The following is a 72,089-nucleotide window of genomic DNA, read 5'->3' as shown; positions in this document are numbered from 1 at the left end:
TCCTCGATCCAAGCATCCTGATGATATTGGTTCCAAATGAGATCCCCAGAGAAGATGAGGGACAGAGAAATAGTCTTCAGTATTGTGTAACCTGCCTTGATACTTGGGGTCACCCAGGTGAAGTTGTCAAAAAGAAAACAGCAATCAAGACAATCACGCCATAAGAGGGGCATTGTGAGTAGCAGCTGCAAATCCCAGGGGCACATGCAACTAGGGCACAAACCCCTAGTTACCCAGAAGAAACTCAATGTAGAAGTGAAAATGGTGTCTGCCAACTCCACCCCTAAGGAGAGCATGTCCACAAATGGCACAAAGTCATGCAGTCAGCTGGACGCGACAAAACTCCAAAGGGAGTTCTGGGAACTAACAGCCGCCTAAACAACCAAAGCCAAAGCGAGGAAGTCGCTTAGCCCGGTTCTTTTGGAGAAAAGACAACACCCGAGAGTCAAATAAAAATGGCAGTCTGATAAGGTCGTTGAAAATAAGCTCATGAAATCGAGACTCCCCAAAGAACGAAATCAAGAACATCCAAAGAAATAAGATCCAAAAAAATAGTACTTAGTTGATGTAATAGGACAAAATAGCACCCTCAGCTACTAAAGAAGATTTTCGACAGAGGAAAGAGATCCAGAACTGCGAAAGGTTGACAGCATTCACAGACACCCACGGCGGCATCCAGCCGAGTATCATGGACAAAATAAAAGTGTCCCATAAGGGAATGCCTCTGATGAGCATGGTGGGTTAGGCTATCGATCCCCGCTATCCCTGTCCCACAGAAAGCATACATCCAAGGCATCCCTGGTAAATAATGCAACAGCTGCATAATCAGTTATGGTTGGAGAGCAGAATAGGACCTCGACCACGTGCCAAAAAAGTATCAGTAATGATGTGGATGTGGGTGTGGCATAACAAGCTTGAAATATACCAATCCCCTTTTCCCCTTATTTTTTCGCCTTTATACAGGGCTCTGAAGGGGGATCACCATGGACAGATGGACAAGATTTATAGTTGAAGAACCACCGCCACAAAGAGCAGACCCTGAAAAAAGACCTCCGGCAAAGTACTTTAGTAGATTCACACTATCACCAGTATACAAGAGCAGAATATTTCCCTGCATTAGGTGACTGGATTAGAGTATTTAAGTAAGAGACAAGCAACAACCAAGACAACTTAAGGATACAACCCCAAGCACAGATCTACGATGATGAGATGGTAAAAAAACGGGGGTGGTAAGGATCATGGCGATCCTGACCATCCTTACCCTCTTGGGTGAAGGTTTGCTCCTGGACAGGAAGCCGCTCAAGCCCAAAGTGAAAAACTTTAAAAGTAAAGATGAAGACAATAGTGAACAAGAATGACCCAAGCCTGACAAGCCATGCAAGTAGAATCCCTGAACGGTTACAAGGGCAAGCAAAGAGCCTTACTGCGACCCTTATGGGAGCGGGAACGACTCAAGCAATCCAAGGATGAGCCAAGAATGGAAAAGAGATCCTGAAAGAGTGCCTCATAGAGAAGTTGATGCCGCTGGCAGCACAGAGATGCTTTTGGAATCTAGAGTGGAATTGTACCCAAGGACAGCATTGATTGGTACTAAGCCCTTGTAATAGCCAGTGTTTTTAAGATGGTAAATATTTAGGGTTAGTAGTGACCCGTGACCAGCTCAGGCTGAGTTGCAAGCATTGTGGTTCACGGGACTGAGACACTTGAGTTCCTTGTACAGGGAAGCAAGCATTCTGGGAATGCTGCCAATGGAGCTGTAAAGAGGAACTGGGAGCTCGTGGCTAGTGTCGCCCTTTTCCTTTCCCAAATTGAGGTTGATTCAGACAAGTAAGGAAAGAAAGCAGGGTATGTAATTTCTATTTTATTAATTTATACATTTTGATTCAATTGATTTATTTATTGTATGACTGCCTATTATAACAACCTGCCTATATTATGTACGGATTAATTGCCTGCTGTATTGCTTATATTAAAAATAATATTCCACCTGCAATTAAAGTAAGAAGTCCCAGTAATCTGTTTACAGAATACGACAACAGTCACTTAAGTATTGATAACCTTCCCTCTATACCTATAAAAAGTTAGGAGACTGCGCATGATGGGATATGAATGGTTAGTCTAGCCACCCTTATTGAAAACATATCCTCTGGGCAAAATTATACTTGCCACTAATTAATTTCCAATAACTGCACCAACATCAACTTATATAAGAGAAGCACTGTCCTTATTTGGTATGGCTCTTGTGTTGTACTCAGGGCTTAATTGGTCCGGCACCTCCTCAGAAGATGCAATAATATGTTTCTTCAGCTTTACACACAAGGAGACGCTGTTGTGGTTAAGTATTAACCCCCACATGACAAGAAACTGATTACATGCTGTACTAACCTGCCACTATTCAATGTATATGTATTTAAAAACCTTTTAAAAAATGAATGCTATAAAACCAAAAACTAAAGGAGTCTTAAAATAATAGAAAGAACTTAGTCTTCTACAAAAACAGGCCTAGACAGAACACCAGCCAGATTCAGGTAAAACAAAGCTACATGGCCAAAAACAAGCCCGAACAAAACACCAGTGGGAAAACGAAACATGCCCATATATGGTAAAATACGACACAAGTATTCCAGGAACCGTGAAAAAAAACCTCCCTTTCCAGGAATTGGGGAAAAACTCCCCCGTAAGAAGACCGTGATTGGTTCACACCCCATAAGACTGTGATTGGTTCCTTGGGACACACTCCCAAAAGGAAAAACTCCACAGTAACAAGACTGTTATTGGTTCACACACCATAAGACTGTCATTGGTTCCCCGAGACACACCTCCAAGACTATGATTGGTTCCCTTCACTAAAAGGGGCAGGGAAGAACTCTCTAGTAACAACATCATGATTGGTTCCCGGCGCTGAAAGTGGCAGGACATGTCCTAGGAGGAGAGAACATCTTGGGTAAGTTCTGAAAGTTCGGTTTGTGAGTTGGTTTTCCAGAGCCAATCCAAGTTTATTGCTGTAATAAATGTTCAGATGCACAATAAACCTTTTCACATCAGACTCTGCTCCCTTCCAGTATTTTCTTCCAAGTTTATGAGGCAGATTGAAACGTTGTCCAAAGATCCAGACTTTTTACTGGCCCAGGTCTGGACCTTAGTGGGGGGCAATTTCCATTATTGAGAATGACAGGCATCTGATTGCGCAGGCACCGCAACACTCTGCCGCCATGATATAAAGTTCAATGCCATCTGTGGTCAACTTAATCAACCACCTTATTGCTATTCCCTATACCTTTAAATTGTTGTTCTTTTGAGTTGATTGAATTGATTGTTGATTGAGTTTATATGTTCTAAAAGTTCAATGTTTATATTTGCTTAATGAAAGGTATGCATTTGGTAAAGGAAAACTATTAACAATTATATTACCAGAAGGTAGTATTACAGTTGTAGGCCTGTTAGTAAGCATTATACACATAATACAACTGTAGACCTAATCTTTGCATGTATACACTATGTGCCCTTTTTATGTGGAAATGATGGAGGTTGCATTTTTTTTCTTAAGAAAGGTAGACGTGCCTTGGGACAGAGGTTTGAGATCACTGTCCTATGTGTCTTGGGATTGAACACCTGAGACAGGATTTGTCTGACAATGTATGCATAAGCCGCAGGTACATGACAGTGGCTCAAAGAACTGCTCGTTGGCAGAATTGGAGAGCGGCATGTGTCGCACAATAAGTCATGTACAGGTTATCAAACAGAATAATTTCTTGGATGTAATGTGAGCTAAGAGAGTTATTATATTTTTCCTAGGTGATATAAGTGTTAATGGGAAGAAAGTGTTCATTGTAGTCAGAATTTATGGTGCAATGTTATTCATTGCTAGTGATCACCAATAGGTGTAAGTGTCGCTATACGAGCAGTGTAGGTGCAGGGGGAGCCACAGGGAAGTCTCGCGTGAGCAGGTCAGACAATGAGATCTCCATGTGCTAGAGTGAAGCAAGAAACACTGCGTAGCGACTCTGAACTTAAAATGTTATTTTTAATTTTAAAGGAAAGCTGGTGATGTTATTTCGGTTTCCTGAGTTAAGACCATGTTTATACTGTACTTCAGTGGCACTGTGTTAAGTTCTGGAAAAATTTATTAACGACTGTATTAATGATGTAAGGTTAGCCAGTTAGCAGCTAATGGCTCCACCATTTTGGAGTGCGATGGGGTTGCAGAGTTAAGGAGCCCTCACGTGAGGGAGCCCCTGTCACTAGCATGTTGTATGACTGTTATTAAGAAATATGGTGTTTTGCAGAGTGAAGGTTAATTGTATGGAAATGGATGAGATATATTATCCTCGAAGGCATTTGAGAAGTAGGGTAATCTTTTCTTTATATGCATCTGTCGTCATTTGTCATTATTTATTTTAAGCGCGTCAGACAATGAGATCTCCATGTATCAGGGGAGGGAAACACTGTGCCCGTGACCAACACTCTGATCTTAAAGTAGTAGTTTTGCATTTTACAGAGAATCTTCATTCATGTGTAGCACCAGATTGAGTCTGTGTGACGTCATTCTGTGCACTGCTACACATGTCTGGGTCCATTTTACCTCCCTCTGGTGTCCATGCAGGAATGCAAACCAGAGGAGAGAACCCCCAAAGGAAGTGGCAAAGAGGGCAGGAACCCCTGGCCCACAATGTTGATACCTTGGCCCGCAGAGATCAAATCTCTCTTGCTTAACCAACCATCCACTGTCCGCCCTGTCTGCCCCTGGCAATTGTCCCTTGTGAGGCACAGCAGATGGCGCTCCTCTCTCCTTTCCCCCCATAAGAAAGACAAAATGCTGTCTCCCAGGGCTTCAGACAACCTCTTTTTACATGGGAAGGAGGGGACAATGGTGGCGGCCTCCCACACGTCGGAGGGAATTTCTCATGGAACTGGTCGCAGTTCCTGGCAGGGCTCAGAGGCTAGCATAACTTACAGTCCAATAATTCATATGGCACTGGTGCGTCTGGGTTTGGACCTGGCACCAGCAGGGATGTCCACTCAGAGTGCGTTTTTCAGGCAGGCCCTGGGCAACAGTTTGCTGGCATGCACAGAGAACTGCTTGTGAGGCGTTGACTGGTAACTTTTGGGGTCCCACTTTTGGGGGGCAACCACGGACGCAACGTCCCTTGGGATGTTTATTTTGTCTCCTCACCCCAATACAACCACATCTCGCAGCGCAGTGGATGGTTCGGACGCCAACCTCCAGGATTCCACAGGATCAGGATGATTGTCATCGGGGATGCTGAAAAAGCAGCAGCCTTGAAGCAGATGTTGGCTGCCCTTCTGGAAAAGGAAGCGATTCAGCAGCTAGGGTATGTGTTTCCTGATTCCGAATAAGGATGGAGGGTTTCACCCTCTCCTAGATTTGCGAGAACTACACCTCAAGGTCTTCAATTTTGCTGAGCTGCAAGCAATTTCAAGGGACGACTGGTCACCGGCATCAACCTGGAGGGTACATATATTCATGTGCCCAAAGCTCCCCAGCATAGGCAGATCCTTGTGTACAGGTACCCATCTTCAAGAAAAAGGGAGACGTACAGAGCTGTAGTAACTACAGGGGAATCAAGTTAATCAACCACAGCATGAAGCTATTGGAAAGGGTAGTGGAGGCTAGGTTAAGAGGAGAAGTGGGGATCAGCGTGCAGCAGTATGGTTTCATAGCAGGAAAGATTACTACAGATGCAATTTTTGCTTTAAGAATGCTGACTATGATGTTCGCGGATAACATTGTGATCTGTAGGGAGAGTAGGGAGCAGGTTGAGGAGAGCCTGGAGAAGTGGAGGCATGCATTAGAGAGAAGAGGAATGAAAGTCAGCAGGAGTAAGACAGAATACATGTGCCTGAAGGGGAGGGAGGGCAGCGAAAAGCTGAGAATGCAAGGAGTGGAGGTGGAGAAGGTGGTTGAGTTCAAGTTCTTGGGGTCGACCATCCACCACCCGGAGAGTGCGGGTGAGAGGTGAAGAAGATAGTACAGGCAGGGTGGAGTGGGTGGCGAACAGTGTCTGAGTGATCTATGACAGAAGGGTTCTAGCAAAAGTGAAGGGGAAGGTCTACAGGACGGTAGTGAGCCCAGCTTTGTTGTGCGGTTTAGAGGCTGTGGCACTGACAAAAAGGCCGGTGGTTGAACTGGAGGTGGCAGAGTTAAGAATGTTGAGATTTTCATTGGGAGTGAAAAGGACGGACAGGATTAAGAATGAGTACATTAGAGGGACAGCTCAGGTTGGACAGTTTGGTGGAAAAGTGAAAGAGGCGAGATTGAGATGGTTTGGACACGTGTGTAGGAGAGATGAGAGTTACTTTGGGAGAAGGATGCTGAGGATGGAGCTGCCAGGCAAGAGGAAAAGAGGAAGGCCAAAGAGAAGGTTTATGGATGTGGTGAGGGAGGATATGCAGGCGGTTGGTGTAAGGGAGGAAGATGTGCAGAACAGAAGGTATTGGAGGCAGATGATCTGCTGTGGCAAACCCCTAATGGGAGCAGCCGAAAGTAAAAGAAGAAGGAAAGAAGGCTTGAACCCATTTTACGAAGTTATTTCCACACCTAAATCTTTCTAGCACATTGAAAAGATAAGGCCATTCGACCCTTTCAAAGGCTTTTTTGGCGTCTAATGATAGAAGTGCTGTATCAGATAATACTTTGTTAGCATGAAATATATTCAATACCCTTCTCATATTATAGAAACCTTGCCTTCCCATTATACACCACGTTCCAAATTATTATGCAAATTGGATTTAAGTGTCATAAACATAAAAAATGTTGTTTTTCAATTAAACTCATGGATGGTATTGTGTCTCAGGGCTCTTTGGATCACTGAAATCAATCTCAGACAACTGTGATAATTAGTTTGCCAGGTGAACCCAATTAAAGGAAAACTACTTAAGAAGGACATTCCACATTATTAAGCAGGCTACAGGTTTCAAGCAATATGGGAAAGAAAAAGGATCTCTCTGCTGCGTCAAATAGTACAATGCCTTGAACAAGGTATGAAAACATCAAATTTTTCACGAAAACTTAAGCATGATCATCGTACTGTGAAGTGATTTGTGGCTGAATCAGAGCACAGACAGGTTCGTGCAGATAAAGGCATAATGGCATAATTGTCTGCCAGACAAATTCATCGGATTAAAGAGAGCAGCTGCAAAAATGCTATTACAAAGCAGCAAACAGGTATTTGAAGCTGCTGTTGCCTCTGGAGTCCCGCAAACCTAGAGGTGTAGGATCCTCCAGAGGCTTGCAGTTGCATAAACCTACTATTTGGCCACCACTTACCAATGCTCACAGTGCACAATTAGTCTTCATGTATTTCTGGGCCCACTGCACGGTTGCAGTGGGCCCAGAAATACATGGACTAATTTTCAAACAGTCTTGTTTACTGATGAGTGTCGTGCAACCTTGGATGGTCCAGATGGATGAAGTAGTGGATGGTTGGTGGATGGCCACCAAGTCCCAACAAGGCTGCGACGTCAGCAAGGAGGTGGTGGAGTCATGTTTTGGGCCGGAATCATGGGGAGAGAGCTGGTAGGCCCCTTTAGGGTCCCTGAAGGTGTGAAAATGACCTCGGCAAAGTATATAGAGTTTCTGACTGACCACTTTCTTCCATGGTACAAAAAGAAGAACCGTGCCTTCCGTGGCAAAATCATCTTCATGTATGACAATGCACCATCTCATGCTGCAAAGAATACCTCTGTGTCATTGGCTGCTATGGGCATAAAATGAGAGAAACTCATGGTGTGGCCCCCATCCTCCCCTGACCTCAACCCTATTGAGAACCTTTGGAGCATCCTCAAGCAAAAGATCTATGAGGGTGGGAGGCGGTTTGCATCAAAACAGCAGCTCTGGCAGGCTATTCTGACATCCTGTAAATGTTGCACCCTCAAGCAGACATGACTTTTTATTTTTTTATTTTTTCCTAGGACATATTGTGTGCTATCACCGGGTGCGTTGCATTACATTTCACTGCATATACTGTATGTATGGAAGTATGTATATGTATGTGACAAATAAAAATCTTGAATCTTGAATCTTGAACTCTGTCTCTTCTATTTGGCAACTTTTATTCACCTCAGTTCTTGGTTGTAACAGTTTAACACAAAGAAGACTGTCGCGATTTTCAGTATAAGGAATGTAAATACAACGTGACTCCATTCTCTCCCTCGCTCTACTGCACAAATCGATGACGTCACTCGCTCACGTTAATACTGAACTCTCACCTCTACTAAGTTACATTAATCAGAATCATCTTTGGCACTTTAACAATATCAAAATACAATGAAAAGGAAGAATATCTTCTGCGTAAACAAATTAAATCTATTTCAGCTTATTTTAGTTGAAATAATCAATATGCAAATTCCCAAATAATTCTAGGTCACACACCCTCCTCCACTAAAAACAAAATGTACCAAACATTTTCTTTACCATTCCATAGCAATACTGAGCAACATCTCAACAATAGAACATTTGGTGGAAGGTGAGTGCACAGGTAAGTATAAACACATTACATTTTACAGGATCATTAGGCTGTACTACAATTATTTTTCTCTTTTTCTCTCGGCCGCGATGCACTCATGGATATAAAAATTTCCCTAAACGAACAACTTTGGGACTTTTTATCCGTGGGAGCAGAGTGGCCGGCGGAAATCCTACGCGGGAACACTCGCAACAACAACTACAACAACAAAAATGGAGTCGCTGTTCCACGAGCCGGCCCACGGAGGAAGCACCGAGGTAAACGAGGCGGCATTCGGGTCAGAATGAGGACGCAACCTTACCGTCCACCTCTGCCAAGCATCCTTCTTGCTAACGTCCAGTCCCTGGAGAACAAGATGGATGAACTTCGAGCGAGGATTCAATTTCAGCGTGACACGAGGAACTGTTGCGTCCTCTGCCTGACGGAAACATGGCTGAACCCACTGGTGCCGGATGAAGCCATACGTCCAGCCGAGGCCTTCTCCGTGTTCCGCGGCGACAGAACGGGAGAGTCGGGGAAATCCAAAGGTGGAGGCGTCTGCCTAATGGTAAACAACCGCTGGTGTAACGCCAACAACACCAAATTCCTCTCCCACTCCTGCTCGCCGAACCTGGAACAGCTGACCATACTATGCCGTCCATTTTATCTCCCCCGGGAATTCAGCACGGTCATCATTACAGCTGTTTATATCCCGCCGCAAGCGGACACCGACGCAGCTCTGTCGGTTCTGTACGATGTGTTGTGCGGATTTCAGAACAGACATCCCGACGCGGCTGTGGTGGTGACTGGGGACTTTAACAGGGCCAACCTTAGAAAAGTTCTGCCGAATTTCCACCAACACATCACGTGTGCCACCAGGGGAGACAGAACTCTGGACCATTGTTACACTCCTTACAAGAACGGATACAAGCCCGTCTCGCTCCCTGCTTTCGGAAAATCAGATCACGCCGCGATCTCGCTGCTTCCTGTTTACAGGCCTCTGATCGCGCGGGATCTGGTGATGACGAGGGAAGTGAAGCGGTGGACGGACCAATCAGAGGCTGTGCTTCAGGACGCTCTGACTGACGTAGACTGGGACATGTTCCAAACAAGTTCAAGTGACGTCAGCGAGTTTACGGAGGCTGTAGTAAGTTTCGTGGCTACGCTCGCGGATGAAATCGTTCCCACGGTGAAAGTTCGGATATTTCCAAACCAGAAACCATGGGTTGATAAATCCATCCGCTGCGCTCTGAATGCGCGCACGGCCGCTTACAACGACGGACTTGTATCTGGTAACATGGACAATTACAAAGCGGCGTCGTACAATCTGCGGAGGGCAGTGAAGGACGCCAAACGGACGTACAGAGACACCGTGGAGCTGCAGATGGAGCGGGGGGACACCAGACGCTTGTGGGAGGGGCTGCGAACAATAACAAACTACAAGAGCAGCTCCTCCCCAGCCACGAGTGTGGACGCCTCCCTGGCCAACCAACTGAACTCCTTTTATGCGCGGTTCGAGTCTGGCAGCAGCACCGCTAGCTCGCCGGCTAATTGGAGTTACACCGCTGGGGATGAGCGCGCACTCTCAGTGTCCATGCACGAGGTCAGGAGGGCTTTGATGCGGGTGAACACCAGGAAAGCTGCGGGCCCAGACGGCATATCTGCACGAGTACTGAAGACCTGTGCTAACCAGCTAGCTCCGGTGTTCACCACAATATTCAACATCTCCCTGGCTGAATCAGTGGTCCCATCCTGCTTCAAGAGGTCCACCGTCATTCCTGTCCCGAAGATCGCCTCTCCAACCTGCCTGAATGACTACCGTCCGGTGGCCCTCACCTCGGTGGTCATGAAGTGTTTCGAGAGGCTGATTAAGGATTACATCTGCGCCTCCCTCCCCCGCACCTTGGACCCGTTGCAGTTCGCGTACCGGCAGAACAGATCCACGGATGACGCGGTCTCCCAGGTACTGCACACCACGCTCACGCACCTGGATGGCCAGAAGGGGGCCTATGTGAGATTGCTGTTCATTGATTATAGTTCAGCTTTCAACACCATAGTTCCCACCAGACTGGCTGTCAAGTTGATGGAGCTAGGATTGAATGGTCCGCTGTGCACCTGGATCCTGGACTTCCTCACAGGCCGCCCCCAGGTGGTCAAGGTGGGGAAGTACATGTCAAGCTCCCTCACCCTGAACACAGGATCCCCCCAGGGTTGCGTCCTCAGCCCCCTACTGTACTCCCTGTACACACATGACTGTGTGGCCAGGTCCAGCTCCAACACCATCATCAAGTTTGCTGACGACACCGTGGTCGTGGGCCTGATCACCGACTGCGACGAGAAGGCCTACCGCGAGGAGGTGGCTGACCTGTCACTCTGGTGCCAGGACAACAGCCTACACCTGAACGTCAGCAAAACCAAGGAGCTGATTGTGGACTTTAGGCGTGGATCACAATCGAGGACGCACGCGCCCTTGTGGATTAATGGGACTTATGTTGATCGGGTGAGCAGCTTCAGATATCTGGGAGTCCACATCACAGAGGACTTAACATGGACTGTTCACACAGACACTCTGGTGAGAAAGGCGAGGCAGCGTCTCTACCACCTCAGGCAGCTGAGGAAATTCCGGGTCTCGGTGAGGATCCTCAAGTCCTTCTACTCTGGAGCAGTGGAGAGCATCCTGACAGGCAACATCACTGCCTGGTTTGGGAACTGTACTGCCCAGGACAGGCGGGCCCTGCAGAGGGTGGTGCGTTCAGCTGAATGTACCACTGGAACTACCCTCCCCCCCTTGCAGGAGTTATACACCAGGAGGTGTAGTAGCAGAGCCCGTAGGATCATGAAGGATCCTCATCACCCCAACAACGGACTGTTTCAGCTGCTGCGGTCAGGCAAGCGCCTCCGCAGTCACGCAGCGAGAACAGAGAGACTGAGACGGAGTTTTTTCCCTCAAGCCATTAGAACTGTCAATGCTGACCTCACCAGGGGTCCTAACTGAGCCATGCACTAGGCTCCACTACCTACTGTACTGTATGTAGCATACTGTACCGCATACTGTATCACTGTTCAGGGTTGTTCGTGATGCCGTATTGCTGCGCCGTACTGTTGTATACTGTGCTGTATTATCCCAAACACTACCTCACACTATTCACATTCACATGCCACTTTAATTCACATGCCACTTTAAATGCACATATCTGTATATACATAGGCATATTCCTTCTACCTATTCCATTTTATTTCAATTTATTTTTATTGTATTTTATTCTATATATTTTTTATCTTATTCTATAAGTATTCCACTTACTGTATTACGTTTTAGGAGTCAGTTAGTCGGTCTATTAGAAAGGAGTTTTCTACTTTTTATTTTATTTTATTTTTGTACTTTTTCCTAGGACTTATTGTGTGCTATCACCGTGTGCGTTGCATTACATTTCACTGCATATATGTATGGAAGTATGTATATGTATGTGACAAATAAAAATCTTGAATCTTGAAAAAGTCTCTCATGGCCACAATACAAGACTAAGCGTCCATAGTCCATTAGTATTGAAGGGTGAATAGTCCATCAAAGTCTTGGTGGGCCCCCCAGATCTTCGCACACGGGACAAGGAAAATACCATATAAACCCACTACTGTGTGTTTACACATTTTAAAGCCATGTATTTAGTAAGTCTATTCTGTAATTGTACACACTACTAATTTCCTTCTTTAGTCAATATGTACCATACTAGCTTAGCTCCAAAATACTAGCATAGTACCCCCATGTCTGTATCTATTATTCAAATAAATGTTTAGACTCCTGTTTCTATGAGTCAGTTGCTACCTCACCATGAACTCTTTGAGAATTAACAACTAACAAATAAACCAACTTATGAGATTGTCATATCTATTTATGATAAAAAAAAATCATGAATGATGATCTGTTGGGAAGGTCATGGTTGGTCCCTGAGGGCCTTCTCACACTGACAGGGCAGGTGTGCAGCTGCTGAATGGTCGGCTGACCGAGCTGGTCATACGTGTAAACACGCCTGGGCTGTCGGACTCTCTTAGGTCTATCCATCCGTGTGTCAGCATCACTCTGCTCATTTTCAGATTCAACAGCTGGAGCTTCAGTCTCTTCCTCCACACTATGTCTCTCCTCAGTGTGTTCCTGTTCAGGGTTATTCTCAAGTACGATCAGACCTGTCTCTGGGTGTCTCACTCCTTGGACAGAACTCCTCTGCTTCTGCACTGAGGGGCGGATCAGCCTGTCTCACTGCTGTCCCCAAGTGATACTCCTCTTCACTGGAACTGTCAGTGTCTGACGGGTAAGTATTGTGCGTGTTCTTATGTTCTTGTCTTGTTGTGGGTTTTGTTTTGTTTCCATTGCTTTTCTGTTTTCATGTTAGGTTAATCGGCCTCTGGCTCTTCAACAAGGTAGGGGCATGGAAGAAGCAGGTTACGGTGTAGCACATGTCTTCTTCCCATTCCTTGCAATGGCTCAACCATGTACACTGGACTATCAGGGCCTTTTCTTCCTTTGACAACATGGATCATGTCTTCCCAGTAGCTGTGCATTTTTCCTGTGCCACCTGTGTGTGAGGTTTCTCACCAGGACATGGTCACCTGGTTCAAGGGTAGAACTCCATGTGCGCTGATTGTAGTTTTTCTGTCCTCTCCTTGCACCTTTCTTCATATTCTGCCTTGCGATGGAGTAGGCCTCTTGCATGACCTCTCTCCACTTCTCTGCATAACCAGTAAAGTAAAGTGGTTCACAGCCAAAAAGAAGGTAGAATGTTGGAAAATCCTGTCGCTTCATGCACAGTGGAATTGTAAGCATGGACTACTTTGTTTAGGTGCTCTTTCCACCTTCACTTCTGAGACTCCTCAAGTGTGCGCAATATACCAAGTAGCGTTCTATTGAAGCGCTCAGCAGGATTAGCTTGGGGATGATATGGGGATGTACGAGAATGACGGATACCACAGTAGTCTTGGAGCTTTCGGAAGAGAGTGTTTTCAAACTCTTTTCCCTGGTCGTGGTGTATCTTGGATGGGAAACCAAAACGCATGATGAAGTCACCAAAAAGCTTTCTAGCTGCAGTTTTCCCAGACTTGTCTCTTGTTGCATATGCCTGCGCATATTTGGTAAAATGATCAACAACTACAAGTATGTATTCTTCACCTCCCTTACACTTGTCCAGATGTACATAGTCAATGGAAATCATCTCAAATGGTGCAGAAGTTTCAATGCTCTGTAGAGGTGTTCTGGTTATTCTGTTAGGTTTCTTTCTCTTGATGCAACGACACACCCGGCAGACATAGTGTTCCATCTCCTGCCTCATCTTAGGCCAGAAAAAGTGTTCTCTTGCAAGAGCCACCATTCTGTCTGCACCTAAGTGTCCCATTTCTTCGTGAAGGTTACATTACATTACATCTAGCAGACGCTTTTATCCAAAGTGACTTACAATTGTTCAAACACCGACGGACGCAGCCATCAGGAGCAATTAGGGGTTAATTGTCTTGCTCAAGGACACTACAGCATGCTAGCAGGAGGAGCCTGGGACCGAAACAGCAACCTTTAGATCACTAGACCACCAGCTCTACCGCCTGAGCCACCATCCCCTTATGTGATTGATCTAGTCCTGTGGATCAATGCATACTGGGTTTTAATGTGCAATTAAAATCCCCTGCTATTATGTACTGTCCTACAAATGTTGAGAGAGTAAGGAACAGATCTACAAAAAAAAATGGGATCATCTATGTTGGGGCCATACAGGTTTACTACATTTACATTTTCTGACAATAGAGAACCTTGGACTATTAAGTACTATTAAGTACCTTCCCATTCTATCTTGGATTACATTTTTTACTTGAAATGGGACTGTTTTACGAATATGAGTCATAACTCCTTTGGCCCGGGATGAGACTGATGCTGTAAATACACTACCCTGCCACCTCCTCTTAATCTTTTTACTATCCTCATCTAAAAGATGAGTTTCTTGCAGAAATACAATTTTGGAGTCTATATCCTTTATTTTATTCATGACTTGTTTAACTTCCTTAAGCTGTTGCAGACCTCTGCAGTTCCAACAAACAAAAATTAAGATATACTCCTTGAAACATCTTTGACCGCCTTCGCTAATGACAGTTCCACACTTAGTGAGGATCAGTCAGTCCACCCTTTACTTTCCACTAACCAAACAGTCACTGCTGCTATCTGTATTGTGACATCAATTAATCTAATTTGCAACATGTGCAATAGGCTTACTCAAAGTTTACACCTCATAACAGATGTAAATATTTTTGTCCTATATGCTACATACAACATATGTGTAAGTGTATATTTTAGAGCTCAATGCATAGCACTTTGTGTTTTTGCATTTGTATGCATGTCTATCTATGCATAGAAGTGTATGCGTGTAAGAATATTTTAGTTCCCACCAGAATCCCTCTGGATCTTCTTGATAAAATCTTGTGCTTTGGTTGGGGTTTTGAAGGTGTAGGTTCGTTCTTTATGAGTTACCAACAGTCTGGCAGGGGAATCACTCTCTGTCGGATCCCGAGGTTGCGCAGTTCCTGGCAGACCGGGTCGTATTGTTTCCTCAGTTGGTGTATTCCTGTAGCTATATCCGAGTAAAACTGTACTTGCTGGTCCTTGTACCAAGTGTTGTTTTTAGCCCGTGTAGCAGCGATGACTGCCCGCTTGTCCTTGTAGTTAAGAAACTTCATTCAGCGTTCCGATTCGGTGTACCCTCTCAATAACAACAGAGAATTGAAGAGTGCTGCATCAAGTATCTCCGGAATCCATTTTTCCAAAAAGTAACATGGGTCCTGTCCTTCAGGACCCTCCGGCAGGTTTATTAGTCTCAGGTTGTTCGATCAGGATCTGGTTTCCAAATCACAGAGCTTATCCTCGAGAGTATTCTCTTTTGACTCCAGCGTTTGTACTTTAGGTTGCAAGTTAGTATAGGCAATTATGAATGCACATATCTGTATATCTATTCCATTTTATTTCATTTTATTTTATTGTATTTTATTTTATTCTATAAGTATTCGACTTACTGTATTACGTTTTAGGAGTCAGTTAGTTGGTCTATTAGAAATTAATTTTTCCTAGGACATATTGTGTGTTATCACCGGGTGCGTTGCATTACATTTCACTGCATATATGTATGAAAGTATGTATATGTATGTGACGAATAAACCTCTTGAATCTTGAATCTAACATCGTCTACATTGTCTTCGGCGCTCGATATCCGTAATTCTGCCTGTGACACTCGTTGCAGTTGCTTATCTCCATCCTCATACTTTCTATCGCCACCATAATTCCATCAAATCTTGATGAAAACTCTGTTATCATGGATCTTATAGCGGCCAGCATCGCGTCCTCCTTCACACCTCTGATTTCCCCTCCTCCGCTGGCCTCCTCCTCCGCCATGTCTTCGTTAGCTTTTTGTGTTTCACCCCGAACATGATAGTCAGTTAGCTTCGGCTGCTTCGACGCTTTGCTCTATTCCTTGCTCAGTTTGCCAACCGTCAACATTACAATATCCACACTAACAGTCTGTTATAAAGATTGGAGCAAATGAGAGTATTTTCAGTATTAACTCGTATCTACAGCAGAGCAGTGTGAGGCCCGTCTTCTCACGTGGCTGCCATAACCCTCATAGATGTATTTAATTGAATAAAACAAATAAAAACACTGTGCGTAACGGTGTGTAATTGGTGTTTTTTTTGTGAAATATCACAAAAAATGTAATCGCAATACTTGACGTAGTGCAAAACTCCCCATATCATGCTCCTTTGTACTGCAGAATTATTTTTATTTGTATTGTTCTTATTTTCGCACGCAGTGCACTGTCACCCTTACAATATGAACGACAAGCACTCCTGGACGTCCATTTGTCACTTAATACAGACTTTTTCGCACCTTACTGGAGTAGGTTCTGTGATCCCTTTGTCCTGCCGCCGCTGTGTTTACCAATACGCCGGCGGAGGCGGAAGAGAAGAGGCAAACGTGCCAGAATTCTATGCAGATCTCAGCCGAGATACTGCAATCCGCCGCTACTGAGAATTTTACTGGCAAATGTTCAATCCCTGGACAATAAAATGGAAGAACTACAGACACAGATTAATTTCCAGCGGGACATCGCAAACTGCTGTGTGCTGGCCTTCACAGAAACCTGACTGGACGCTATGGTGCCGGACTCTGCCGTTACTCCGGCTGGATTTTCCATCTACCGGCACGACACAACCACGGAGTCAGGTAAACTCAGAGGTGGTGGGGTCTGCATTATGGTTCACTCTCACTGGGGTTCGGATATATCAGTACTTTCAAAACACTGCTCTCCGGACCTGGAGCTCTTAACTATTAAAGTCCGTCCCTTCTACCTCCCGTGGGAATTCAGCTCCGCTATAATCACGGCAATCTACATACCCCCGCAGGCGACTAAAACGTGCACCTTAGAGGACCTTTACGGAGTAATCAATCGACTGGAGAACGCTCACACTGAGGCAGCTTCTATTGTTTGTGGCGACTTCAATAGGGCTAATATTAGGAAAGTTTTGCCTAAATATCACCAGCATATCAACTTTCCAACAGGTGTGATCAGACTCTCGACCATTGTTATTCACAACTACAGGACAGCTTCAAACCCTTCCCCCAACCTGCCTTTGGTAAGGCAGATGGCACCTCCATTCTTCTCCTACCAACCTACAGACAATGATTAAAGCAAGGAAAACCGGTTTGTCGGACAGTCCAACGCTGGAGTGAGAAATCCACTGCCACTCTCCAGGATAGTTTCGAAACCACGGACAGGCAGATGCTCTGTGGTGCAGTTGATGGGAACATCAATGCATACACAGACTCAGCCTACATCTCCAAGTGCATTGATGACGTCGTCCCGAGAGTCAAGGTCAGGACTCCAACCAGAAGCCCTCGGTTAATGGTGATGTCCATGCTAAGCTCAGAGCGCGGTCCTCTGCCTATAGCTCTGGGGACCTGGAGGCCTTGAGGAAGTCCAGATATGACCTTTGGAAAGCCATCAGAGTTGCCAAAAGAGCCTACAGGGACAAGCTGGAGTCGGACTACCACAGTTCCGACCCCAGACACATGTGGTGTGGACTGCGCACCATCACAGACTACAAAGGGAGAAACCGGAGTGATGCCCAGCCAGCCGCCTCTCTTCCCGACGAGCTCAACACCTTCTACGCACAGTTTGAGGCGAGCAACACCATCCTGGCTGCAAGGCTCGCTGAGGACCAGACTGACTGCACTCTGTTCCTGTCTACGGCTGACGTGCGGAGAGCTCTTAAAAGAGTAAACCCTCGCCGACCAGCTGGTGGAGGTATTCACCTCTCTCTGATCTCATCACCTCTCTCTGATCCAGTCTACAGTCCCCACCTGCTTCAAACAGACAACCATTGTCCCGGTACCAAAGAAACAAACCATCACCTGCCTGAATGAAGTGCTTCGAGCGGCTAGTCAGAACCCACCTCTGCTCCTCCCTTCCTGACACCCTGGACCCCCTTCAATTTGCATATCTCCCGAACAGATCTATGGACGACACCATCGCCCTGGCAGTGCACACCACCCTCTCCCACCTGGACAAGAGCAACACATACGTGAGGAAGCTGTTTATAGATTACAGCTCAGCATTCAACACAATTGTGCACGCTAAGCTTGTTCCCAAGCTCAGGACCCTGGGTCTTAACACCTCGCTCTGTATCTGGATCCTGGACTTCCTGATGGGCAGACCCCAGGTGGTGAGAATGGGAAACCTCTCCTCCTCTGCATTGACCCTGAGCACCCGAGCCCTGCAGGGCTGTGTACTCAGTCCCCTCCTGTACGTCCTGTTCACAGTTAGCAGTGGCACGGTGGCGCAGTGCATTGCACTGCTGCCTCACAGCAAGAAGGTCCTGGGTTCGATTCCCGCCTGGGGCGCTGTTGGCACCGTGCTCCGGCGGGTTATCTCCCAAACAGGAGCCTTTCTGTGTGGAGTTTGCATGTTCTCCCCGTGTTCACATGGGGTTTCCTCCACCTCACGTCAGTAAGGACCCCCACCAAAAACATGCACCCATCATCGTCTGACCAGCGATTGACACTTATCACCTGGTCCCCGGGCGCGTCCACGTATGCTGCCAACTGTTTCTGGCTGTGTCCCCGGAGGAAGGACAAGCCAGGATGGGTCAAAAGCAGAGGATCCATTTCACCGGCCACCATCAAGCATGTGCGTGTGTGTGCAAGCATGTGTTGTGGAGTGTCGTGTGACGATTAAAGACTCTTTCTTCTTCACACATGACTGTTTGGCCACGCGCAGCACCAACACCATCCTTAAGTTTGCGGACGACACCACCATCCTAGGTCTCATCTCCAACAACGATGAGTCCTCCTGCAGAGAGGAGGTGAGCGTCTTGGCAACATGGTGCCAGGATAACAACCTCTCTCTCGACGTCTGCAAGACTAAAGAGATGATCGTGGACTACAGGAAACAACAACGGTGGGGGGCACACCCCCATCCACATCGATGGAGCTGAAGTGGAGAAAGTCTCCTGCTTCAAGTTCCTCGGTGTGTTTATCCTGGTCAAGGCAATCGGACGCGGCAATAAAAACTGCCCAAAAGCGCCTATTGTTCCTGAGGAGACTCAAGAAGTTTGGCATGTCTGTCAGGACTCTCACCAACTTCTACCAATGCACCATTGAGAGCATTCACACTGGCTGCATCACCGCCTGGTATGGCAGCCGCTCCGCTGCTGATCACAAGGCGCTCCAGAGGGTGATGAAGACAGCAGAGCGTATCATTGGTTGCCACCTCCCCTTCGTGCAAGGCATCTACCTCACACGATGCCTAAGGAAAGCACAGAAAATCATAAAGGACCACAGCCATCCAGGCTACGGACTGTTCACGCTGCTGCCGTCTGGTAAACGTTACCGGAGCATTCGGGCACAGACTAGTAGACTCACAAACAGTTTTTACCCTCAGGCCATCAGGCTTCTCAACCTGCAACATCTGTAGTCACCTATGTAAATTAAATGTACATCACCACAACTACATGTACATATCCACCCGCACTCCTTTACTTTATATTTATATCTTGTGCAATAGACTGACCTATTTCTGTTGGAACTGCAACAATGTTCAAATTTTTAGTTTCCGTTTTAGGATTATTTTTCTTTTTAATTTTATCTACATACACTGCAAACTCTTGCCCGTATTTGTAACATTGACTCTTACTTTTTTTTATATTCAACTTGTTTTATTTAAAAAAATGTATTTCCTCCTTATATTTGCCTTGTAATTTTATCTTTTTATGCCCACTAAGCAGTTGTTGCCTCTCATTATTGTCTGCATTTTATTTTGTCTTTCTTTTTGGTAAATACTTTTATATTACTTACTGTATACCACACTACTTCTTTCCATTTTAGATTTTAAAATTTTGTTTAAAAATTTACTTTTTAAATACTCTTTAAATTCTGTTTTTAACCACTGTTTCATTTGAATGACTACTTTACCCTTATTTTACGTATTATGTAAAGTAAAGTTGGTCCTGAGACTAAGAAGTTCATTACTGGTAATGATGCTTGCATTGTTATCAAGTATTTGACAATAAACTTGAAATTACAATTACAATTACAATTACAAAGCTATTGAACTTTGTAATTTAAAATAAGTAAATAAAAAAATGGCTCCCATTTTGAAATTAAAAATCTGTGCAACATGTTGATTAAAATAAAGCATTTAGACCTGTTCTCATTCATATGACAAAAAAAACAATTGAACTTCGGCAACATTTTAAAAAGGTCTTGGTCGATAAAGTTTAATGACTGATTGTGGTGTCAAATGTTTTGCATCAGAAACGGCATAGAAAGACATTAAATAGCTGAAAAGACCGTCCAAAATACTAGAGGGAGCCTTAAATGCAGCGCACCGCAATTGGCTGACACAGGCAGTTGGTCATTTACATCACAGGATAAATGCCAGCAACCTCCCAGTTCAAGGTCCATCGCTCTGACTGGAGAGTCTGCTGCTGCTTTTGCCGTTCACATCCTCTCTCCTCTTTACGTGTATAGCATCCCCAGGCTCTAACGCCCCTCTCTCCCTTTTGTTGTTTCTTCACCCTGTGTGTCTCATCTCACCATGTCCTCCCTTTCCGTGTGTCAATCAACCTGCTCTGCATTTCATCCAGCCGTTGTGTTCTCTGCCATCTCAAAGCATTACATCTGCTCCTGTATCTCTCGTCCTCTGCTCTCTCTGCAGTGGGTGTTTTTCAAGGTGACCCCTTCGGTCCGGTCACATATTGATTTGTTTTTCAGGAAAAGGGAGTAGCAGTAGAGAGGAGATGGGAGGGGTGCACTGGGAGGGGTGCACCGCATCTCACTTCGATTTTGCAGTGATAGTGGCGTATGGTACAAAGGAAAGAAGAAGTCAAGGAAAACTAACTCAGATGTGCGATTCACTGCGACCTCCACAACTCACTTTGTCACAGATTAGCAACCAGCGATGAACAAAGTGGATGTCCCAAACACCAGGCTGCTCAATGGCGTCAATACAAGAGGGGAAAATTTTTGATTTGATTTTGATTGTTCTACGTATATAGACAGCTGACAAAAGGTGTTTGTCCAGTGACTGTGGAGTCCACATTTTGCAGAAGTGATGTAAAGAAACATTATATTGCTCAAATGAACCCCCACAAAAATACTGGAGGTACGAAGGAAGAATCCCTCCACTGTCCATCACATCAATATCTGACACACATGCATTCCCTCCATTTACTATAGAGTCGAGACATGAATGGGGCTACTGGTTCCAGAACCAATTCTTTCCTTGTTTTTTTCACCTACTGTTATTACTATTATTATTACAGTACTGACACAGAAGAACATGAATCCCTATGGGGAAACTACACTGCATGAGGATATAATGGCCATTGCCATTGGTTCTTTTAATGTTCTTCGTTCTTAGTTTCTAAGAAATCTCATTTCTCTATAGATACCGTATGATATCTGAAAATGTACTAAAATACTGCATACACTTGTCACTGCTGTGACTGTGACTGCGGCTAAAGCCGCGTGACAATTCTGGCCAGTAATGTTATTAGGTCAGCCTAGTAGTGGTCCATGTTAATAGTACAAGCCCATTTTCCATAGTGACAATACCTTTTAGTGGTGCTCTTATACAGTATGCAGCCTCGCTAATGCGCCAATTTATTTTAATTGTATGATTCATCTCACATTCTAAATGTATCAAAAATAGAGCAACAACACTTGCTTGTGTCCAAAGAGACGTGTTTCAATGCATTTTTTTTGCATGTTTTGAATAACAGCAATATCACATTTGATTAAAAACTACTTTTTTGTAATGACCGCAGTATGAAAGCATACTTTTTCAAGGATTGCAACTTTCTGTTTCTAGTCTCCTATGTTTGCAGTTTTCAACCTTTTTTCTGGATAACATCGTGCACATACACTTTATTAATAGTTATTGCTGCCCAAAGTACTACTAAAAGAACTTCTAATTCTACACAAATCAAGTCTCTTTGTATGCACAGAATTATGGAAAGGAGTATGATAAGCAATGATGTCATAAATGTCATTAAATCCTTACCTATGAATGCTATTTCATTGTACTAACTACTTGTCCAGAAGACCTTCGTATCAGTTCAAGGTTTGCAAATGCCTTGCCTCATGTCAAATGCCCAAATGCCGGATCTCTCTTTCAAATAGCATTTTCACATGGTAAAAAAAGCGCACTTACTTCCGGAACAAAGCCAGTGCTCCCGCCTCCACACTATAATCTCAGAAAGGTCATTAAACATATTAGACCAACAAAAAAAAACAGAAAAAAATAAAAACTGCAAGGGAAAAGTCTGCAGAGAGATCTATGGGACAGAATGTATCTGTGTGAATATACTGGAACTTTGGGGATAAATATATATATATATATATATATATATATATATCCGCTTCGCTTCCCTCCTTTTTCTTCCTCCCGGAACAGAGCCTGCAGCAAATCCCCAACCAGTGACACCTCCATCAATTAAAGCAAGAGAGAGAGAGAGAGAGAGAGAGAGAGAGAGAGAGAGAGAGAGCAGTTATTTGCGGGGAGGCAAAACCAAGAACCTAGGAGCGTGCTGTATGGAAGAACAGCAGTGATCTCGCTCTCCGCCTCCTCCCTCTCTTGTCTGTCGCCCCCCGATCTATGTCCCCGCTCTTGTTTCTTGAAACAAACACAGGTAAAATAAAATTTTTGGGTGGCAATCTCTTCAATTGCGTTTGTTTTATGATACCTGTAAAGCACCCTATAACTCTATGTTTAAAAAAAGTGCAATGTAATATGTGTAGAACAAAGTATGATGTAGTATAATATAAAATACTAAATTTGCAAAATATAATTATTTTAAATATTATCAATACTGTATATTTCTAATGCTATGTTTTCATCCCGATAGAGGGTGAAATTGCGCCCATTGCTTACTCTAACCTGTGAAAGTGCACAAACACACAATCTATTATTTTGTGTTGAGTTTGGGCTTTTATCTTTTTTTAGAGCAAAGCATAGAACACAGCATTAATAAACAGGCACCACATTTACAAGAGATCAGTATAGTACTGACAGAAAAAAATAGATAACAAAATAAAACAAAAATTACAATACATAATATATAAGAATAATCTGTTGCACTGTTTTGTGATATTTTTTCTTCTCTTACTCACACTCACACATCAGACATGTGCATGCACAAAGACCATATGTGGGTATGGAACGTGTGACTGGTGTCATAAACGAGGCCCTGCAGTTGGAACGACTACCCATCTAAATATGGTATGTGCTTTGCTGTGTTTGGAGTTGACCGGTGCGAGCGACTTTGACTCCCCTCCAAACCCTGGCAACAACTCAAACCTCCTACTCTCAAAACAATTTGTCTTAAAAGACAACCTTGTGAAAAATGGCTTGTCTCACACACAAGCCCTGTTCTAGGAGCTGCTGCCCATTTTTCCCAATGCACCTTGAAATTGTAATGTCATTTAATAAGCTAAATGTATTTTTTGAAGTGCCTTTTTTCGAATGGCCTTTTGAAGCAAATAATGTAATTGAAAGTGAGTGTGCCAGTTTTGTTTTGTTTTGTATGATTTTTTTTGTCCATCTTGCCACAATTCAAACTAAAAGCCAATACTTGAGAGGCACTCAAGTAGAGAGCATAACAATTAAAAATGCTGTTGCAATATTATATAGTTTCTGTGTGAGAGAGAGATATAAGCATGTGCCTTACTCTCAGTTTTAGATATAGACAAGAATTGTATGTGACTACAGTATGTGCTGCATTTGTTGCTCAGAGTATGGTCAGACTATAAGCAGTCCAACATCCGACAAGATGACTACTGGCACACCCACTGGAGCAATTGGTTAGCACTTTAGGTTGTTGTGATAATTGTCTTATTTGCTGAACTGGCTATGAGACTAAATGGTGTTGTTAGTAAATAGGGATTTCCCTCCAACCGACTCAATGGTATATTTAATTCACAAAGAACTAAAATAGGAGGAGAAATTCTTGGGAGAGCAATGACATCTGGGTGAGCGTCAAAACCGTTTTAACCAATTAGTGGATTTTCAGCCGACAAGCTAATTGATGGTTGGGTACAGTCTGAATTCCATGACTGCGGCACAAAAAGAGGGTGGGGGTTGCATAATGTTACATGCACTCTGCATCTACTACTTAGCGGCTTGGAGCATGTGGAGGAAGCGTGTGGGAGAACAGAGTGAGGATGGATGGCAACAAAGGGAAGAGCCTATTGATGTCTGCAGTTGTAATAATGAGTGTCCCCAGGACCGATAGCTCCACTGACTCCCCTACTCAATAATTCACTAATTATGGGCCAGCATTTGACAAGGAGCACCTTAAGGGTGCTTCGGCAAGTTCCAGCATGTAGGCTTTAAAACAGGTTTATATGGTTCCTGTACAACATAAGTGCATGTATGTACGATACTTCCTGAACAGCTATACCAAGAGGTTTACCGAGGAGCGAGACACAGCACATTCAAACACAAGACAACACCTTGACCTTGTTTATTCAAAGCGTGTGAGCATAGACACCTATAGGTACTACGTGACTGTCTGCAAATATATTAAGTGTTTTCAAGTATCTCAGATGGTGAATGCACACGCATACAATGCACGATTCAGTATATTATTATCCTATAACCTGTCTGTGTGTGTGTGTGTGTGTGCGTGTGTGTGTGCGTGCATGTGTGCGTTTATGCGTGCGTGTGTGTGTGTGTTTGTGTGTGCTTTTGAATTTATTTATCTCTGTGATGATACAATGAGCAGCATGAGTTGAAGTATCGTTGCGCATGGGGAACCTTGAAGCAGGTCAGTCATTAAGCTACACCAAAGGTTCAGAGGGGACAGGAACCAATTGGTCACTCTGACAGGAAAATCAAATCTTGATCAAGCAAACGATAGAAATGTGGGATTTTGCAGTTTCAACATATGCAAACAAATCTTCAACCTCACACTGACCATAAGCTGGGGTGTGTTTCAGAGGGACTAAAGGCTCGAAGAGCACAGACATATATACAGCCAATGTATTATTATAACGTATGTCATTACATTTTCAAAAGGCAAAGACATTTCATTAGAATATGGCTGTGAGTGCAGATAATGGTGAGCTCCTATATATCTACAAATGAATAATACATTGTTAACATTAAATCACAATCACACAAATCGTCATGCCACCATTTTTTCCACCATTTATACTGTAGAAAATACATTTTCTTTGTGGAATGATGAATAACGATGCTACTGTATAAATGTCTTACTAAATTTGTCTGTGAAAAATATGGTTTAAAGAAATAATTACATTCTCGTCACAGGTTATATGTACTTACATGCATTTAAGTCTGACTTCTAAAGGAACTTCTCTCTTACTTTTACACATGGTCCTAAGAAACAGATTACCAAAGGAGAAACCTTGGCCTTGTTTACAATAACAATCAATCTAAGAGTTAAGAGTATTTTGTCATACTATGGTTCTGTCATTTCGAGGGTGTGGTTGAGCAGGCTCCGGGAGGTGAGGGGAAGTTAGATGCTCCCTGCCTCTGTGCCAGCTGTGGCCAATTAGAATGACTGGCCAATCACAGCAGCTGGGAAAGTTACTTATATGTCTGTTTGTCTTTCAGTGAGGAGGGTATGGCAGGGAACGCAGCAGGAGCTCTCCAAAGGAATCCCGGAGCCCATCCTTAGAGCTCTGTCCTCTTTGTATTATCCGCACTTGAGCGCTTTCTGTTTAGAACTGAGTGCAATAAATACTGCCGTGCCGGCGCTTCTGCACCGCTAACCCTGTGTCAACAATCCCTGGAAAAGAACCTCGGTAGCGAACGCGCTACACATGGGATAGGCTTTTAAGAGCTTCTTAACATCACTGCACATGTACCTGCGACAAAAGTTGAAGAAATTAATTAGAAATTCAATAGTGTTTTCAGAGCCTAAATCCTTAGTAAGACTAGTAAGGCTAGCCTGAACAGGGATCTCCACAAAATAAACATCTGGGGAGACAGATGGAAGACCATTTGGATTTTATCACTCCCAAGGAAGAGGATGCCATCAAAGCCGGACCTGCAGTTTGATGGTCACCAGCTAGCCACCACGAAAGAGCTTTACATGCTGGGAGTCACAATAAATAGCAAAATGTCATGGTCAAACACCTGACCAACATCTCCATCAGTGAAGGTCAGAACGTAGGAGCACTGAGGAGAGTGGCCAGCAAACTCCACACAGAGAGCCGAGCCACTGTCTACATAGCACAGGCCCATAGTGTCATGGGATACCCTTTGCTGAGCTGGATGAGTGCCCCACCTTGGCATACTGAACAACATCCAGAAGAAGGCCCAGAAAATAATCAGTGTGGACCAGGACACTGCTTGTACACAACTCTCCATCCCCAGCCTTCATCACAGACAACAGGTTGCTGCTGCTACTGTCCTGTATAAGATGCACACACACCACTGCCTCCAAGGTCCGCTCCCTCTACCATATATCAGGCATTACACTACCCGTCTCAGCACAGACACACCATATCATGCTCCCACCCTCCCAATCTCCAGAACCTTTGACAGAAGCTTCCCGCACACTGCTGTCCTTTTATGGAATAGCCTTCCAATGTATTGGACACATTACAGGTCAAATGCAGAGTACGTAGATACCTCCTGACCACACCCCTCATTAAATGTTGAGCTGCAGTGAACCACATGATTGGCCAACTGAATATAATCATATATCTGACCTGGCTATTGTTCACAATTACTTATGATTAACAAACTAACAAAGACGGATGTGTTATACATTTGGAGATGTGTACCCCAGGCTCCTGCATGATGTCCTGCTGCCTATTGGTGCCGCTGGAGAGAGCTTAGCTGAGATGACGAATCTTCATGGTTTAAGTCCCACCTGGTGCAATAACCTCTTGCTGAGGGGTGATCATCATCTTGGCATGGGGCTCAAATATAGGCAGCCTGTGTGGGTGAGCAGTAACTTTAGGACCCACAGCTCCACAAAATAGATATTTGTATACCTTTTTCCGACTACACAACCTCTGTTCAGGCTGTCGCAGACACATTTTTGAGATTGGTGACAAAAAGCATCACTGTGTGCTCCCATCACCACTACTTGTTAAGTCATAACGGGTCAGCAATGCACTGTGGGGGAAAGGCCATCACGATGATGGCGTGAGAGGAAACGCCATCATCGCCACCATCGTAATAAAGAACTGTATATGGAGCGCATGTTATGTATGTTTAATTTAAATAATATAATGTATTTTCATTGCACTTCACTATTTATTGCTTAATATTTACATCCGACTCGCTGCAGAATTAATCCATGCAGTCTGTCTCCCCACCCAAATTGTCTCCAAATTCTGCGTTTTTTTTCTTTTGTCGGCACAAAATAAATGAACACATAAATGAGTACACATGCAACTACAGCTGTTTTTCACTATAAATCTCCATCTGTTTTATTGTTACTTTTAGAAAAGTCACGTGAAAAATGTCTTGTGGCTCTCGCCGCTCACAAAGTGTAGGATCATGTAGTGTGAACACCTCATCTGGGATGCATCATGTAGTAGGCACAAGACAAAAAAATACAAGTGAAAGGATTGCTTAGTGTGAACATCACAGAGATCAATTATACTCAATATTAATTTATAATTAGACATTTGAATATAGTATTAGAAATATAACTATAAACTGTTCATGTCTAGTCTTGTGTCTTTTTTGTCATACTTAAATGTCAACTGCTCATGCACAAAGCACATTGTAGCCTTTTTAAAAGGGTATTTTCTGTTGCCGATGGCTGTGCCTACAACATCAGAGGAAATAGCTGAGAAGCCCCACAATAAGAAATAGCACAACAAAAATGAAAATTTGAAGCAGACTTAGTGGGCACTATTTATTGTGACCCACGCATCACAACAAGCTGATCTGGCAATTTGGAGATAATGATTTTACTTTGTACTGTCCCAACTACCTCAAAGCTGACTGACAGACTTCAGTTTTATAATGCAAATAATAATAATAAATATAATGTAAAATAAATAATTTCTAACAGTAAATCACCAAACAAAACTACAAGACTATGCTTTGCTGATGACACACAGATACATGTGTGCTCATGGTTTTGATAAAGTAATGCTGCGTTTACACATATCTGTTATTTCAACGCATCCTATTCAATGTCCGTGTCAGAATGAACATGCAATTCATTCTTAGGAATGTTACATTGAAATTCTAGAAGCATAGTGCTGAGTCTCCGCAGTTGCATGAAGTCGGTGTCGAGACAACTTTACCAAACAGAGTATAAACAGGACATCATCTTCTGACACTTTTTGATTGACATGAGTGATGTGTAGAGACATCCTTTTGAAGCAAATGTGTCTGAAAATGGTTTGGTGCTTTCAATCATTTGACACCCATCAAGGCTTAGCCTAACCCTAACTGTAACCCCAATTGATGGATTATTTCAATTGTTGAAAATTGGCCCCAAGTAATCTATATACAGTCATGCAGTAGATGAAAATATTGTCACCCTTGCAAATCATACACAACATCTTCCTGAAAATCATCGAAATAAAAAAATACATTCAATTAAGTATACCTTTGATGTGTAGTGGAACAATTAAAAAAGAAAATAACTGAAAGAACACTGGATCTTAGCTTATTCGACACGGAAATCGCAAAATTGCTTGGACCAGTGGTGTAGTGCTCCATATGCGCAGGTATACAGTGCATATCCACCTCTAGGCAGGGGTATTTTATGATACCCACCTTCGATACACAAAAGAAATGTACCAGTGTTCATAAAAAGGCAAGAACAGCAAAGAAAAGCATTGGAAAGTTCCGACGTGGAGCTTTCACATGGTACCACACTCATGTTGAACAGCGGATAATTGTTGTTCAAAAGTGAAGTTAGCACCCGATTCACAGCATCTGTTGTTATGGTGAGTTCAAAAACTTTTGATTTTTCAGTAACATACTTAACATAACTGGCGCATGGCTGAACTTGAATAAAACACATGATAAATGTTTTGTTTTATTGTATTGATATTAAACAGCATTTAATGCCCCACATTTTATTTGGGAAAACTTGGATTTGAAAAAGGTGGATTTCACTTGGTTTTTTTTTGCACACAGACCACTTAAGACCAGATCTAGTTAAAGAAATGGACTAGATTATAGTCTACATTATAATAACAAGCCTAAACAGAATTTTGTGAAACCTTTATTCTTATTTGTGAATGTTCCTACCAGTTTCGGCTAGTACTGGTTTATTTCACTTCTGGGTGCATTGATTAATAAAACCTGGCAGTTTCTCAGGAGCTTTGTTGTTTGTGCTGTTTAACATGTCAATAACTATCTTCTTACAGTGTTTCAGAATTTGCACACCTATTATACCTTTAAACCAAAACTAACTATGAATGTGGAAGTTTTACGTAACTGCCCTATATATAAAATGTACTCAAAATGCACTTAAGAAAGAATAACGTTTATTTTTAGTCTTGGATGTATTGGCTACCTGTTGATCACTTACTTAAGCTGCTTTCTGCTTTTTCAGTTGAGCTTTCACACGTAGCACACAACTGGAGACTTCGCCATCATCACGCAGTTGTGCGAGGGCCGCAGCCTGTACCGCCTGTCAGCGAGACCAAATTTGGCACGATTGCACCGCATCGACGTGGCCAGGGAGACGGCGCAGGGCATGGATTATCTTCACGCAAAGAATATCGTCCATCGAGATCTGAAATCAAATCATCTTCCTTCACGAGCGTCCACCGTGAAAGTCGGGGACTTGGGCCTCCCTACAGTCAAATCCAGATGCAGCGGTTCCCAGCAGGTGGAGCAGCCCAGCGGGTCCATCCTCTGGAAGGCTCCCGAGGTGATGCGGATGCAGGACACCAACCCTTACACATTCTAGCCTGACGTCAGACATGTTCACACCTACTGGATAATACTCGGTTTGGTATAGGCGAGGGGTGGACCCTGGGTATAGCATGCAGGAGGCTGGACATGATTCAATGACACATGGTGCTGCAGTTTTACAGCACACCCAAGATGGCGGATGAGTCTTCCGACTTATCAGTAATTTCGATTTTTTATTTTGTGTTGATACGCCATGTATTTGGAAATATCCACAATTTAACAAAGGTGAAAAGGAATATAATGGAAAGCAGACTGTTGGGGTCAGCAATCTCATGGTACTGGCTTTTCAGTGCTTTTAGTTTGGTGTTCACCTGCGCCTTGTTCTGGATAACACTGTGCTCACGGTAGCCGGTTCGTAATTTGGTCGTAAACAACCGAGTTGCTTGACGTTCCCAGAATCTGACGTACGATTTCAGCCTCGGTCCTCATTGACAGAAGCAGCTTGTTGTCATTCCAGTTAGAGATTTTCGATGTAGAGATGTATATCTTCTTCTTTTTCTTCTTTTTCTTCTTCTTCTTTGTCCTTGTATGTTGAATGGGCGTGTTGGTGACGTCACTATCATGCGCCAGGTTGATAGAGAAGTGGTCAACACGCAACATGCCCACTCACTCGCTGTGAATTCTCCGGACAATCCCCTGCGCTGTTGACAGATAGCACTCATACGCAGACTTTGTACATGGCTGCCTTCACTATCGGTGTATGAATCTCTTTGTGAATGGGTGAATGTGAGGCATAACTGTAAAGTAAGAGCGCTAAATCCAATGCAGTCCAGTACATTAAGCCATGTAAAGAATACTTTTCACCTGTTTATTGTTGGAAAAGTGTTTTTTTTCTTGGCCCTAAGTTTCTTCATAGCTGTCCTGATAATGTACTGGCCAAAGCAGCTGCTACAATTATTGGCACATTGTCGCAACACAATCTACACAGGCGACTCCTTTAGAGTATTAGAGGGCTTCACTTTCTAATCAGTAAAAGCAAACAAATCATCACACTGAGATTTAGTCAGTACAGATATAAACAATAATTATAATAATAATAATAATAATAATAATAATAATATTAATAATAATAATAATAATAATAATAATAATAATAATAATAAAATAAATAATAATAAATTAAATGTATTAGTAAATTAAATAATAAATAAATTAATAAATACATAAAATTGTTTAATTCATAGTAGAATTAAACGTTCTTTCTTAAACTTTCGGCTGCTCCCGTTAGGGTTCACCACAGTGGATCATCTGCCTCCAATACATTCTGTTCTGCTCATCTTCCTCCCTTACACTAACCGCCTGTATGTCCGCCCTCAGCACATCCATAAACCTTCTTTTTGGCCTTTCTCTTTTCCTCTTGCCTGGCAGCTCCACCTCAGCATCCTTCTCCCAATGTAACTCTCATCTCTCCTACACACGTGTCCAAACCATCTCAATCTCTCACTTTTCCACCAAACTGTCCAACCTGAGCTGTCCCTCTATATGCTTTTTGTCATGTATTCTTAATCCTGTCGATCCTTGTCACTCCCAATGAAAATATCAACATCCTCGACTCTGCCAACTCCAGTTCAGCCACCTGCCTTTTTGTCAGTGCCAGCTCTAGCTGGAACCCTTCTGACACAGATCACTCCAGACACTCTTCTCCACCCACTCCACCCTGCCTGTACTCTCTTCTTCACCTCTCTCCCGCACTCTCCACTGCTTTGGATGGTCGACCCCAAGTACTTGAACTCATCCGCCTTCTCCACCTCCACTCCTTGCATTCTCAGATTTTCGCCGCCCTCCCTCCCATTCAGGCACATGTATTCTGTCTTACTCCTGCTGACTTTCATTCCTCTTCTCTCTAATTCATGCCTCCACTTCTCCAGGCTCTTCTCAACCTGCTCCCTACTCTCGCTATGGAACACAATGTCATCCGCGAACATTATAGTCCACGGAGACTCCTGCCTGATTTCATCTGTTAACCTGTCCATCACCATTGCAAAACAGAAAGGACTCAGAGCTGATCCTTTATGGAATCCCACATCCACTTTGAATGCCTTCGTCACGTCTATTGCACACCAGGAGCCTTTCTGTGTGGAGTTTGCATGTTCTCCCCGTGCTCACATGGGGTTTCTTCCACCTAACGTCAGTAAGGACCCCCCCCCAAAAACATGCACACATCATCGTCTGACCAGCGATGGACACTCATCACCAGGTCCCCGGGCGTCCACGAATGCTGCCCACTGCTCCTGGCTGTGCCCCTGGAGGAAGGACAAGCCAGGATGGGTTAAACGCAGAGGCCTCATTTCACCGGCCACCATCCAAAGCATGTGCGTGTGGTGTGCTGTGTGACGATTAAAGATTGTTCTCTGTTCTCTTCTCCTTATGACTGTCTGACTGCCCTCATACATATCCTGTACCACTCTTATGTACTTCTCTGCCACCCCAGATTTCCTTATGCATTGGAGAAACACTTTACTTACTGCTTAGCATTAGGATCGGGTAGGTTAGGGTTACTTTTCTTCAATCCTTGTTCGTCATGCTAATTTATGTTGTGGAAAAACAACACTTTACAAATTAAAAGAAAGCAAACCAAGGAATTCACTTTAAAAACACATTTATTACAACTTTAAACAAGAAGCATGAAGGCCGAGCTATTCCGCAGAAGAGCTGCCTTTTCCAACAATGTCACACACATTTATCATTAATTTTTTTAACCTGTGCTGTCAGCATGCTGGGCATACAACACAGAGTATTTGTATGCCATTGCATCTAGGACAGAGTTAGTCTGCAAGTGGAGTTCAAATTCTCAACCTGCAATGCAACTCTTTATTAATTCTTATATCAAGAACTGCTGCAATAACTCCTGTGGATGACCTGTAGAATGATAAGAGCACTGTTTTTGGTTACAGAAAACCACCCCCCCCCCTCTTTGGAGACCTATTCATCATTTTAGGGTCTATAAACATATGGGTGGGACAAATAAACATTTACACAAAAACATAAACATTGGACGACAGCATATATTGAAAATTTTGAACATTTTGTGTCCCATAATATGAGCTCTGTGCAGGATCTTATATTGGATGAGTTGCATTTTGGAGTTGCGGGTCATAGAAAAGGTGTTGCAAATAAGCTTCCACAGGTTGATATCGGTGGGAACAGCAAGGTCTCTTTCCCATTCCATGGTAGGTAAAGATAAACTGCCATCCATGGGCCAGTTGTTGCTCTGGTTGTAACCATTTAATTCTAAATTGAAGATGGTTTGCTAGATAGAAGTATCTAAAGTTTGGGGCTGCTAGGCCTCCACAGTCTTTGTTTTTCTGTAGTGTTGCTAGTTTAATTATCGGTTTCTTGTATTTCCAATAAAATCTTTTGACTATTGAGTCTAGAGTATTAAACAATGTCCTGTTGGTTGCACTGGGGTCATTGAAAATATATAGTTCATTTTTGGAAGTACATTCATTTTAACTGCTGCTATCCTACCAATTTGTGAGATGGGTAGGTTGTTCCATCAAAGGAGGTCTTCTTCAATGAATTTGAGCAATGGAGTGAAGTTAAGGGTAAACAAATCTGACAGATTGGTGGAGATATCAATACCAAGGTATCTAATATTGCCCATTGTGATGGTTAAGGGAAGTTTCTGGGTTGCATCATTGCAGTCCCCTCCAGTGAGTGGTAAGACTGTGGTTTTAGTCCAATTAATTGGATAATCTGAGATAGCTGAGAATTTAGATATAGGATTGAACACCTCCGGTAGGGATGATATTGGGTTCCGTATGTACACAACAAACAAACTGATTTTGTGAAAAGAGTTTCCTTGTCATGATCCTTCCCCCGCTGTGTTCCTCTCTGTCTCCCTCTAGCTCCCCCTGTCTGCCACAAGGGCTCTAGCTTCCCCTGTCTGCCACTAAGGCTCTGTCTCCCTCTAGCTCCCCCTGTTTGCCACTAGGGCTCTCTGTCCCCCTCTAGCTCCCCCTGTCTGCCACTAGGGCTGTCTCCCTCTAGCTTCCCCTGTCTGCCACTAGGGCTCTGTCTCCCTCTAGCTCCACCTGTCTGCCACTACGGCTCTCTGTCCACCTCTAGCTCCCCCTGTCTGTGTTTCATGTCACCTCAGTTCCTGGTCACTACACATCTGTCCCCAGTCTGTTATCACACCACCTGTTTCCACTTCCCTCGTCACTCCAGTTGTACTTAACCCGGTGCTCTTCTGCTTCTGGTTGTGAGTTCTCCTGTCTTCCCCATCACAGCCCTTGTCCCTTGTTTTGTATGCCTACGATATTAGAGTTTTGATGGTTGGCCGCCGCGAGGCGTTCAATAAAGATGGTTTTTAGTAAAGGGGAGTCTTGTGTCGTGTTGTAGAGTGAAACAGCAGAGGATGTTGTACAGGATGGGATGGGGAGTTGTAGAGGATTCTGATCCAATGAATGAGTGATTCTCCAAAGCCAAATTTGTTGAGGATTGAAAAGAGATGTCCAATTAACTCTGTCAAATGCTTTTTCGGCATCTAAAGGGGCAATAACCATATTTAAGTTGTTCCTTTGAGATATGCTGATCAGACTTAATAAATGGCTCCTATTGCTGGAACCATTCTGATGAATAATGGGGATATAAGTGGCCCGAAGTGTTAATTGAATTCCACTGGGTAGCCATCTGATCCAGGTGATCTATTGTTGGGCATAGAGAAGAGAGCTTTCCTGAGTTCTTCTCGAGTAAGTAGTTGATCTCAAGTGGTAGCCTGCTCTGTAGAAAGTTTAGGAAGTTCCATATCATCAAGGAATGAGTGAATATTTGAAATATTAGATTCATTATCCAAGCGATACATCTTATTATAAATGTCTCTAAATATGTTATTGATGTCTTGCCATCTGTATGTTATCCTACCCTGTGGATCTTTGAATGTGTTTTTTCGCTATTGCGTTTCAATTGATTGGCAAGAAATTTGCCTGATTTGTCATTGAATTCAAAATAATTTGCTCTTGTTCGTTGCATGAGGAATAGTGTCTTTTGATAGATGATATTATCAAGTTGAGATGTAATGGTCCGGATCTCATTTCGGATTTGCTCAGTGGATATTGCGGAGTTACTTGTCAAGAAAAGGTAAATTTGAGAGAAACAGAAGCTGGGATTCATCCTGGTGAGGTGACTTTGGAATTTGCAACGTTTAGCAGGTGAGCCCAAGCCTCTCACATTCCAACTAACAAACTTAATGGGTGTCATTGATGTTAGTTAGGGGGTGATGGCACAGTGCATCCAAGGCAATAGCTCTACTACCGTTTCCATGCTTTCCCATAGATAAGTCTGGGATCTCCTCCTTTACATTCCTTTTTACTGTCCTTGTATTGCACTAAGATTGTAGGGATACATATCTACACAAACAAGTGACAAGTAGACAAAGATAAACATAGAACATTGCAGGATTAGACATACATATAGGGAGAGACAGATTAGAGTGAGAGTGGATAGGGAGGGATAAGGAGGGTGAGATAATGAGAGTGAGCGATATTTTAAATGCTGACATAGCATGATAATTTTTATATCTTGGAGTATATAATTACAAGAATACATACATAATGATCAAAATAACCAGGGTGTGGTGGAGGAGTCTCAGAATAACAGACCGTCAATATATACTTTTTCAACAACAGTAGATACGATTTTACCCTTCTGCCGGTTCTCCTTCAGGATGGGGTACAGCACCTTCCATCGGTCGTTGATCTCCCGGGGGAATTGGTCGTTCATGCCCAGCGTGTGTTAGGAGAGGGGGAATGGTCAGGATTAGGAACCCAATAGCAAGACACACGGTTGAGGAATTATTGACAGGGGTTTATTGAGACGACACAGAGAATCCGGAACAGGCAGCAGACGGGGGATCAGGACCGGCAGGGACTCGTGATGGGGAAGACAGGGACTCACGACCAGGCAGGTTCATGAAAAAAAGGTAGGCACCACTCAGGCGGACGGCTGGGGAGCTGGAACCCTGCCTAGGCCAACAAGGTAGGGGGAGGCCTTCTGGAGGGCAACCAAGGAGCCGGTTCCGGGAGCCGGGCCGCTTGGGACGTTGACCTGGCCTCTGGGCAGATGAGCGAGGTGGCTCAGGAGGGCAACCAGGGGGCCGGGTCCGGGAGCCAGGTCGCTTGGGGGGGGGGCCAACCCAGCCTCAGGGTAGATGAGCGAGACGGCTCCGGAGGGCGACAAAGGGGCCGGGTCTGGGAGCCGGGCTGCTCGGGGGGGGGTCAACCTGGCCTCAGGGCAGATGAGCGAGGCAGCTCTGGAGGGCAACCAAGGGGCAGGGTCCAGGAGCCGGACCGCTTGGTGGGTCAACCTAACCTCAGGGCAGATGAGCGAGGCAGCTCTGGAGGGGGGTGACCCAGCTTCAGGTCCAGCACAGGCTGGACCTCGGCAGAGGCAGGGACGGGCTGGACCTCAGCGGAGGCAGGGACGGGCTGGACCTCTGCCGAGGCAAGGACGGGCGGGACCTCTGCCGAGGCAAGGACAGGTGGAACCGGCAGTGGCGTCGTGCATAACGGGGCCGGGGCCGGTGTCGAGCAGACCGGGGCCAGCGCCGTGCAGACCAAGGCTGGGGCCAGGGCCGGCGTCGTGCAGACCAGGACCGGGACTGGGGCCAGCATCATGCAGACTGGGGCCGGGGCAGGCGTCGTGCTGACCGGGGCCCGGGCCGGCATCGTGCAGACCGGGGCCCGGGCCGGCATCGTGCAGACCGAGACCGGCATCGTGCAGCCGGAGGCGGGAACCGGCTAGGTCTTGGGGGAGGCGGCCGGCGGCTCAGAGGTGGGAACCAGTTGGGCCTCGGGGGCCGTAGAGGCCGGGGAGCATCGGGCCATGGGCGGGCTCGGGGGCCCTTTAGGCCACGCCCTCTCCCAGGGGATATCCGGGGTCCCGAGAGAAAAATGCGAGGCGCGACCCCCAACAAGGGGACTGCTGAGGGTCCTCGGAAGCAGGAGGGGACCAGGTCAAGGCCCGGCTCCATGGTCACAACCCCACATCTGATGTCCGGGAGTGGGGGTGGGGGGCAAGCAGTCCAGGGTGCCTGTGTAGTGGAAAAAACTGCATCTAACAATTAAACTGAAGAAGAGAAGTTCGAGAGAGTCGAGGTCTGAAGATATAAGACTTTATTATCACTTGCAAGAAGTGACAACAGAATCTGAGTTGGTTTGGCAAAGTACTGCCGAGCAGCTCATGGACTCCTCCTTTTAACCTCTTTCTGTTGGTCGAGAATGTAAATCTGTTTACTCAATTAGGATCCCTTCCTTCCTCTTATACGGTCAATAGTGCAAAGAAGCCATTTGTCTGCATTCTTTGACATCAGTTACAACAACAAACCTCCCGACACTAGTCCAGGCCACATTTTATGAGGGGATGTTTGCATTCACACACCTTCCCATGTCACATGGCCCACAGTCAACAAAGCACTTATGTCTTTGCTGACCCCTGTCTCACACACACTTACTTCATTCATATAGCATATGGGCAAGATAACGGATGTTCTTTCTTATTTAATGGTAGAATATAATGAACATATTTCTTTTAAATGTACTAGTAAATTTCTCCCATACCTGGAGGGGACGTCCAGGCCAGGAAGCCTGCTGGCAAACAGCAGGCTTACAACTAGCCGACGGGGCTTGAGATTGGCCCCGGGTGAGGAATGAAAACAATGCCCTAACAACCGGGTCTGCCTGGTTCATGGCTGGTCGGTTCATACTGTTAGGAGAGGGGGAATGGTCAGGATGAGGAACACAAGCAAGACACACGGTTGAGGGATTATTGACAGGGGTTTATTGAGAGGACACAGAGAATCCATAACAGGCAACAGACGGGGGATCAGGACTGGCAGGAACTCCTGATGGGAAAGACAGAAACTCACAACCCGGCAGGGAATCCAGAAGTAGGGACCAGGAGCAATGGAGCCAGCTGAGAAACAGGAACAGAGTCCAGGGTACACACACACAGGGAAACAGGCAGGGACATGGAACGGGCGAAAGGACATACAGCAACCTGGGCGGAAACACAAGCAGAGATATCAGCAACAAGCACGAACCAACACCAGCAGAGTGAATAGCACCAGGTTAAATACAAGGGGAGTGACGAGGGAAGTGGAGACGGGTGGTGTGATAACTGACTGGAGACAGGTGTGCAGTGACAGGGAAATGAAGTGACAGACAACACAGACAGAGGGGGCCACAGAGGAACAGAGGGACCTAGTGGCAGACAGGGGGAGCTGGAGGGAGACAGAAACCAGTAGGATCACAACAGGGGAAGGATCATGACAGCATGGTTCCTTTCAGCTCCCGTCCTTTGCTTTTAACCAGCTCCTTGTGCTTGAAGTGTTTAAACTTGACAATGATGGAGCGGGGACGGTTCCACACGCGATGTCCCAGTCGGTGAATACGATGGAAGGTGACCTGCTTTACAGTGTCCGTCGGGAGTTTCAGTGCGGTGCGGAGAATGTCTTTCAATATGTTTTCTGGGGACTCGGTGTTGTTTTCAGGGATCCCAGAAAAGATGAGGTTGTCCTGCATACTTCTGGATTGTGTATCCAGGATAGTCTCTTTCATTATTTTTTTCTCTTTTTTTACAACTTCCATCTCTGTTGTGAAATGCTTCGCGGAGGTTTTTAGATTTGCGTTGTCTTTTTGCATCTCGCCGGCCGTGTGGTGTAGGACATCCAGGCTGGCTTTGATCTCGGTAATGTTTCGTAGAAGTGGACCAAGCATGTCCAGCTTCTTGTTAATATTATCCAAGACACTTACCTCTACAGCACCTGGGATGAGATTGTCTGTGTCCATTGCTGAGACGGTCTTTTACCTTTTCGCAGGATTATTGCAGTCCTGGTCGTCTTCCATCATGTACTCGTTATAAAAAAATGATATTATCCTCGAGGTCCTTCACTTTGGTATTGTGCAGTGTTCCCTTTTTTAAATGTACATATATAAATATTAGCCCTGTGATAGACTGGTGACCTGTCCAGGGTGTACTCCGCCTCTCGCCAAATGACAGCTGGGATTGGCTCCAGCCCCCCCACGACCCCAAGCGGCCAGAGGTATGGATGGATGGATGGATGGATATAAATATTATTTGCAATTCACTTTGTTATCTGTCTTGAGTTGGAGCGGATTTCCAGTGTGTTAGTCAGTGTAGCAGGGCGCCTAGCTGCCTTTTTATGAATGTGGATCCGGGTAAAGCTACGTTGAAAAATCAGGAGCTTCTATCATTAAAGGGATATCACGCTAAACTCTTTCTACCCGCCACTGCATGCTAACGAGGAAGACAAATCTCTCTTATGTGGTGGCATCCACTGCCCTGTTTGGAGGTATGTAATTTGCATGGCAATGTCATGCACCATTCCCCTTTGTCAGATTTTATTATTTTAATTATTTTATTATTATTTTATTATTTATTATTATTATTATTATTTATTTATTTTATTTTATTTTTTGGTCAGAATTTATCTACCGGATGTATCTGGAGGATCTCTGTCCTCCTTGGTGCTCCACACAGTGTCCCTTGTTTAACCCCTCACAGGCTGCATTATGTGGATAAGTCTGTGTGGATAACCGCTTATCCAATATGCAAATGAGGATGGACAGTCCCAAGCATGATTGGTTTAACCACCGGTCTAGGTACATACCAGACCTTCTCTGTTGAGGTGAGTCATGATGCTATCGGAAAGTGGAAAACTGCATATAAATATAACACGGTTCCCCACTGCTCTGTTATACCTTGGAAGTTAATATGCCTATCGGTTGACCGGTTTTACTGGCAGAATTATTGCCTTTTCTCTTGACAACAGGGCATAGACGGAACTGGCTTTGCCTTATTGAAAATTTGTGGCACGGTGCTTGCACTGCTCCCTCACAGCAAGAAGCTCCTGGGTTTATTTCCCACCTGGGCTGCTGTTGGCATCGTGCCCAGGTAGGTTATCTCCCAATTAGAGGTTTGTCTGTGTGGAGTGTGCACCCTTGTCTGTACCCTGTGCTCACATGAGTCTCCACCAACACAAAAAAAGACCCCAAATACAAACATGCAGTACGCTTTCAGTACGCTTTCCTGTCCCTGACCATGACATGGATCCAGACCTGTAATTGGTCCAACGAAGAGGGCTGCCCACTGCCCGTGGAGGAAGGACAGTTAGGCTGGAAGAAATGCCCAGGATAAAGTTTGTGTGTGTGTGTGTGTGTGTGTGTGTGTGTGTGTGTGTGTGTGTGTGTGTGTGTGTGTGTGTGTGTGTGTGTGTGTCGTGTGGGCCCTCTGTAATTTTATTGGTTGACTGTTAATAATAGTATGCTTATTTATGCATGTTGACCTGTAATATGAGGGCGTGCTTCGTGGACTATTTGGGACAATGGGATCAATGTTTTTGCTGGTGGGTAGTTTTCCATATGGTTAGGCGCTAATCAGCACGACCCAGCTGATGACAACAGGACACAGCTGTTGCCTATGGGCAAGGACAGCGACGACAACCGATTGGTAACTTCATAAACGGACGGTAAATAAAAGATGCCGATTGGAAGTCAAGCGGGGAGTTCACTGCGAGCCGCCAGGGGAGGACGAGTTCCCTGCGAGCCGCTGGGATCGGCTACTCGGTGCTGACACGGACGCGACGTCGGACTGTTCCGGCCCAGTTCTCTGCAGCGCGTTGACGGAGAAGACGAGGCGACGAAAGACATATGTGCTGCGATCTCAAGCACTTCCTAAAGGAACGGTGACTTCTGGACTCCAGTAGTGCTTTTGTGTGAGTGGGCCGCCCCATCAATGAAACGGGAAGGCTCATACTGTGTCTGTTTGTTCTGTCAGCTACAGCGATCGATCCCCTCCTGGAATCCCCAGAGTGACGTCAGCCCTACGTGGGACTCCGGGCCATTCCCATGCCAACGCCCCGCCTGCTGTCAAAGTAAAAGTCCTGGCTGCTTGGATCGACTCAACTTAGGAGGCCCGCAACTGGTGCACGTTCTGCCAGGTCTGCGGTGACCATCGGCGGATCCCACTTTGCCTTGCTTATGTCCTTAATTTCGGTGTACCTTGTGGTAACCTGCCAAAGTGTTAGATTTGGGGGTAGGCCTTAGGCAGGCCACCAGTAAGGTTAGTGCAGTCCATAACTTACGCATATGGCTGGTGTGCTGGTTTGAGAGATTTGTGGTAGTTCAGTCACAAATCTAACGAAGGTTTGCCGTGAATGCCTTTTTATACAGTTTGCCATGGATGCACATTTTTATGCAGCTTGCCGTCTCGTAAGCCCTGTGCATATACTCGCGGTAATATAGCCCCGTGCATATACTCGCGGTAATATAGACCTAGACTGCTGTGTGGTTGTCATCGGCTTTAGGCCCCCTTATCCAGTGCAATTGGTGTAGTTATTTTAATGGATGAATTGTAATAAAATAACTTCTTAATTGACGCTCGCTGCCTCTGTGTGGTGTGTCCTGGGATTTCCTGCATCAACTGGGTTGTCCATAAGACTTTGTGACATGTGTGTCCACTACCTGCATGCATATGTGTTAATTGAATTGCACCTGGGAGATCAATAAATTATGATTCTTCTTCATATGCCAATGAGTACAAAGCTGGAGGGAAGAGCCTATGTGAAATAGAATAATAGTTAGCTTGCGCGAACTCAAGTTCCCTCTCGCTTTTCCTGCCCCGCTGTCTTACTGAAGTCGCCGAAGAAGGATCCCTTGGGAGCAGAATGGCGGGCGCACGGCTCCTTTATAGCAGCATGGGAAGCCGATAAGGCGACGGCTTCACCCCTAGAACTTGAGTTAGAGCAAGCTAACTATCGTTTCTATGCCGGTGGCATTGGCAGGATTAGTAACTAGAACATTAGCTGCGCCACAAAAAATCATGGAAAAAAAAAAAAACAAAGCTTCAGTCCCTTCATATTTAGCACAAATGCCAATAAAATGTACCTGTTAGACTACGAATTACCCTCAGAAAAACAAACCGGAAGTCTGTACCCTAGCAAATAATTGTTAAAGGAACAATGTGAGAGCTTAGGTGGCAAGCTGGAGGGAAATACATTTAATCTGAGGAATGGAAACACTTACAAAACAAAAGTAATAAAGGTTGGCAACAGGATACAACAGACATGTCAGGGAACAAATGAAGGAGGGAGAAGGCAATGAAAGTGATGTAGAGGATCGAGAAAGCGCTGAAGGGAACAGACAATATTTTGGAGAAGAAAAAGAGGAATGTAAACAAGAGGCAAATTGGAAACCCAACAGAGAAGCAGAGATGGAATTAAACAAAACCCTCGCGCAAATGCGTGACCTCGAGAGGCAGATTGAAGGCACGGCAAAGAAGAAATGACAAAATAAACAGAAGGGAGGAGGAAGGGAAGCAGCTGACACAATCTTTACCAACATTGAATAACACCTCAAGGACCCTGAGGTGTGCAGGTAAGATTGTGGCTGACCCCCACCACCCCGGACACAAACTGTTTGAAACATTTCCCTCTGGCAGGAGGCTGCGGTCCAACAAGGCCAAAACCTCTCGCCACAAGAACAGTTTCTTCCCCTCTGCAACTGGCCTCATCAACAAGGCCCCATCCCCCCTCCCACTATGCCTTAAACTGAATGAGTGTCTATGCAATACATTAATGCACATTCCTCATTCTCTGGACTTTATCTGTGAACATTGCACATACTGATCCACTCTATACTGAACTTTTGCACAGTCCTGCACAACTGTACAGCTTTATTTAAAGAAAAACAAAAAAACAAAAACAAACAAATACAAAACCAGCCTTATTTTACATATGCTTATATATTTCACTAATATTTTACTTATTGTTTTACATTTATGTTTCATGTATGCACCGAACACCAAGACAAATTCCATGTTCATGTAAACTTACTTGGCAATAAAGACTATTCTGATTCTGATAAGGGTGCAGAGAAACGCTTTGGATAACGCTTTGGATAAAAGCGTCTGCTAAATGCAATGTAAAGTGGAATTAGAAAAAGGAGTGGTCATGCAACATTGGTCCTTACAAGCCCGCCCAGAGATTCAGGCTTGCCTGCCTTAGGACACCACCTCCCCCTGCTGGCGAAAGGACAAAATCTCAATTATATTCCATGGGAATCTGCTCTATGTAAACTGGGCTGTAGCATTCTCTGTACCTCTCAAGGTCTTCTGGTAGATACACAGCATCCTATGGGAGGAATAATGGCTATTAGAAAAGATAAAGAGGACATTGAGTATTGGTTGGGGAAGATACATTAACAATTTGCTAAAGAAATACACAAATAGGACAGGTTTATACAAGCAAATCTCCCTCAAGCAGTACCACCCAGCCATCCTCTTCAGTGCACTATACGGTATTTCAAGAATGAAAGCAAGGCCCAACCAGAACTGCGGTAAGCAAACCACCCAAGGAGTACAGCTCGTGACCAGCTCCATTATAATGGGTATACAAGGAGCCATGGCGGTAGAAAACTCCCCTTATTTGACGAAGGAATCTGTCCACTACTATCAAAATGTATCTTTTCCCTTGTATGGGTTTGATCTTATTTCTATAAAATCCATCGTTATATGTTTAAAAGGACCTTCAGGGACTGGGATATGTTCTATTGGAGTAGTTACTCCTTTCCCAATATTACTTTTTAGGCTTGTTTCGCATCTGGTTAATACTGCATCTACTTTATTTTGGAGCACAAAAATTCCATTCCGTTATTTCTCTGAATACTGCCCCCCTTGCACAATGGGCTAGCCCATGTGTATCATGTATGAACAAGGGAAGCTGACCGTCTGGGGCTAGAACAAAGCCACCATGCATTCTCCATATGCCCTTGTCATCCTGTGTTGCTCCTTTTTGTTCCCAAAGATGTTTGTCGCCTACCGCACTTCTTCTTGTAGGAGTATTAAAGTCTTTTGCCATGACCTGATCCTCCAGGTCTGTGTATGGCCAGTATTGCCTTTGGATCGTTTGTAGCCGCAGCTTTAGCTGCTAAATCTGCTGCATTGTTGCCTGTAGTTATAAAGGATTTGCCTGACTTGTGAGCTGCAGAATTTATCAAGGCAAATTTTGTGGGTTTCATCATTACTTGTAACAGTTTAAGAATCTGTTCATAGTGTTGGATGGGTGAACCCTCAGCCCTCTTGAACCCCCAAGCTTTCCATGTGGCACAAAAAAGGCACCATGTGCGTATGCGGAGTCTGTGTATATATTTATAATTTTTCCTTGGAGGATTGCTGTAATGTCATTTTTACTTTCAAGCATATCCTGCTGAGAGATGGTCTCCTTTTAGCAGAAGCCATCAACAACTAAAGTCACATTGGCTTCAGTCAAAGTCCAAGTTTAGCAAATATTTCCACTTCCGCCAAACACTCATGTTACTGGGTTGGAGTCTTGGGTTCTTAATACTGCAGACGAATATTGTGATGTCTGGGTATTGTCGTAAACGGTGATAGTCATTTTGCCTTTGAGCAGAAAGAACAAACTTGCATTTTTTTATTAGGTTCACAAGTTTATGGTGAGTAAGTATCTTTATGGGCGTGGAGTCCTGTTCCTGTCGTTTGAGTTAACACTCCACATGCGTGTTCCTGTTGATGAGACACAAACAGATGGAATGGCTTAGTTTAGTCTGGTAATGCTAGAGCTGGTGCTTGTTGCAGGGCAGTCTTTTGTTTCAAATGCTGTGTCGCTCATTAGTCCATTCTAAAATACTCTGTAGATTTCCAGCTCCATGTGCTTTGATCATGTCGTGGAGAAAACACCCAGTCTTAGGTTGTTTAACAAATAGGCAGCACTTGAGAAAAGTTGATTACACAGATACGACTTTTATGAAAAAATAACCAGTATGAGTGAGGTCTGCCGAGTCTTCTTCTTCTTCTTCTTCTTTCGGCTGCTCCCGTTAGGGGTCGCCACAGCAGATCATCTGCATCCAATACCTTCTGTTCTGCGCATCTTCCTCCCTTACACCAACCGCCTGCATGTCCTCCTGTAACAATATAATGTCACAATATATCTAAATCTATGTAATCACATAAACATATACTGTATGCACACTGATAATGAACAACACAACCTCATATAACCCCAGTCACAGATCTTTATTTTCAGCACATAGTGTTAATTCCCATAGACATCCCAGTCTCGGAGTCCAGACACAGCTATCAGTGTTTAGGCCTCACTGTGATGCACTGCGGAGAGCGAGAACAACATTCTCTACTTCACTTGTCACAGAGTTCGCCTTATCTTGAACACGTATGAATCTGTGACGCCAAACTGACTAAATACTGTTTCTGACGTCCCAAAATAAACTATTCGACTCAGAGAGCTGCTTGAGAGCACATCTCTGATGCGACCATTGTACAAGTAAAACCAGCGTCTGTCTGCCTCTTTATTTGAGACCACCAATTGACAAACTGCAGATGAAAGCGACCCTTTAATTTCTGTAACACTCCCTCACCACATCCATAAACCTTCTCTTCGGCCTTCCTCTTTTCCTCTTGCCTGGCAGCTCCATTCTCAGCATCCTTCTCCCAAAGTAACTCTCATCTCTCCTACACACGTGTCCAAACCATCTCAATCTCGCCTCTTTCGCTTTTCCACCAAACTGTCCAACCTAAGTTGCCCCTCTGACGTACTCATTCTTAATCCTCTCCATCCTTGTCACTCCCAATGAAAATCTCAACATCCTCAACTCTGCCACCTCCAGTTCAGCCACCTGCCTTTTTATCAGGTCCACCGCCTCTAAACCGTACAACATAGCTGGTCTCACTACCGCCCTGTAGACCTTCCCTTTCACGCTTAAACCCTTGTGTCACAGATCACTCCGGACACTCTACTCCACCCATTCAACCCTGCCTGTACTGTCTTCTTCACCTCTCTCCCGCACTCTCCGCTGCTTTGGATGGTTGACCCCAAGTACTTGAACTCATCTGCCTTCTCCACCTCCACTCCTTGCATTCTCAGCTTTTCGCCGCCCTCCCTCCCATTCAGGCACATGTATTCTGATTTACTCCTGCTGACTTTCATTCCTCTTCTCTCTAATGCATGCATCCACTTCTCCAGGCTCTCCTCAACCTGCTCCCTACTCTCACTACACATCACAATGTCATCCACAAACATCATAGTCCACGGAGACTCCTGCCTGATTTCATCTGACCATCACCTGACCACCATTGCAAACAAGAAAGGGCTCAGAGCTGATCCTTGATGCAATCCCACCTCCACTTTGGATGCCTTCGTCACGCCTTCTACACACCTTACTACTGTCTTACTGCCCTCATACATATCCTGTTCCACTCTTACGTACTTCTCTGCCACCCCCGACTTCCTCATGCAATACCACACTTCCTCTCTCAGCACCCTATCATATGCTTTCTCTAAATCCACAAAGACGCAGTGCAACTTCCTCTGGCCTTCCTTGTACTTTTCCATCAGCATTCTTAAAGCAAACATTGCATTTGTATTACTCTTTCCAGCCCACTGCTCCTGGCTGTGCCCCCGGAGGAAGGACAAGCCAGGATGGGTCAAAAGCAGAGGATCCATTTCACCGGCCACCATCAAAGCATGTGCATGTGTGTGTGTGTGTGCAAGCATGTGTTGTAGTGTGGTGTGTTGCGTTTTTTTCCAGTCATCTGTAACCGTCCATTCCCAACTATTGCCTGCCTGACCTCTTCCCTAAATTGCATGCAACACTCCTCCTTTTTCAACTTCCACCATTTAATCCTTGGCTCTTCTTTAACATGCTTCCTCTTCGTGGCCTCCAGAGTTGTCCTCCAGACCACCATCAGATGCTGCCTATCAATACACTCCCCTACCACTACTTTGCAGTTGCTATCACTATCACTTTCAGATTGCACCTCCTGCATAAGATGTAGTTCACCTGTGTGCACCTTCCTCTTGTATGTCACCCTGTTTTCCTCCCTCTTCTTGAAATACGTATTCACAACAGCCAATTCCATCCTTTTGGTGAAATCCACCACCATCTGTCCTTCCACATTCCTCTCCTTGACACCATACCTACCCATCACCTTCTCGTAACATATGTCTCTGATTCCTTCGCCAACATGCCCATTGAGATTTGCTCCAATGACCACTCTCTCTCCCTTGGGGAAGCTCTCCACCACTACATCCAACTCACTAAAGAATTCTTCTTTCTCTTCCATCTCACACCCAACTTGGGGAGCATATGCACTGACCACATTCATTATAACCCCGTCAATTTCCAGCTTCATGCTCATCACTCAATCAGACACTCTCGTCACCTCCAGAACACTCTTGGCATATTTTTCTTTCAAGACTATCCCTACCCCATTTCTTCTGCCATCCACTCCATGGTAGAACAGTTTGTACCCGGCTCTGATACTTCTGGCCTTACTCCCCTTCCACCTGGTCTCTTGTACACATAGTACATCTACCTTCCTTCTCTCCATCATGTCAGCCAGCTGTCTCTCTTTACCATTCATAGTGCCAATGTTCAAACTTTACTCTCCTATCCTTCTTCCTCTCCTGCTGTCTCCGGACCTGTCTTCCCCCTCTTCTTCTTCTTCGGCCGACAGTAGCACAATTTCCACTGGCACCCTGTTAGATAGCACCAGTGGCAGTCGTCGTTAACCCGGGCCTTGACGGATCCAGTATGGAAATCAGAATTGTTGTCCACATGTCTGATTTGGCATGGATTTTATGCTGGATGCCCTTCCTGAGGCAACCCTCTCTATTCATCCGGAATTGGGATCAGCACTGATGATACACTGGCTTGTGCACCCCCCGTGGGTAGATTAAGTGAGGTCTGCAGAGTACACTGAAGAAACTCTTTGGCTTGCAAGTAATATATTATTTTCAAAACATTGACTCCTCTTTGTCTTTCTAATGTTTTTCCCTCCTATTTTCCTCAAATATTCTGAGCTTACCACCATATGGAGATCATTACTTAGAAGCCTAATCTACCTCTGAGAGAGGCCGCAGGTCACTCAAAGTGACCCCCACACCCCTCTGGCTTTTCAGAGGCCTCTCTGTCGAAACATGCTTTCACTCTTATTTATATTGTCTGAATACATTGTTCATTTTATGTCTTAATACATTATATCTTATTCATATTATGTCTGAATATGTTATATATTGTCTTCATGCAGACATACATATCATGAGGTTGATTTGAAACCTCTGCATTCCTTGTCTATAGATGATTGATGTAAGGAGCCTCCTGCCTGCATTCTACATCTGCTTCTAATTGTGGCATACCCAACACGAAGACATGTTTACTTATTCATTGATTCCCTTAAAAATTAGCTTGAAATCATACTACAATCATTGCCCTCAATGGGGCTACCATAGTTGAATAAGTTTCTATGCATTCTGAACTATACCCTGCCATTTCTAAAAAGGTCATCATATTTGACCTTATTCTGGCAATAAAGCAATTCCTTCAACGAAGCTTTGTGCCCTCGTTGTGCCAAAAGAGTCAACAGAGTTTGTGAGTCTTTGTGCCATATATTCAGGTCTGATGAACACAAGATGATATCATCTACATACTGTATTGCTGTACTTGTTTCAGGCAAATCCTCAAAATCTTTGTTAAAAATGTGGGGCCTATGCTTTAAGCCTTGGGGCACTCTTGTGTGTGCATAGGACTGGTTCCTATACAGTATGTGAATGGAAATAGATGTCTACTTGAAGGTCTAGCTTGAAGGCATGCTAAAGAGTGCTGAACAAAGATAAATTACTGTAAACCATTTTGCATCTGGGGGAACATTTGAAAGCAGTATGAGTGGGTTCGGTACTTCTGATTGATAATCTTCTCATCCTTAGTTTACTGCTCTTAGGTAATTCACTAATCAGTATTTGTCTTTGTCTGCTTTGAGGACTGGTAGTATAGGTTGCAGCTAACTGGGTGGGGTTCAGGTTTAAGCACTCCAGCTTTCAAAAGTCCCTCTATTGTTAGCAATTCCTTCTGCAGCTTGTGGTTTAAGGGCGTATTGCATTTTTCATTGTGGCCTACAGCCTGTTTTTAGCTTGATTTCAACGGGTTGTTTGGATTTATTTAATCCTATGTCAGTGTTATGTTGTGACCAGAGGTTAGCATGCACAGAAGCCATCATTTTGTCTTTCAAATTCAAGTTTTGGTTTGAATTCAGAGACTTGTGGAAGCCTTACCATTCCGGGTTGTACTGGGCCTAGATGCAGAAATCATTATCTTGCTATAATTCCCATCCACACTGTGCCATATTTGTTTATTCTGAGTTGGGTTATATGTAGTCTGAGAGACTTCTTTATTCATTGGACCCAAATGTTTTGGTTTGTATCCTGGACTTACGTAAATTGTAATCAAGTCAAGTCACACTTTATTTTAAAGCACATTTCATTCCAGGACAACACAATGCACTTTGCAGAGAAATACAATCAAAGAAAATATATAAAATGTCTGTGCAATCATCAGAACAGTCAGTGCAGAATAAACAAATCTGACAACATACAGAACACACACACAAATCTCACAACATACAGGACACTAACACGCACACACACACACACACACACACACACACACACACACACACACACACACACACACACACACACACACACACACACACACACATTCATATATTGAGGTACAAGGCCATTTAGAGCTTTATATACACATAGCAGAATCTAAAAATCAATCCTAGTTTTAATGGGGAGCCGATGAGGAGATCTATGAACAGGTGTAATGTGTTCAAACTTTTTAGTCCCAGTGAGAACGCGTGCAGCCGCATCTTGGATTGGAAATGTAGTCGCTGCACAGCTGATTTTGGGAGGACGGTGTATAGGCCATTACTACTCGTTATGAATGCATGGATTATTTTTTTTGAGTCTGCTTTTGACAGGAAGCCTCTTAATTGAGATTTTTTTTTTAGATGGTAGAAAGCAGATTTTTTGATGTGATTGATATGGCTCTCAAAATTTAGATCGCTGTCTATGATTACACCCAGATTTCTGCTTCATCCTTGCTCTCCAGAGACAGGGAAGTGAGATGAGCTGCAATTTTCTGTCTCTGAGCCTTCGCACCATAGATGAGGGAGTGTAGGGGATGTAGGTCATCATGAGATAGGGATATGTACAGTTGTGAATCATCTGCATAATTATGGTAATTCATTTTGTGTTTGTTTATAATGTGTGCATATAGAGGTTAAACAATAATGGTCCAAAAATCGAACCTCGGGGCACTCCACATAAAATACACTTTGTTCGAGATATCTCCAATGGACACAAAGAACTGCCTGCCCTGTAGGTAGGTTCTGAACCAGTTAAGAAGTGGGCCAGATAAGCGGACGGATTTTTGTAATCGCACTGGCCATATAATGGTAAACAGTGTCAAAGGCAGCACTGAGATCCAGGAGCAGAAGAACGGATATATTTTTTTAGAATTAGTGTTTATATGCAGCTCATTCACAGCTTAAATAAGTACTGTTTCTGTGCTATGCTGAGGTCAAAAACCAGATTGATAAGTATAAAAAAGGCTGTTTGATGTAAGATAGTTGTTAATCTGAAGGTAAACTGTTTATGATAACTGAGATGACAGCAGCTATTCCATCGCCTCTCTTATCAGCTCTAGTGGTTTGGATGAATTTGAAATTAGGAGGTGTTGTCTCAATGAGTGCGACAGTGCCATTTCTATCCAGCCGGGGGTCTCAGTCAGTATAGTGAAATTCAGGTTATGGCTACTTATAAGGTCGTTAACTAAAAATGACTTATTTGTTCGCGACCTGATGTTTAATAAAGCCATTTTTATTGTTCTAGATGCATGGCTTTGTGGGGGACGGACGGATGAATTCCACACCGGTAATAAATTGTTTAGATTCCTGTATGTTACAGGGAAGTTACGTGATTTGGTTCTATGGTTTATAAATACAAGAATTTGTAAAGCAGAGTAACAGTCATTAATGTTAGTGGATTGGATTGGACTCACCAAACATCAGCAGTGATGAGAGGATAATGTGTGGACTACTATTCTTGATGGGGAATTCCTTCGTCAAATAAGGGGAGTTTTCTACCGCCATGGCTCCTCCTTGTTTACCCATTATAATGGAGCTGGTCACTAGCTGTACTCCCTGGACCATTGAGACACAAGGGTAGGAAAAGAATGTAAAGCAATAGATTTCAGGCTGTCCCCAGATTTGATAACCTATATCCCACTAAAGGGCAAAAATTATGGTTGGGTGGAGAATTTGAGTGTTATGAATGACATAATAGACAAACCCCTGCAGGACAGTTGCCCGACGAATACTGCTCGACCATTTGGTACATTTCAGACTTCAACTGCCTGGAAGGGAGTCATGTGGCCTAAGTATTAAAAGGAAAACAAACTAACACTCAGCCCCCTACGCGCGTCTACCATAAACAAACTCTGCCAGTCGCAGACCAATATTGGTTGGATGATGAAGACAAATTACGCTCAACCGTGCGCGAAGACTGGTCAGGTAGATGTGCTAGAGTACAGGCAATTATGAAAATAGCATATTTTCCCGCCGACGCTTTGGTTAAGAACCCACACCACGGGAAAATGAGAACAAAGAGAGCGTACGAACCTGATCCCCAAGTCACCATAAATAGTATAGGAGAACCCAGGGGTATCCCGGACAAATTCAAGGATAGAAATCGAATAGCAGCAAGATTCAAATACATCTTGGTGTGTATCACCCCAAACAATAACATTGACTGAATCAATTACAATCAACATAGATTCATCAATTAGACAGATGAAGCTCTCTCAGCATTAGGCAAACAGCTATCAGCAACTAGTGCCTTGACCTGGCAAAATTTACAATCTTTAAACTGGCTCCTGGCTGAGAAAGGTCGCTCTGATAGGAGACATATGTTGTACCTTCATTCCCGACAACACCTCCACGGAAGGAACACTGACTAAAGCCATGGACAAAATTAAGAACATCAGAAAGGAAGTAAAGGCGATGCAGGACATGAGAAAGATTGGTTCACCTGGGTGGAACTGAACTTTGGACGATGGGGGGCCACCCTGTTGTAGATATCAGCAGCAGCGGGAATCTCATGGTTGTGCCAAGTAACTAGTCAAGTGGAGGTGGCGACCGTTCATGATGGAGCAGTAAACCCTACCTGGAGTACTACTCCTAAGGATTCAGAGATTGGATAAGACTGATTTCCCACTCTTCAACGGACGACTGAGGAAGACTACTCTGAATGCTGCCCCCACTCTACAGTGAAGAAATCTACATTTCTTCACTGTATAGCCTACAGCTGTGTTGGAACCTAATGAGTATGGAAGCAGTGGCCTACTCCAACAGTAGCGTGCCAAGCTCCAACGAAGTGATGTGCTGGAAGACATCTTGTGTCACCAACAAAGGATATGCGTTGGAATGCCAATGGCAAGTAAAATAAAGTATATGTGGACTAATTTTTCTTACAGGAAACCTCATATCGGTACAGATATGGCCTCTAAACATCTCATAGATCGCTTACCATTTGGCCCATGGTTCCTGTATCTAGCTGATGGTTCCTGTATTTAGCTGAGCATGAAAAAGCATCATAAGAACAGGAGAAACATTTGTATGACGTATGCTATAGTTGACGTTGTTACGAGGTATGCTGAGCGAACCCAGGTCCAGAAAACAAGGCAGAGGCGAGGTGGCAAAAATAGAGGTTTACTTGAAACAAGTACAAAAAACGGGCAAAAAACAAAGTCTCGGGAGCTTGGAACAAGAGCGTTGTCATGAAGCTAGACAAACTCAAGACTGAGCGCCCAAGGACACAAACGACAGGGTATAAATAGGGTAGACAAAACGAGACACAGGTGCAACATATAACCTAATGAGGCAGGGTAATCAGGAACAGAAATAGGTGAAACAGAGCAACATTGAAGAGGAAGTACTGGCGGCATCTAGTGGCCGATGCTGGTAGGACCCGGGCGAACCCTGACAGGACCCCCTCGTCCAGGAATGGCTCCCGATGTTCCCCCAGGAAGTGCCGGGTGGCGACGGAGGAAATCCTGGACCAGGGAGGGGTCCAGGACATCCCGGGCCGGAACCCAGGACCGCTCCTCCAGCCCGTAACCCTCCCAGTCCACCAGGTATTGCAGGGCCCCACGGGAGTCCAGGAGCCGGCGTACATGGGAAGCAGAAGACGGTATGCGGCAGGATTGACCCGCCGCATGATATTGAAGGGCCCAACATACCGTGGCGCGAGCTTGCGTGACTCCACCCGTAATGGAAGGTGCCTGGTGGACAGCCTGACCTTCTGGCCCGGACGGAGCATAGGTGCTGGTCTGCGCCGTCGGTTGGCCTGGATCTGCTGCTGCCGGGATGCCCTCAGCAGGGCCTGACGAGCCCTCTGCCAGGTCCGTCGGCACCGCTGGATAAACCGCTGGGCTGACGGCACTCCCACCTCCTGCTCCTGAAACAGAGGAGGTACGTACCCGAACTGGCACTCAAACGGGGACATGCGGGTGGAAGAGCAGCGCAGAGTGAGCGTATTCCGCCCACACTAGACGTTCGCTCCAGGAGGCAGGGTTGGAGGACACAAGGCACCTCAGGGTTGTCTCCAGGTCCTGGTTGACCTGGACGATATGACAGGATGAAGTTGAACCGATTGAAGAACAGGGCCCATCGGGCTTGACGGGAGTTGAGGCGTTTGGCGTCCTGAATGTATGTCAGGTTCTTGTGGTCGGTCCAGATGATAAATAGGTGTTGGGCCCCCTCCAGCCAGTGCCGCCACTCCTCCAGCGCCAGTTTGACTGCCAGTAGCTCCCGGTTCCCTATGTCATAGTTCCGCTCCGCTGGGGTGAGGCAACAGGAGAAGAAGGCACATGGATGGAGCTTCTTGTCGTGAGTCCTTTGGGACAAAACGGCTCCCACTCCCACATCGGAAGCATCCACCTCCACCACGAAGGGTAGGGTAGGCTCTGGTGTGGCCAGGACAGGGGCAGTGGTGAACCGCGTCTTGAGAGCCCTGAACGCCCCATCAGCCTCCGCAGTCCAGGCGAAGCGGGCTGTGGATGTCCTAGTGAGGGCGTTGAGGGGAGCAGCCACAGTACTAAAACCCCGAATGAATCGCCTGTAAAAATTGGCAAACCCGAGGAAGCGCTGCACCTGTTTGACTGAGGTGGGTGGTGGCCAGTCACGGACGGCTTCGGTCTTGGCAGGATCCATCTGGACGTGACCCTCGGTGATGACAAACCCCAGGAACTGAACGGTGGTGACGTGGAACTCACTCTTCTCCAGTTTCACATAGAGGCCATTGGCGAGCAGGCGGTGAAGGACCTGTCTCACATGCTGTATGTGTTCGGGAAGGGCCCTGCAGAAGATGAGGATCTCATCGATGTAGACGAACACGGAGCAGTTGAGAAACTCACGGAGGACGTCGTTTACAAAGGCCTGGAAGACAGCGGGAGCATTGGCCAATCCAAAAGGCATGACCAGGTATTCATAATGGCCGGTAGGTGTGTTGAAGGCGGTCTTCCACTCATCCCCCTCGCGGACACGGACGAGATTGTATGCGTTTCGAAGATCGAGTTTGGTGAATATGGTGGCGCCTTGCGGTTGCTCGAAAGATGTGGACATGAGAAGAAGGGGGTAGCGATTCTTGACATGTGCAGGGACGCAGGCCGCCATCACTCTTACCCACGAAGAAAAAACCTGTGCCCGCCGGGGAGGTGGAAGGACGGATGAAACCTGAGGTGAGCGCCCCCCGGATGTACTCCTCCATGGCTGTAGTCTCAGGAGCAGAGAGAGAGAAGAGACGTCCTCGAGGGGGGCAGGCGCCAGGCAGAAGGTCGATGGCGCAGTCATACGGCCGATGGGGAGGAAGAGTGGCAGCCCGTCTCTTGCTGAAGACCTCCCTCAGCTTGGTATACTCGTGGGGCACCCGTGAAAACTCGGGATGGATGGGGCCTTGAATACGGACTGGGGCAAGGACATGGACAGGAACTCCGGAGTGGAATGGGGCTTGTGAAGGGGCCCGAGCTTGGACATGGACTGGAGACTCGAGAGGGTGAGAAGACGGACTAGAACAAAGACAGATGGTGTGGCAGGCAGGACCCCATTCGGTGAGACGCCCGGAGGCCCAGTCCAGATGTGGGTTGTGACGGGCCAGCCATGGGTAGCCCAGGACCAGTGGAAATTCAGGAGAGTGGATGAGATGGAGCTGGACTACCTCTGAATGTTTTCCCTCTAGTGACAGCCAGAGGGGGGCGGTGAGATGGCACACTCTACCAGAACCCAGTGGTCTTCCATCCAGGGCTGTCACCGTGAGGGGATGCTCCAGAGGTGCCAGAGGGAGCTTTAGTGCCTTTGCTAGCCCTACATCCAGGAAGCTACCTGCAGCGACGGAATCCACCATAGCTTGGAGGGAGTGATGTTGATCTCCCCAGGCGAGGGAGGCAGCCAGCAGGACCCCGGTCGCCTCGAGCTCGGGAGAGAAGGTTGGCCTCGTCACAGTTCACCCTACCCCTGGACGAGAGTTGGCTTTTGCCCGAGAGCTCAGGGCAGGAAGAACAGAAATGCCCCGGGATCCCACGGTAAAAGCAGCAGAGCTCCCTCATCCGCCGGTCACATTCGGACCGAGAGAGCCGCGTGCTTCCTACTTGCATACGTTCCTCCATCGATGCTGGAGGCGGGCTTGGGACAGCTCGGAGACGCCTGGGAGACTTCGTCCCCAGGGCTGCTCTGCGCGCTGGTACTGGTGAAGCGGAAGAACAGCGTTCCCTTTTTCTCTCCCGGAGGCGGTTGTCCACCCGAATAGCTGTTTCGATGAGCGTGTCCAGGTCCTCCTGCGCCTCCCGGGATGCCAGCTCGTCCTTGACACCATCAGTGAGACCATCCTGGAAGGCCGCGATGAGTGCCTCGCTGTTCCATCCAGACGCCACTGCGAGGGTGCAGAATGTGATGGCGTAATCCGCGATGCTCTGTACCCCCTGGCGGAGCCGGAGTAGCCGTGTCGACGCCTCCCTCCCACTGCCTGAGTGGTCAAAAACTCAGCGCATCTCCTCGGCAAATGCCTGGTAGCTGGAGCAGGCCGGGGTTTGCTGATTCCAGATGGCTGTGGCCCAGGAGAGTGCTTTGCCTGTGGGTAGTGTGACAATGTGTGCCACCTGTGAGTGCTGGGTGGGGAACTGTGAAGGCAGGAGCTCGAAAGCCAGGGAGCATTGCGTCAAAAAGCCACGACAACCTCCTGGGTTACCGTCGTACTTCTCTGGCGCCGGCAGTCGTGGTTCGCGGTGATATGGAGGACGCGGGTCCATGGGAGGCAGCACTGGCGCAGGAGCCATAGGTGGAGCCTGTGCCTGGCTCTGCTGGATGGCCTGGGCGAGCGACTGCAGGTTGTCCAGGATCTGTTGGAGAACCCGCTCATGACGGCCAATGGCAGTCCCCTGGTTCGTCAAGGCCACCGGCAGGCGTTCCATCTCTGGAGGCTGACTCTCTGCTGGGTCCATGTTGTGGCTCAGTCTTGCTGTTACGAGGTATGCTGAGCGAACCCAGGTGTAGAGAACAAGGCAGAGGCAAGGTGGCAAAAATAGAGGTTTACTTGAAACAAGTACAAAAACAGGCAAAAAACAAATAAGAAATCTCGGGAGCTTGGAACAAGAGCGTTGTCATGAAGCTAGACAAACTCAAGACTGAGCGCCCAAGGACACAAACGACAGGGTATAAATAGGGAAGACAAAACGAGACACAGTTGAAACATATAACCTAATGAGGCAGGGTAATCAGGAACAGAAATAGGTGAAACAGAGCAACATTGAAGAGGCAGTACTGGCGGCATCTAGTGGCCGATGCCGGTAGGACCCGGGCGAACCCTGACAGACGTATGGAGCACAATGTCTCCAAGATGGTGATGACTGCAAATACCTATATAAGCCATCCTTTCACCATATATACTTACAACCTTTGCATATGACCACAAGTTATCGATCGATTTATTACATATAGCCATACTTATTTCATTTGTTGGAAATACATTCAATGTATTATGTTATGTCTGCATCAAGAAATTCTGTTTGATAACGTTGTGGGTATAAGTATAATACAAGAATGGTGAACAAGGGTTAAAAACTTTAGATCTGAACTTTATGTACGACACATGTCAATTCATGGAAGTATCACACTCGTGTTGAGAGAAGAAATGTACCAAAAGAGTTCCAGTTGGATTTCAAGAAGACATGTATCAAAAGAGTTCCAGCCTGTACTCACTATATTCTAAGAATTGTAAACACAGACCCATAAATGAGATTTAAATTTGGTCATCTTTTTCTGTTCGCAAGGGTTTTGCTTATATTTATCCATCAAAAAAGTATTGAGTATCAACAGTTTTTTCGGATAATCAAATTTAACCACGATTAAGAATATTTTTGCATAAAATGTAACGCATGTAAACAAAGAAGCCATTGAAGACTCGCTTCAGGACCCAATTGCTATGCAGGATATTCATGCTTGGGACATGGCAGCCCCAAAAAGGGGGAATTGTGGAGTGGAAAACAGAATGTTACAGAATGTGCTCAATTAATAAAAAATTGTCACTGTGTCGAACAAAAGGCCGTGGTCAAGCACCAGCTGCGCATGACAGCACGGTTTGCTTTCCCGCGGCAAAGGAAACCGTGCTGCCTTCAGGAGGGAAACCGCGCTGCCTCCAATCGGCCCAATCAGCGCCGTCCGACTCGAGGCAGGGAGTTTTCTTCATGTTTGTCTGTCTTACAGAGGCTTTCGGCACACAGGCTCACAAGCCGATCTCAGCCCATCTCAGCGATCTCAGCCCAGCAGCGGAATCCCATTCCTCCTGCGCCCGAGAGGATCATTATTATCCGCATGACTATAATAATAATTCTCAGTTGATATATATAATTGTGGCCAGCGTGCTGTATATTGAAATGGACAATAAAACTCTCGCCATGTTGGCGCACCACGGCCAGAAAGACTCCATCTCCCTCCCTAAATGCTTACCTGTCAAGAGTCACCTATTAGTATTTGTGGTAGAAGTAGTAGTAGTAGTAGTAGTAGTAGATTCAAGATTTTTTATTCGTCACTTACATATACATACTTTCATACATATATGCAGTGAAATGTAATAAGTAGTAGTGGTCTCCTTCAAAGAACACAATAATCGGTACATCTGTGAATTCCCAACCTTGTGTCCAGACACATCAGATCTCTGCTGTTCCTCTTTCTGTTTTCCACCTTTTTCTCACTCATTTGTTTTGTTGCTGTCTATCTGTGCAATTTGTCAGGCTCATCTTGAGCGGTGTCCGTGTAAAACATTCATCACTAGCCATTCATTATTAAACGTTCCAACTATTTCATAATGAATGACGGTGGGCCTTTGACGGGGGACTAATGAAATTCTCCCTCTCAGAGCCTAATAAAAACAGCCCAACAGATTCCCATTGACAATCTTCTCAGTACTGTAAGTCCAGTTATGTTGAGGGAATTACCCCCTCCCCCATTTGTCAGGCTCATCTCAAATGGTGTCCGTGTAAAACATTCATCACTAGCCATTCATTACTAAATGTTCCAACTATTTAATTATAAATGACGGTGGGCCTTTGACGGGAGTAAAATGAAATCCTCTCTCTCAGAGCCTAATAAAAACAGCCCAACAGGTTCCCATCTCAGTACTGTAAGTCCAGCTATGTTGAGGGAATGGGAATGAGAGCATTAGACATAGTCTGAGGCGTATTTTCTTAAAACCGGCTAAAGAATCCTTAAACCCATATATCTAAGCCTCACTTACAGCCCCACTTATTTCATGTAAGGAAATTACAAGAATTAGATTTACGTAGGATAGTTGAAAATATATTTTCTCAAAGCTGTTATGTCATGTGTAGCCTACTTGCTTCGCACGTGGATTTTAGAACTGGGAAGAGATGACTAAACAAAAAATGATTTAATTTGATGCGCTTTATACTGACGCGACATTATTGTCAAAGTAACAGTATTTATTTTTAAATACTTACTTTTTTGCAAAATAATGCAAAAAAAAAAAACCCAAAACTATTTATCATAGAGAACAATATGATTCATTGGGTAAAGCTAAAAAGGATATAATAATAATAATGTGGAATATCCAATGGCTGTGCCTGTGTGTAGCTACAATTTCCAGCATGTCACTGTGTGTATTGTGGAACTATTAACTATCCACATCTTTTAAATAACTCATTCCATTCATAGTAGTGGCAGCAGTGAACTCGGCAGATATGATATTTGGAATCAAAATTTGCATCACTTCCTGTGCAGCAGGATTATTTCCTTCCAGTCTACTATCTGATCTGGTGCTCACTGTGTCATGTTATGTTCATGATTTCAATTGTGCTTGGTGAGGCCAATGTGACTTGTCTCAATAATTTTTTCAATAGTTTTTGTTCTTTTTATACATTTTCTTTACAATATTCACATGTAGCTTCAATGATGTATTCATTATAACAGCCCCTGATAAAAGTAAAACTATAATGCCTTTTTAAAGTTCAACATCTTCCCATTCTTTACATTACTATTCCAGAGGCCATGAATTGTTTCAGCTGTCATGTACAGTATTTCTCTTATCTCCTTAGTTTGCCTTTTTCTTCAGCATGAAAGTGTTTTGCACACGTTGGGGGTAAAAAAATGTATCTGTTTCACCCTATCCGCAGCCCTGCCCCTCGATTTGTAAAGCAATCTGCCTCTGTTACCTTGTCAGCTCTGACAGTCTCCCCGTCTGCCTGTCTCTCCTCAATCCGTACATGACGAGGGTCTAAATGACAGAAAAGATTAATTGACTCCCTTGTCAGCTTTATTTCCACACACTGACGCACCACTAACTTCTACCACACACACACACACACACACACACACACACACACACACACACACACACACACACACAGTGCTTTTGCTGTAAAAAAAAATATCAGCTCTGTATTACAGCACCAGTTAAAATGATTAATTTCAGTGGAAATAACTAAATTTTGTTCCCTTTGATAATGGTGAGGCACAGAGACCATAGATGAAACACACATCTGTCACACGCACACACGCGCACACACACACACAGTGTGTCACTTACTCCTCCAATGTTATTCGCGTGGAATTGGAGGATCACATAGAAATGTAAATGATGGCAGCTAGAAATAAAAAAAATGGTTGTTTTCTGAGTGTCTTCAAATAACCATCTCTCATTGTTTACCTATCTTTGTTCCAATTATCTATAGGAGAGTAGCTACCCAATTTGGTTTATTGGTTATTTCCCAAATTTCTGCCGTAATTCAGTTACTGAAATACGTTTACCATGTCCACTGCGCTGGAATCAATACCTGCTCACAATCTCTGTTCTTTTTAGACAATTCAAACTGTGGCGGGTCAAGGGGGGGTGGTCAAGCCGCCACTGTAGACAGGCAGTGCAGGCTCCCAGGCCAGGGCCACTCAGCTGCTGCGGATCGGGCGAATCAACAGAGGGACTCCGCGGATTCGTCCGATCCGAGACCAGGAAGTAATATAGGGTTTGTTGTCCCAGCAGTGAAGCGGGGCATGCTTGTGGGATATGGTGCTGACCAGGCAAGATGAGCGCTGGACCAAATGCGCCGGCCACGACATGACATGACACGTCACGGCGGGAGTGCATCTAAGCGCCCATCGAACAAACAATTTCGTTATTTGCCTGTGAGCAAATAAGTTGTCCATTTGTCCCACAAGCCGCCTTTATTTCATAAACTATAAATGAATACACGCCAACCGGCACTGTTTTTCCCCCGACTACCTCCTCTTTCTCATTCCCCGGCCCTTGGCCGGAACACACCTCCACAACTGGCATCTGAACAGGATGAAGCAGCAGGAGGCAGAATCCGGGACGCCTTCCCCCCTGGAACAAAATAGCGGCCCTCGCCACAATGTAGGAGAAACAAGCCCTGCAGTTCTGGGAAATGTCGAGGGTCCGCGAGCGGGACCAGGATGCACTCCAGGAGAGCCAAGAGGCCATCCAGGTCTTCCTCCAGGAGTGCACCAGACAGGGTGAGGAGCAACTGCCAGGCCCCCCGTCTCCCGCGTCCCCCCACTACAGGAGATGACGGGAGAGGAAGATCCCGAGGCGTTCCTCGCCAACTGTGAACTGATGGCGGAGGCGGCCAGCTGGTCAGACTGCGCGCAGGCATGGCAGCTCTTTCCTCTCTTCTCGGAGAAGCCCAGCTGGCGGTGCATGCCCTACCCCCAAGGGAGCAGACGCGCTACGCTGTTGTCTGGAGGGCGGGGATGAAAGGGGTTGGGAGAACACCTGAGGGCCACTGTCAATGCCTCCGGTCACTCCCCTATGACACCACGGGCTGGCCGTTCCTGCACACCCAGCAGTGGAGACTATAACCAGAGGAGCGCACACCAAATCGTGTGGAGCTTTGTTTAGACCCCGGGCCAGTGAATGAGAAAGAGGAGGTAGGCAGAGGCAAAACACAGCCAGTTGGCATATCTTTATTAATAGTTGTAGGGCCAAAAGCAAGCAAACATCTACTGCAATGACCGCTATTGGCTTGTGGAATTGTCGATCTGCAGTTAACAAGTCAGACTTCATTTCTGGTCATGCCAACCACCTCTCCTTGGAGCTCCTTGCTCTCACTGAGACGTGGATTAAACTGGCGCAGATAGCGCAACCCCGGCTGCACTCTCCACAAACTACACATTCTCCCACACATCCAGACCATCTGGCCGTGGTGGTGGGACTGGCCTGCTAATTTCCAACACATGGAAATTTAATCCACTGCTGCCTTTAAACAACTTTGCCTCCTTTGAATATCACGCCATCTTGGTGACTACTCCGGTGAAAGCCTATGTGGTCGTCATCTACCGTCCACCAGGACAACTAGGTGACTTCCTACATGAGCTTGACACCCTGCTGTCATCAATTCCTGAGCATGAGTGTCCCATGCTCGTCCTCGGTGACATGAACATCCACTTGGACAGTGCGAGCTCGGCTGACTTCCTGTCTTTGGTTCGCTCATTCGACCTAAGACAGGTCCCGACTCCACCGACTCACAAGGCTGGCAAAGAGCTTGATCTCATTCTTGCTCGGATTATGTATGTATGGCCCCTAGGAATGTCAGGTGGTCTACAGCAAAACTATTATATATTGTTTTCTATTTTATTGTTTCTATGTTTTAATATAGGATTTCATGAAACAGGCTCGCTTGCCTGCAATTGGCTCAGTGCAAAGGACAAGGAGAATGATAGCTGCTTGATTATAGTGAAAATGCCATGAAATACATTTTTATAAAGATGATTTTGTATTTCTGCTCTCAATAATCAAATCATAGTATGGCTATAAGTCAGAGGAATTCTTTTTAGGGAGCGGTGGTATGTTAAAACAGTCGTATGTCGAAGCAATTTTTCCCATATAAATTATGAAATCATGAAGGGTGAAAATAAACAAAATACACAGCACAAACACAGTAAATATGAAAAAAATATCGATAAGCCACGAACTATGTGCACACATAATGTAGGTCGCCCGCTGACTGACTGCTGACTGGCCGCCGACGCGGCCAACTGCAAATTTCCACGGTTGTATCTTTGAGCAGTCGGTCGCAAGTCAACACAAATTTTCGTGACTATCGCTACTCGTATCTTGGATTAGTCGAAAATAGATGCAGTCGTAAGTCGAGGTACCACCGTACTGGAGTTAGTAAGAATTCCATCTCCAAAGGACAGTATCGGCAGGTTAGCCAAAAGCCTGTTTGGTTATGAAAAACACTTAATTTAGCAATTGTGCATGCAGCAGGTTGTCTCTGGTTGAGCTGCCCTCACGTTTGCCTCTGCATTTCGGGACGAACGTGAAGTAAAGGCTGTTTCATGTGCTTAGACTTCATGTTGGCCAAACAATGCAGATAATGTCAAGCCTGGACAAAGATTTGTTTTACTTTCAACTCATGCGTGTAGAGAGGCCATTTTGCCATGTTATCAGAACTAGTATATCTGAGAGGAAATTTCTTTACACAAAGTAAGACCACAATATTAATCATTACAATTTGAAAAGGCTAGTCGGCAATCTATCATGGATCACATTTCAGTCGCAGCCCTTCCGGACTCACAGGCTCAAGGGTTCACGGGTTGAGGCATTTCCAATGTGCTCCTCCAACATGATCCGTTATCTGCTTCCATCCACTGCTCTTGCCTCGTCGGCTGTGGTGCATCCTCTCTCCTCACTCGTGTCCGTCTCCTAGTTCACCTTTCCACATTCCCTCCCTCTGTTTCCCACATATCATTCATCTCTCCGAGCTTTCCTGCGCCACTCCGTCAACCACCCTACCCCCTTATTCTCCGGGTCCATCTCTCCAGCCCTAGGCAGCTCAGGCCAGACCCCTCATTTGCGCCCTCGCTCCTGACAGCTAATTGATGGCCAGGCAACTGTGGGACGAGCCCAGCTCCATGAATTTGCAATGGGACTTTTAATCCAGCATACACAATGCGAGTGACTTGGCGAGTCACGAGGAACTGTTGCGTCCTCTGCCTGACAGAAACATGGTTGAACCCACTGGTGCCGGATGAAGACATCTGTCCAGCTGAGTCCTTCTCCGTGTTCCGCGGCGACAGATCGGGGGAGTCGGGGAAATCCAAAGGTGGAGGCGTCTGCCTAATGGTAAACAACCGCTGGTGTAACCCCAACAACGACAAACTTCTCTCCCGCTCCTGCTCGTCGAACTTGGAACAGCTGACCATCTTATGCCGTCCATTTTATCTCCCCCGGGAATTCAGCACGGTCATCATTACAACCGTTTATATCCCACCGCAAGCAGATTGCGACACAGCACTGTCGGACCTGTATGATGTGTTGTGCGGATTTCAAAACAAACATCCCGACGCGACTGGGGGTGACTGGGGACTTTAACAGAGCGAACCTTAAAAAGGTTCTGCCTAATTTCTACCAACACATCACGTGTGCCACCAGGGGAGATAGAACTTTGGACCATTGTTACACACCTTACAAGAACGGATACAAGACCGTCTCGCTCCCTGCTTTCGGGAAATCTGACCACGCCACGATCTCGCTGGCTCCCGTTTACAGGCCTCTGATCGCACGAGAAGTGGTGGTGACGAGGGAAGTGAAGCGGTGGACGGACCAATCAGAGGCTGCGCTTCAGGACGCACTCGCTGACGTAGACTGGGACATGTTCCAATCAAGTTCAAGTGACGTCAGCAAGTTTACGGATGTAGTAGTGAGCTTTTTGACTACGGTAGCCGATAGCATCGTTCCCACGGTGAAAGTACGGATATTTCCAAACCAGAAACTGTGGGTTAATAAATCCATCCGCTGGGCTCTGAATGCTCACACGGCCACTTACAACGACGGTCTTGTATCCGTAAATATGGTCAATTACAAAGCGGCATCGTACAATCTGCAGAGGGCAGTGAAGGACGCTAAACGGATGTACAGAGACACCGTGGAGCTGCAGATGGAGCGGGGGGACACAAGACGCTTGTGGGAGAGGCTGCAGACGATAACAAACTACAAGAGCAGCTCCTCCCCAGCTACGAGTGTGGACGCCTCCCTAGCCAACAAACTGAACTCCTTTTATGCGCAGTTTGAGTCTGGCAACAGCACCGCTAGCTCGCCGGGTAATTGGAGTTACACCGCTGGGATTGAGCATGCACTCTCAGTGTCCGTGCACGAGGTCAGGAACGCTCTGATGCGGGTGAACACCAGGAAAGGTGCGGGTCCAGACGGCATATTTGGGCGAGTACTGAAAACCTGTGCTAACCAGCTAGCTCCGGTGTTCACTACAATAGTCAACATCTTCCTGGCTGAATCAGTGGTCCCGTCCTGCTTCAAGAGGTCCACCATCGTTCCTGTCCCGAAGATCGCCTCTCCTGCCTGCCTGAATGACTACCGTCCAGTGGCCCTCACCTCTGTGATCATGAAGTGTTGAGAGGCTGATTAAGGATTATATCTGCGCCTCCCTCCCCCGCACCTTGGACCCGTTGCAGTTTGTGTACCTATGCCTAACCCATATACATAAGCCTATTCCCTTTATCTATTCCATTTTATTTTATATATTTTTATTTTATTCTATAAGTATTCGACTTACTGTATTACGTTTTAGGAATCAGTTAGTTTAGTAGGAAGACATTTTCCTTGGACATATTTTGTGTTATCACCGGGTGCGCTGCATTACATTTCACTGCATTTATGTATGAAAGTATGTGTATGTATGTGACGAATAAACCTCTTGAATCTTGGGAGCATGGATGTGGCTAGCTCAAATGTGGACGTGTGAACCTTGCATACCTTGGTACAGCAGAACTGCTGACGTATAGGGTAAATGCAGTTTGTCAATAGAAAACCCACACCAGTTTGAAGCACATTTTAGTTGTGAACTAATTTTAATGCATTCTGAGATACACGTAATTGTGCGGTGGTTTGTTAGTTAATCACACTCCACTTTGCTTCAACAGGGTTTCCTGTTATTAGCTAATCAAATTCCTCTTTGTTGATGTCAATCAGTGACATCACATGAATATACCACCACCCGAGAAAGGTACATGTATGCATTTCTACAGTATATTCATTATACGGTGTTTAAAGCAATAATAATAATTCCTCCACTCACATCAGAGAATTTATGTGGGAAGAATAATGAGCCAAAAAAGGTAAAAATTCACAAGTCGGTAAACGCCAGCATACCATTGTAACAGTTCCCCTGCCACGGGTATGGGTCCAAGGAGGGAAACAGTTGGACTTGCAGTGAGTAGTGATGGGAATTACGGCTCTTTGAAGGGAATCGGATCTTATGGTTCCGTTCGTTTCCGAGAGCCGTTCAAAAGAAAGGCTCTTCGTTCTGTTGACATTAACAACACGTGAAAATATATGATTCTCTACCCAAGTATGATTATTTTATTTTGTTAATATGTATTTATTTTGAATATATTTAAAAGTTTCATAATGAAAAATAGAATATATTAAGTTCTATAGCAAGTTATAAGACAGTATTTTACAGTATTAGGAGACGGCAATCTAAACAAATAGCACATGTCTGTCTGTAAAACAATAAACAATGGCTCATCAGCGAGACTCGGTTCCCTTCGGATCGTTTGTGGACACTAGCAGTAAGGTGCCTCAGTGGTGTAGTTTTATTTTTAACAGAAAGGCTCGCTGGCCAAAACACGAACATTTAACAGAATGAATGAATGGAATGTGCGTCCGTGTGTTAAGCAGTGATCTGGTCTGCCGGGTCTAGCTCCCAACAGACAAACAACCGCAGGAAGAGTTTAACCCCCCCACCCCGCTACAACCATACATTGAACAGTTATACTATGTTACTGACAGTGAGGAAATGTATTTGTTTTGATCTCAGGATGACCTGAAGTAGAGGGGTAAATAGATGGATGAGTGGTCATAGCGCAGCGCTATGTCTAGAAGCATATCACCTATTTTATTAAATTCAAATTTCAAACATTTGAATATGAAATACTTCATGTTACACGGACTACACAGAACCCTGCGCTTCCGACTCTGCGGAGTGCAGCCCCCATTCTGGCCCCTAGGAATGTCAGGTGGTCCACAGCAAAACTATTATATATTATTTTCTATTTTATTGTTTCTATATTTTAATATAGGATTTCATGAAACAGGCTCGCTTGCCTGCAATTGGCTCAGTGCAAAGGACAAGGAGAATGATAGCTGCTTGATTATAGTGAAAATGCCATGAAATACATTTTTATAAAGATGATTTTGTATTTCTGCTCTCAATAATCAAATCATAGTATGGCTATAAGTCAGAGGAATTCTTTTTAAAAGTAAAAATATTTATTTTGGATCAAATTTGAGTACAGTGGTACCTCGACTTGTTACTGTAATTCGTTCTATAAGAACCGTCGTATGTTAAAACGGTCGTATGTCAAAGCAATTTTTCCCATATAAATTATGAAATCATGAAGGGTGAAAATAAACAAAATACACAGCACAAACACAGTTAATATGAAAAAATATTTATTATTTATTTATTTATTAAATATTGCACACAGGATGTAGGTCGCCCGCTGGCTAACTGCTGACTGGCCGCCGACACAGCAACTGCAAATTTCCACAGGCGTATCTTGGAGCAGTCGGTCGCAAGACGATAGAAGTTTTCGTGACTATTGCTACTCGTATCTTGGATTAGTCGAAAGTAGATACAGTCGTAAGTCGAGGTACCACTGTACATTTAAAAGTTGCAACTTGATGGGCTCCATGATTGTGGTGTGCAGTGATTGTAGATTAAAATGTCCTGTCATATGTAACTCCTCATTTAAATCTCCATCCATCAAATAGCAAAGAAATATCAATATTTTAAATTGCTGGGGTCACTTTTCAACAAGCAAGTTTTCAGACCTAAAATTTGGGTCCTGAATAAAAAAGGTTTGGAAACTCCTGTTGTAGGGATACAAAACTTGATTGGCACAGATGGGATGTGCACTTCAAAGGACCCCAATGAAAAAACACTGAAGGCAATATGGTACCTCGCCCAGAATAGGGAAACCGGGGCCCCCTCCTGGAGCCAGACCTGGAAGGGGGGCTCGCCGGCGAGCATCTGGTTCACCTATGGGGCTCGGCCGGGCATTGCCCGAAGAAACATCATGGAGCCGCCACCCTGTGGGCCCACCACCTGCAGGGATAGGCGTTGGGGTTGGGTGCAATGCCAGGCGGTTAGTGGGCAAAGGCGGGGGACTGGGCCTGCTGATCCTCGGCATCACAGACTAGCGCTAGGGACGTGGAATGTCACCTCTCTAGCGGGGAAGGAGCCGGAGCTGGTGCAGGAGGTGGAGCGGTACCAACTAGATATAGTTGGGCTCACCTCTACTCACAGCACTGGCTCTGGAACCAAATTCCTGGGGAGGGGCTGGACTCTCTCGTTTTCCGGAGTTGCCCAGGATGAGAGGCGCCGGGCGGGTGTGGGGATACTCACGAGCCCCCGGCTGAGTGCCGCTGTGTTGGAGTTTCCCCAGTGATCAAAGGGGGGCCTCTATGCGACTACAAGTTGCTAAGGGGAAAGCTCTGACTGTTGTGTGTGCTTATGCACTGAACACCAGTTCAAAGTATTCGGCCTTCTTGGAGTCTCTGGGCGGCATCCTGGAAGGGGCTCCGCCTAGGGACTCTATAGTTCTACTGGGAGACTTCAACGCTCACGTGGGCAACGATGGAGAAACCTGGAAGGGGGTGATTGGGAGGAACGGCCTGCCTGATCTGAATCTGAGTGGTGCTTTGTTATTGGACTTCTGTGCTAGTCATGGATTAGCTATAACGAACACCATGTTCAAGCATAGGGTGGCTCATAAGTGTATGTGGTACCAGACCACCTTAGATCAAAGACTTATGATCGAAATTGTAGTGGTGTCATCAGATCTGCGGCTGTATGTCTTGGGACACTCAGGTGAAGAGGGGAGCAGAGCTGTCAACTGATCACCACCTCATGGTGAGTTGGATCAGATGGCGGGGGAGGCTGCCAGACAGACCTGGTAAACCCAAACGTGTAGTGAGAGTGAATTGGAAACACCTGGTGGATGCCCCTGTCCGCGAGGTCTTCAACTCCCACCTCCATCAATTTTTCACGCATCCCTGGGGAGGTTGGGGACATGGAATCCGAGTGGATTATGTTCAAAACCTCCATTGCAGAGGCGGCTGCTAGGAGCTGTGGTCGGAAGGCAGTCAGTGCCTGTCGTGGCGGAAACCCAAGAATGCGTTGAGACACCAGTCTCAAGCTGAAGAAGGGGGCCTTTCGGGCTTGGCTGGCCCAGGGGTCTCCCGAGGCAGCAGACTGGTACTGGCAGGCTTGAAGGGCTGCAGCTTTGGCGGTCACTGAAGCAAAAACCCGGGTGTTGGAGGAGGGAGGAGAACTGTTGACCCAGACTGGGGATATTGTCGGGCGGTGGAAAGAGCACTTTCAGGAACTCCTGAACCCGACCAATACGTCCTCAGGGCAAGAGGCAGAGTCCGAAGACTTGGGGGAAGTCTCGTTCATATGCCTGGCAGAGGTCTCTGAGACAGTTAAAAAGCTCCTCGGGGGCAAGGCGCAGGGGGTGGATGAGATTTGCCCTGAGATGTTGGAAGGTTCTGGACATTGTTGGGCTGTCTTGGTTGACACGCCTCTTCAGTGTCGTGTGGATGTCGGGTACAGTACCTGTGGAGTGGCAGTTTGTCCATCCAGTCTACATGTTGTTTTGTGGACCTGGAGAAGGCTTTCGACCGTGTCCCTCAAGGGATCCTGTTGGGGGTACTGAGGGAGTATGGGGTACCAGGGCCATTGGTACGAGCCATCCGGGCCTTGTACAACCAATGTGAGAGCTGTGTTTGTATTCTCGGCACAAAGTCAAACACGTTCTCAGTGGGTGTTGGACTCCGCCAAGGTTGCCCCTTGTCCCGATTCTGTTTGTGATATTCATGGACAGGATCTCAAGGTGCAGCCAAGGTGATGAGAGTGTCTGGTTTGGGAACCTCAGAATTGTATCTCTGCTTTTTGCAGATGTGGTTTTGTTGGCTTCATCAGACCGTGACCTCCAGCACGCACTGGGACGGTTTGCAGCCGACTGTGAAGCGGTGGGGATGAGAGTCAGCACCTCCTAGTCTGAGGCCATGCCTGCCGGAAAATGGTGGATTGCTTCTACAATCCCAATATATTTTATTAGATATCTCTTTCACCTCTTCTGTTCTTTTACCATGAGCTCATGTGTGGGGCTAGTCGGATGAGATTATGTGCGACACATGCTTGTTTAAGATTTCATTTAAAACTGAATACATGTGCCTGAATGGGAGGGAGGGCGGCGAAAAGCTGAGAATGCAAGGAGTGGAGATGGAGAAGGCGGATGAGTTCAAGTACTTGGGGTCAACCATCCATAGCAGCGGAGAGTGCAGGAGAGAGGTGAAGAAGATAGTACAGGCAGGGTGGAGTGGGTGGAGAAGAGTACCTGGAGTGATCTGTGACAGAAGGGTTCCAGCAACAGTGAAGGGGAAGGTCTACAGTAGTGAGACGAGCTATGTTGTACGGTCTAGAGGTGGTGGACCTGATGAAAAGGCAGGTGGCTGAACTGGAGGTGGCAGAGTTGAGGATGTTGAGATTTTCATTGGGAGTGACCAGGATGGACAGGATTAAGAATGAGTACATTGGAGGGACCGATCAGGTTGGACAGTTTGGTGGAAAGGTGAGAGAAGTGAGATTGAGATGATTTGGACACGTGTGTAGGAGAGATGAGTTACATTGGGAGAATAATGCTGAGGTTGGAGCTGCCAGACAAAAGGAAAAGAGGAAGGCCAAAGAGAAGGTTTATGGATGTGGTGAGGGAGGACATGCGGGCGGTTGGTGTAAGGGAGGAAGTTGCGCAGAACAGAAGGCATTGGAAGCAGATGATCCGCCATGGCAACCCCTAACAGGAGCAGCCGAAAGAGGAAGAGGATGCTTATCTCACATTTATGCATTCACTTGTTTCATCATGATTTTATCGGCCAGGTAATTCGTACGATACATATGTTTGGTACCCTGAGATACTGATAAAATCACTTCAAACTCATATTGTCCATTCGTGTTCCAGTGCGATCTATTAGCCGGGTGGTCTGTATCACATCCATTCAACACACCTCAGACACTCATAAGATCACTCAGGGTTCAAATCATTCACACTTGTTTCAGTGTTATCTATTGGCCAGGTGGTTTCATTTTTCATTCCAAGCAACACACCCCAAACACAAATAAGATCACTCAGAATTCAATTTATTAATTCGATTTATTACTCCTAATAAGATAAATACACAAATAAAACCCTGTTGTAGTGCCTGGCAAAAATGAATAAAGAATCATAAGCCAACCACGCAATGGGCCGTTGCACTTTCCTTGACTGCCAAAATCTCATGAAACTGGCTGGAAACGAAATTGATGAAAACTAGTAGTACCAGAAGTACCTTGAAAATAAAATGATCTAATAATAATGAATTGAAATTGTGTCTACTTGGTATTATTAAATGAAAATAGTTTATTTTCCCTGATCAATTCTTTCCCCAACATGTTTCTGCGCTGCACCAGAAACATAGGTACACAATATCGTTTTCGTTATGTTTTCGATATTTTTCTGTCTCCTTTTAACTAAAATATTTTTTGACACTGACACATTTTGTTTTTATTTTAGTTTTAGTTAACTGTACAGGGATGCAAACTGTTGAAAAAAAAGAGAGCTGCCCAAAAACACCACCAGTGTTTCCCACAGGTCTGAAATATGCTTGTGGCGGTAGCCGATGGTTTTCTGAATTTCCATGAATGCATTACTTCCAACACACAAGTTTTCTGAGCTTTTGAAGGCAGCATCGCTTCTTGCTTTCGAGTGCTTTCAACCAGTCTTACAGCTAAAACATGAGACTCATGTACGCTGATAAAGGAGTTTAGTGTAGCAGTGAACTGAAAAGAAATTGAACAGCCAAATTCAATTCGACTGACAAAATTCTTAGTCGGGTAACAAAGGGGGCAACCAGAGGCCACAAAATGATTTCCAATTGACTCAATCTGGTTGCTGAGGGCAACCGGGCAACCGTTTCTGTTGAGTTTTGATATTGTATTGATCACAGTATTCAGGTAATTAACATTGAGAAATTTGTGAATCACTGGGCTTTCTGACTACTTGCATGTCATAACTAGTGAGACTTCATGTATTACCCAACCTTTCTGAAGTGACACTCTCTTTCATCTATCGACACCTCCACTCGTCAACATCCACAGAGGTGGTTAATGACTGGTGAGCACCACTCAACACTTATTAACTACTAGGGTGCAATCCATATCCAATCTACATTATTGGCGCTGCTGTTAATACCTTAATGCACTATCATCGCCATCATCATTATTAGCATTATTTTAAACAATGGTCGTTTCTCAGTGAATGTAACATTTACATCCCAGACAATAAACAATTCACAAATATTCTGATTGTTTGATTAGATTTGTTTGGTGTAACGTGGGATTATTTAATTATCATTATTATTATTATTATTATTATTATTAATAATAATAATAATTATTATTATTATTATTATATTTTTTGCTTGATTTAAATATTTTTTTATTTTCCACATTTTCCAATAGATTTTTTTATAGTGATGGAGGAGGCTGGGGTCGTTCATGGCCAATCCAGACACTCATTGTGCTCACAGTCTATCGAGATATCAAGATGAGGCGGAAGTGGACAGTTACTGGTTATTTTTTCTTTAATTGACACAAATGACTGTTAACACAATTTTTTCCTTCAACTGTAATGA

Source organism: Zeus faber (assembly GCF_960531495.2).
Source record: "Zeus faber genome assembly, chromosome: 5".
NCBI classification, from domain to species: domain Eukaryota; kingdom Metazoa; phylum Chordata; class Actinopteri; order Zeiformes; family Zeidae; genus Zeus; species Zeus faber.
The sequence above is the reverse complement of the archived record's forward strand: the minus strand, read 5'-3'. Positions refer to the sequence as shown.